Source organism: Perissodus microlepis, chromosome 12 (genome assembly GCF_051167445.1).
Source record: "Perissodus microlepis isolate ML-2025 ecotype Zambia chromosome 12, ASM5116744v1, whole genome shotgun sequence".
NCBI lineage: Eukaryota > Metazoa > Chordata > Actinopteri > Cichliformes > Cichlidae > Perissodus > Perissodus microlepis.
In genome coordinates, this window is record NC_140472.1 from 11,933,104 (window position 1) to 12,005,192 (window position 72,089).

Below are 72,089 nucleotides of genomic sequence, written 5' to 3' on the forward strand. Positions count from 1 at the left end.
GCACTTTGTTGAAAATCTAGAGGGATCCATGACTGAAAGGGACAAACTCTGGACACGAGCTTAGTAGAAAGACAAGAATGAAGAACTATGCTAAGAAAATGAGAATAAATGGATGTCAATTTCCATGTGGAATTGGTAACCAATGATCCATTAAGCCAGCCTTTCCACAACAGACAGACAAAACAGCCTGAATAAGAAGTGCCTGACATTTCAGTTAATTGCACTTTGTCAGCTCTACAGTAGCTACAACCCAGGTCAAGTCCTCAGCGTCTACCCACAATATGTAAAGCTGGCAAATCCATACATGATGAATAAATAACATGATTTTATCTCTAATTTGTATTTAATCTATCTAAAAACTAAACAGGAAATGTGTTTTAAAAATGAGAAGAAATGGCTTTTAATGACTCTGAAGTTTCGATTAATGAGCAGGAGCAGTCAGCTACCATTAAATTGCATCCCTCGTTGAGAGTTTACAGAGATGGAGAAGAGAGCCGAGGTTCTACTTACCAGACAAGCGTTAAGGGAAAAACTAGAGACAACAAACACACCCCCTTGCTGTCATGAAAGCAAAAGGTTTATTCATGTTTGAAATTACACAACTACCACAAGGAAGACTTTTCAGTCCAGGGTGTAGTCTGGTTAGAAAGTAACACTAAACATCTTTAATACATTAGAATCACTGCCACAAATCATTTGTCATGACTTTTCAGTTTCAGAATCACATACAATAGAAAAAAGAGAAAAGAAGTCTTGAACCCTGTTGAACAGAGCTGGAAATGTACAGTTCTGAATACTGAAACCTCTATGCATTACAGTTTTTATAGTGATTTTTTTGTCTTTTTTCTCCGCATGATTTAGTAACAAGATGAGCAACATTCAAAATGTTCTTTTTTTTTTCCCTCCCTTCATTATTTACAACAGTTTTAACTGTTTGGTGTTAATTTAACAACAATATTCGCCACACGTCCCCACCCCTCCCGCGCGCCCACACCCCCCAGCCGTATAAGCCACAGAGCAACAACATCTTCAGCCACCCAACCCCACCCCCTCCCATCCTCTCCCCGTCTATTTTCCATGGTATTAATATTGTTATTTCATTGTTTTGTTTTGTTTTTATTTGTTATTTTAAGTTGCACAGCTGCAACATCATTTTATTAAAAGATTAAAATATACATTAGATTACATAGAGAATGAAGAGTTTACAGTGTTACAAGATGTGATCAAAATAACTACATAAAAACATTAAATAAGGGCCAAAGAAACTGTGGTGGTGGTATGGTTTAGAGGTAGTAGGTGAGCGCTCTAAGCTACAGAAATGTTGGAAATTATTGGTTTCTATGAATGAGGTAATAAAGCTGGGTATTGATTGGTGGGGTGTATAATTACTCTTAAGCTATATTATGTACAACTTTTCCTATGTAATGGGGGCCTGCTCCTGTGTGCCATGTTGTAATGATCTACTGTCCGTGTGTGTGTGTGCTGTCGAGGGGGGCTTCCATAAGCAGTACAAAAAAAAAGGTTTACATATGTACATACTAAACATCAAATTATAAAATATGCAGTGGTGTCATGTTATAGTCAAGCAATCAATTATGCTTCTTTATGTTCCAGAGTTTGAATAGTCATTTCCTTGTACTAATGTATACAGCTGTAAGGCAAAAATAAATCTTGAAAGTAACTACAAAGCTGCCATTGAGCTGTCAACAACAGCATTGTTGAGTTGCCGGACAAGACTGCGAGCACATTACAGTCAAAGAAACAGCTGCTTTAATCTCTATGTTGTAAGGACTCAATTATCAAAATGGAGAGCAGCAATTAAATCAAGAATCGAACAAATGGGCCTTTAAGGTGTCATAAAATGTCACGGAAAACACACGAGTGTCATCCCGTACTTTTGAGTGGATATAATTATCCTGAAACCTTACTGTTATTTTTGTTTGGAAATGTGCATGTGTTTACCTCTACAGTGAACCAACAAATTAAAAAGAAGAAGAAAAGCATGGTGTGTACACTTGATTGATTTATGAAGAAAGAACAAAACAGCTACCGGGAAACACTTGGTGTTCATAATGGAGGATGGAGTTTCAATGCGTGCAACACGGTCGTGATACATTTTAAGATACGTGAAAACCAATCTGCTGTGAAAGTTTATTTTTCAATATCCTCTTCAGGTGGTCAGCCAGTTAAAAAGTCCTGCTAGAGGCGAAGATGCATTAATAGCGGATCAATTCGAGGTATCGGAGTGCACACTTCCAGGTCCTTCTGTTGGAGATATTACAGAAGATGGAGTCGTTGCATCTTGCCATCCCCCATTAGCCTTGGACACAAATGGAAAAGGTTGAGATTACAATCAAACACTCAATGCAATATGAACCTGGTAAATTCTAGACACTCCAAAAACAGAATATGTAGATATATAGACTGATTGCCCTAATGTGTCAGTTGATATTAAAATGTTGCAGACGCAGTTAGTCTAGTCTCTGTGTTACAGTAGCATCAGCAAAGAGACTCTCAAAAACAAATTTGTCCTGTGTCCCGACCAATGGGAGCGATCCCTGAAATCAGTGTCTAAGCAGATTTCAGAAGCGACCGACAGCTTGTCGCTACATATTCTCCTGTCAGTCAAGAAGAGGGAGGGCTCGGGCTGCGTGAGGTGGGGAGAGCTGAGGGAAAGTGACAGGGCAGGGCCTCTCCAAGAGAGCCAGTCTTAGCCAGCCTGACTTTGCTTTGCTCCAGGCGTGACCTAGCCTTTACTGAATCCCTCTACGTCACCACCAACACAGCTAAAGGTCTATGTGAATATATCAATAGTGCATTTTCTGGGCTATGTCTAAAAATGGCTGCTTTTCCACAGCTTTCTGTTCAGAATATGTTTTTTACTTTATTGCTCTTTGTGCTCCGATCCTCTTTTTTCATGTGTTAAGGTTATTTGACTATTAATATTTTAGTAGGGATCACACTGAGCTCTGCTGAGCCAGTAGGCACAGGTCTACACTGCACATGGAAGTGAGAAACCTTGTGAGAAAGAAAGAAACACTTGATCCTACAAGGAGTTGACATGTCTAAAGAGCTTATAGCAATAAGGCTACAGCAAAGCCAAAATGACACCAACAGCACAGAATTGCTGGCAACAGCCGCCACCGTTTGTTTATATTTAAAAGAAAAAAAAGAAATAGATTTTTTAAAAACTAATTTAATACCTTATTTTCATGCTTAACTCTTACATACTATTAAGACTGTGAATATCTGTGCATTTCACCCAACAGGCATGCTAACACAAAGAGAGCAAATGCTGCAGTGTTGATACAGTGCCGAGAGAACGAGCTGTCTCCTCCTATTTCTCTCTCTTTCTCTCCTTCACTCTCCATCCTCCCTCATCAACAAAATTAATCTTTACTCTGATAGCTTCAGATTATGTGCTGCTTTACAAAAAGGCGCCGTATCAAACCTCATCAGGGAAGAAGAAATTCATGTCTGGAAAAAGGCTGCAGGCGATCACGTGATCATATTTTATCATGAAGATAAGTCTACGGAAAATGCTGTGAAGCATTTCAAAGCAGCTGAAATGCAACAGATAGGGTGTGTTTCCCCCCCCCCCCCTCCAAATCTCATTCTTGGTTTGAGTCAAACAAAGTATTAAAAGCCGTTTATTAAAGTAAATCTGATTTTATTCACCTGCTGTGTAGCATATTTTTTATTAAAAGCAGCTTTTATTTAGATCAGGTGACACAGTGATGTGACACACTGGCTAATGTTTTATTGTGCAGGTTGTAAAGCAATGTAATGCACCGTAATTTCATTGAATAAAATTAAAGGATAACCATGCAGCACTTTTATTGAAAAAAAAAAAAGTATCAATGAATTTCACACTCCCTTTGCCTCAACAAGCTCCATGTGTAAGCCAATAAAACCTTCACTTACATTTAGGCCATGTGGACTATACATCGTGTTTCCCCCCAGAGCATCATTGTATCCTGCCGTCTGACTGATAACATGGCGCAGGGTATCCACCTGAAGGGACAGACAAGGTGGACAAGCTGGTCAGCCGAGTGTCTCGTAGACTTCCAACACTAACTGTAAACATGCTTAGTAAAGCAAAAGATATTAACTGAAGTGAAATTAACAAAAAGGGACTTCTGAGACAGCAAATGTACTAACCAGAAAAAAACACGGCAAAAAGATTTTCAAAATAAAATTAAAAACAAAGGATAGTGATGTTACGAGCATGCTCAGGTATACTACTTCATCTAAAGCAGTTGTGGATTGATACCAAATAAAAGCATAAGTAAAAGTAATGGAACACATAGACTTTAAAAAAAATCTTAAATTAGCTTTGATTTTTCTTTACCTTTATTATGAATGAGCATATATTTTTTCTGGTGTGGTAGTGAGTGTGTGCAGTGTGTCGGCTGTGTAGCTGCGTTAAACTCACAAAATGGAAGACATCAACAACAAACAATAACAAGATGAGACAGGAAGATAGCGATACAGAAGTACAGAAAAAAGGGGATAACATCGTACCAAAAAACCCAAATACCAACCCAAGAGCTCAAGTCAAAGCCAAATGCATTCAGACAATGTTTTGAATAGTAACCAGGAAACTGCTTTGCGGCATGATTGCAGTGGGGTGGGATCATATTTTGGCGGCCAAAGCATTCCATCCAAAGCGAAATAGTCAGTAAACACTTCAGTCAATGGGCTGTTATTGGAGGCCTCGCTTGGTAATTTGAACTGCCCGTGGATGGGCAGCATGTTTTTCTTATTTATGTTTTTTGGATTTTTTTTTTTTGCTTTTTTCAGTTTGTTGTGCTTCTTAGACTGCACTGTGGATGGCTCAGTACACAGGCAAGACAAGGACAGCTCTCTGCACTAGTCGTCAGGAACTGTCCCTGATTGTTGCTCCTACCTGTGACTGTACATTGGCTCCGACTTGTGCCCCTTGGTAAGAATCCCCATTCAGACTCTGCATGCTCAAGAACATGTCCCCAGAGTTTGGGAGGTTAAAAGAACCTGAAGAACCTGGAAAGGGAAGATGTAAGTAGCTGAATACATGAGAGGGCTATAAAGGGAAAGCACAGGCACACACACAGACACGCACGCACGCACGCGCACACACATTTATCTGTAAAAAACACACCCAGCTCAAGCAGACAAACACACAGAAGAAAGACTCCCATAAAGCAGGCAACTACAGGGGTGACGGAAGAAAAGGCAAGGAACCAAAACAGAGGAGGAGGAGGAGGATGTGCAGAAGAACTGAAGATCTTTTTTAACGAATGCAGTGGGCATAAATTAAATGAAAATCACATGACAACAAGGGGACCGGTTCTATATGTGGTTGGTCGCTTAAGCTCCCAATTGTTCCACATCACCTACTTCCAGTCTAAATTAGCAGGGAGGTATCACATGGTAAATGACAAGGACAATAAGAAGCTTATGAAAAGACCAGTACCAGTAAACATGTTGCTTAAAAGAGTGTTTTTGCTCTCTGCAGAATCCAGCTGAAACTCTTCATCTTTCATCTGGAATCCTGGGTGCAAGAAAAAGGGACCACTTCATAAGCTTACCACATCCCGACGAAGCTCAAGCTAGTCCAAACTCAGCATTACATTACTCATCAAACTTGACTAAATATGCCCTTTCAGGCTCTTTGTTTTTATCTCTATTTTTATTCAGCATCAACTGCACATAATACCATTTTGATACTACTACTGCAGGTAAAATGCTCCCAGCAATTATGTTTCACTTTTTTGCAAAATGCCTTTACCATTCAGTGGGAATACATACCATTACATTAGAAATGACAAGAAGTTGACAGAAAGTCAAGGGAAAACAAATCCCACGGCATTATTTTGAATTTTTTTTTTCTTATTTTGCCAAAAATACATGTGTTCTCAGTTCACAAGTCAGGAACGCTCTCTTTATGCATGAGTTTGCTTGGCATCAACTGTCTTATAGACAGGAGACACTGTGATCCCCAAGCTGGGAGCAGAGCCTGTCACTCTAGCCTGTGTGAATGGTGCATGAGAGAGTGAGGCAGGCAGGCAGCAGGTTAAGGACTGAGGTAGAAGGTAGATCTTTTCGTCTGTTTTATTTGTCTATATGCAGGAATGCCTACCGGAGTTAGGAGTGGTAGGGGAGTTGGCCTGGCTGTTCTGCACTGCAGCGGCTGCAGCGTGTGCCGCATTTACAGCAGTCTTGGCGGCATACAGGTTGGCTTCTTCCTGAAACTTGCCGATATTTTTCTTGTACCGGATCCTTTTGTTGCCAAACCAGTTGGATACCTGCGTGGGAGAGCAGAAGGAGGAGGAGCAGAGGAGTCAGATGTCAAGCAGGCACAGCACCATGCACTGAGCAGTGCGATTGTTTCAAGATGTCATGTTTGGGTCCATCAAGTACCCAATTCCCAGCCCCTGTGCTAATGTCCGCCGGGTACACAAGCTAATTAAGCCGTAATCAGGAGCCACTTGTGTCTTCTCATGGATGGGAGCATGACATGCTCTCAGATCTGTCTCCTGACAAAACTAAAACACAAGGGGCTCCTATTGCACAGACACTGAAGTCGGTACATATTTCTCATATGAGGACTGGTTGTTAAGGATACAAATTTTGACATTTCCCTCAGTGAAACATATGAATGTTCATATTTTATCCTCCACAGAATTCTCACTGGTTCCAGACGAGTGGGTCCAGGTGATTGACATTTTATAGAAATACAGTTGCTTGACGTATTGTAATAATTCATCATATGAAGAGTACGTCCAATTTAGCATAACCACTGGAAAACATTACACAGTTTTTTGGGATTACTGGGTCTGGGTTGCTTTACTTTGGAAGATCATAAAACACTAAGGCAATGAAACATTTGTGCACGCTCAGTGATTTAGAGCGCCGTAGACATGAGAAGCAGTACAGAGATTATTGGGGCAGGCCTAGAGCTCTTAAGGCTTTAAAAAGACTCGAGATCAAACATGCACTAGAAACTGGGTACGTTCAGATTTAGAGCAGTCGGATATGTTAATTTTGTTGGACCGAAACGATGCCATTCAACATCAGACACTGAAAAGTTGTATGGTGTGAACCTTATGTGTGAATGCTGGCTCTGCAATAACAGTGGAATAATAATGAGATGATGCTTGTTTTTAATGGTCCTATAAATTAGAGTGTCTTGTCGCTGTGCTGCAGCCCCCCTCTCAGGCCCTGCAGCCCACGGCTGGACCAGCCAAAGAGCAGCTGCCCCTAATGACGCTTTATTTAATTTCCACCCATGTGCTTAAATTTTAATATCCCCAGCAGCCCGCCGATGCTGTGGCGTAAAAACTGACTGGATTTGCAGGACATCAGATCATTTCTATCCTCCACGTCTCTGTGCTCTAAATCTTTAATATCTAGGCAATTAAAATTAATGACCATTCAGGCGAGGCCCACTGTTGGCAGGGTTTCCTTGACATCAATTGTTTGATGGGTTTACCTAGAGGTTAAACTAACAAGCAAGGCTTAATTGGAAGCAATGAAAGCCCTGGCCATCATCCTTTTTACTTAACCTGCTTAGAGTGGATTGTAGAGCCTAAGACGATGCAATATTGTTGCTCTTTTGGACAGCTCGCAATGTGCCCACAAACCCCTGAAAAATCATATAAAATGTTTTGTAAAGCTCATCAGTCTGTTTAATTTAACAAAATGTTCATAAAAACAGTGCATTAAACAGATCTGCATTTATTAAAATGTCAGTTGTGGCCAGTTGTGGTGTTTGCACGTTCAGACCTATTTTTATCATTAAATTTGACTTAATGGATACAGACTATACACTAGTTTACTTTCATCGCATATTACTTTCATCAGAAAGAAGGCAAATCCTGCAATAAAATATGACTGATTACTTCATAAAATTAATAGATTTTTTTTTTGAGTGTGTTATGACTGTAGTGCACACATTTATTGTGTTACAAGCCTCAGCAGTCTGGACAGACTCAGCCGCGGTGGCGTCACATCTTGTGGATGTTATACCACCCTTCTTTATTCTGCACACACATTTCTCTCCTGCCCGATGAACTCTGGCTTTAGTGATTCTCGGGTTCAGCTAAAATATTGAATAGATGCACAGCACAGCACCGTAGCAGACCATGCATTCAATTGACTCCTATGTTTGGCAAGAATTACCTGACACCACCCGCACTCAAAGGCAGCGATTGTGTCATGACAATGCAGACTTCCTGTGCAAAGCTATAATACAACTGGCTTCATTGTTGCACACTGTAGTTAAGAGTTTGCACTATTTCATTGTGTCTCAGATAAATACTGCTTTCTGATCAATATATGACCAATGCATGAGCCAAAAGTGAGCTTGCAATGACCTACTGTAAGATCAAATACAAAAAATAAAGAATCCGCTGCTTTGAAATTATTATTATTTTTAAATAGCTGAAATATTGGAAAGGGTGTCATACATTTTGCATTATAACAGAACATATTAACCCTGTGGTGGAATCAGGTTTAACAGTTAACCAGTGTTATATTGACACATATTACATCAAAGGTGGCCTCTGAAGCATCCACACACCTCAACACAAACTACATCCATCATATCCCATGCCCTTAGCCCTTTCTGCAATGCACATGCAAATTAAATAATAATAATAATAATAATAAAATAAAATGAATAAAAAAGGAAATAAGACCTGGTCTCGCACTAGGTAATATTACCACCTTAAATACATCATTGAGTATCAGTTCTGTGCTCAAGCAGTAATCGGACATGAAACAGACATCTGCAATTTTGTTAATTCAAGGGTATTTTAAGGGAATTAAAAGTAATAATAGAAAGGAAATGTGGCGTTTGGACTGCTGGAATCTGAGTGTGCGCTTGACTTGAAGATGACTTCATTTTCAATGATCCCTGTTAAAATGATGCAGGGTGTTTCATCAGCAAAGATGTATTGAGCAAAGCTGCAAAGCGATATTGGCATACCATTCACAACTGATGGTGTTTAGTTAATGAACTACTTGTGCAATCAAGAAAGCACCAAAAAAAAAAAGGGGGGGGGGGGGGGGGGGTATTAGTCCAGCCTGCAGCGTGACCACAGTAAGCCATATATGAATCTGAAAGGCTGGGCCACAGTGAGGGATAACATACTTATAGTGAACCCAGCATTATGTTAAGCCTCTCACTCTGTTACCCTCCTAAAATGAGCCAAAGCACTAAGAATAAGTCAATAATGATGTCTGCCATGGCCTCCGCTTATCGAGGAGTACACCACTAATGGGGCCCGGGATGAGTTCAGGTGAATTTTTAAAAGCCCTCTAATTTCTGCAAAGACTTATTTGTTCTCATGGGAACTGGTTCAGCGGACTGCTTTAGGAGACACTCAGACAACAATGCCCATTTCTTTAACTGCTGTAAATCACACAGTGATCATGAGGTGGGAGGGATATAAATAGACTCTAAGTGCAATTTTTTTGGAGGGGGGGGGCGTTCAAGATTTAAAAAGATCACACAATTATTCAATCTTCTACAAGAAAACAAAACAACAATAAAAGAAAAGAAAAAGAAAACAAATAAATCATGTCATAAACCATAGCCAGAAAGTAAAAATTACATGTGACACATTTGTACACACATAGTATGGTGATAATATGGGTGTAGTGTAAAGATGTCAAACATTAAAAATAGGCTGCAATCTCTTGTTAAAAGTGGGATGTAAATGCTGATACAGCTTAGCCACGCTTTTTTTTTTAAATATAAATTCAAACTTTAAATTTGATATTATAGCATTAGCATGGATCCAATAGTGTAAGAGAGGGAGGGTCTGTGCAGTGGACAACTGTGAGGCCATTACATACATGAACAAAGGAGGTACAAAAAAATGAAAACAGTGGATCAGGAGAAGTTATGACATACCTGTGATACTGTGATGGTGCTTCCCACCCCCTGAAGGCAAAAAAGAATGGGCTTTTACAGTATCTGACTCTTCATGACTACACTCAATATACCCCTCATCACCCCCTCCCCACACAGACAAAACACTGCAGATTATTGTATAGATTCATGTTTCTCTGATATTGTGTCTCAAGAGGACAACCATAGAACAATGGAGAATAAAAAAAATCTAGATAGTAGTCACAATCATAGCAAAGGGGGGAGGAAAAAAAAAGAGAAGACAGGGTAATAATACTTTGGATGTGGGGGTTAGGTGTGAGAGATATTGCCTTCAGGTTTACCCAATGAGGAGGCTATGATAGATATCAAATTGGAAAGTTGACTTTTTAAGTGTGAAATATAACAGAATTAACAGACTCCTGCAAGGTCACTTGAAGAGCAAACATATGAGTAAATACCCAGGATCATCCAGTGTTTTTGAAGCACCGGAGTGACCGCTTTTCTTAAAGTAATGGATGATGCCTTTTTTTTTCTTTCCATATGACCTGAGCGACTGACCAGGCAAGAGAGAGAGAGCGCACATGGTGGATGGGAATGAGGGGGAAAAATGGCAGGGGACCCAGCGCTGGGGCGACTAAGGAAGGACAGCATAGTGCTTTGATTGAGGCTAAGATGATACAGGCCTCCCTTCCCTGTGGCCCTGCTCTGACTGACTGGGACCAGCCTTGACTGAAGGATCATTAGGAAGTCACAATGTCAAGGTTAGCAAAGGACATTGCGCCTTGGTGGTGCGACCTACGGTAACTATCCCTCAAGGCTTTTAGCCTTTCCCAACCTGATTACCCACCAGCTACTGATAGACGAGCACTACCCACCTGGGAAACTGTGATGCTGCACTTCTTGGCCAGCTCCTCTTTTGCCTCCTCGCTCGGATACGGGTTGCTGAGGTGCGAGTAGAAATATTCGTTCAAAATTTCTGTTGCCTGCTTGCTGAAGTTTCTCCTTTTCCGCCTGAGTGGGGAGCAAAACGAGAGAAACACCGAGCAAGCCTATTAGTGAGACCAGCATTAACTCATCCATTTGGATTGCACAAATTGCACAATCAATCTCACACATAAATGGTGAAAATAATGAGGAATGGGCTCTAAGGGCCCTCAGGAGCAGGATATCGTGTCCTGCTCCAAGAGCCTCATGAACACACAAAAGACTACAACCAATAAACTGACAAGCACACAGAAAGACACACATACACATACCGTTGCAAAATACATACAATGTTTAATTTGGTGTGTTGGTCTCCAATCTCTAGTCCAAGCGTGTAATGTGTAGAGTTTAGTGCAGCGGATGGGTGGGCTTCATGATGGAGCGCAAAGCCCAGTCGGAGTGCATCTCGGTACATTATAGAAATCATGGCATGCACAGTTGAGCATTGTTCCTGAAGTGCCACAGCCCCAGGGATCTCCAGTAGAAACAAGCAAACTCTAACTAGATCTGGGTCCCCTTCCCTCCCAGGGCACTACTTATCATGTTGTTGAGCATTTGCTTATTTTGCCTTGTTTACTGCGCTTCACACAGGCAGTGGGCAGCAAATGTGCTTCCACTTGGCTTGTTTGGCCCAAACTTGTGCTTCTCTCCGCAGAGCTTCTACAATGCACCATACTGTTAGTGATTAGAGTAATCCACAACACCTGCTGATGACCTCCCCTCCATCCATTACACATGACTCGGCCCCCATTTCATTTGGGTCCTAACTGCTCTCAGGTGTGAGGGCATGATTGTCTTGGAAATGGATAACGCATGGAACATGGGCATAATTAAAATCATGCATCTCTGCAGTGCTCACACTGTGTGCTGTGCCAGAAAAGTGAAAAGAAACTTCAGACTTGCGCATCGTCTAAAAATGACCTCGCCCACTGGATTTACTTATGTGGGTCACGCAGAAGCAATAAAAAAGTCGAAACTTTATACCTACACACACGCGCGCGCACGCATTCGCACTAAGCACACACGATCAACTGACCTGGCATCAAGGAATCTGGAGCGCAGGATCATGACAGCCTCACAGGTGCTCTGCTTCAGTTGCATCTGGATGGAACTGAACTTACGGTGGATGATTCCCACCATGCGCTCAATCTCTTTGGGAGAAATGGGCCGCGTACGAGACTGTTCCCTCAGCAGGTTCATCACGTGGGTAGTGAATTCGTTACATGCCTGCCAAGAGAAAGAGTGACAAAAACAACCAACGTGAGGTGGGGTTTTTGTTGTTTGTTTGTTTTAGAACTTTAAAAAGCTCTTGACTGATGTTTTAAAGTTATATCCATTTTTCATGTATTAAATGAGTTAATATGCACGCTGTTCTTGATAAAAGCTTCCACGCAGTGCGGTGTTTGCATATAACTGTGACATAATAGGTGAAGTCATCTCAGAATAAATGCAGATCTGCAATTTGGCCTGGCCTTAATGCACTGAAGTTAAGCAGCTTTTCGTTAACACGGTAGTTCATACATGATTAATTAGAATAACTCATTTACGTAGTGCACACTTTAGCTCATTACTCTGAGTAAAATTTGTTAAGTATTTACATTTAGATAATTAAAACCTGGAAACACCCTTAAGAAAGATGCATTTACTCCAGGCGAAGTGTTGTGTGCCCCCGCATACCCACCTCCTCTCTCGGAGAGAGCACAAAGTAAATTACTCTAATTTACCTCACTGGCTTGCTGAGGCATCACAGTTTCACCTTCTATTTTCACCCATAATGCCCGTGTTTAATGGCAGGCTCAAAGTGCTGGGTGAAAGAGCTGATCATACTTTCATTTAACACAGATGACTGGGGCACTCCTTTGGATCTCTATAATCAACTACAACACAGTGAATAATACGGCAATTTTGCTTTTTCCCGAGCTGCTTTTTTCCCCACATCCTCCTCTATCGTACATATTCACCACAGTTTGCAGTTGTGAAAGTACAACTCAGTGGCTTTTAAACATTTAAACACAAAGTGAAAATTTGAAAGCTGGTAGCCACATGGAATAATGCATAAAGAACATTTTGGAGGGTGTGTGCTATTTCCAATAAAAACTCATTCGGGAGGCATTTCTTGGGAGGATCTTAACCTTGGGGTTGTAAAGCTCCCTCCTTACCTGTTCGTATTTCTCCAGCTCTGTGTGGTAAATCTGTCTGATCTGGGTGAGTTTGGCTCTGTAGTCGGAATGTTCGATTGAGTTGTCGGCTGCCCCGCCCGAGGCAGCGGCGGCGGCGGCTGCGGCGGCAGATCCGCCACCTTTCTCTGGTCCCGCTACTCCCTCTGCCAACAGCATATTGTCTAAACGCATGAGCTGAGGGTCTGGGGGGTCCTCCTCCTGAGCGCCACGGATGCTGAGACCTGCAGAGACACAGAAACAGGGACAGGTTTCAGCAAATGCATTCAAGAGATGAATTAAGATGGGAAAATTAACATTATTAATAAGAGAATAAGTCAAAACAGCTGAAATCAGAAGCGTTGACTCTATATCGTTTGATACTGTGATGTTTCCCCGTCAGGTAGGAACTGAGCGCCTCCTGTGTATATGCTGTGTTCCTGTCGCCCATGTGTACGCCTGTTCTCTTTTATTTACACACTGCGCTGCACACTGTGTGTACGGGAAGGCTGACATGACAGCAACATCCATAAACTGACAAATGCTCAATGGTGAAGTGGCACTTCTACTCTGTGAAAGGATGCTAAACAGAAAACTATACCTCTAGTAAGTGTCTGTCTTTCACACAGTGAATGCTGGGAAATCCACAAAAGTAACTGCTGTTTTACTCGCGTCTATTTCCTTGTGAGTTTTGAATCTTCAATTAATTTAATTTAATTTAAGAGGAATCTAGGCCATTATAAGACTGAGCTGTGAAATAATAATAAGGAAAAAATTGTGCAGTGAATTGCATGCAAAGCGCAAAGCCTGATTTCTGTGTTTGTTTTCAGATGGTGCTGTTTATTTCCTCTGGTCTTCTGTCTCGCCAGCCTGTCAGCAGGTCGTAATCACACAGCAGATAGCGCGGGCTACGTGCACACCTGGATGTGCTGGCAGTGAAACCACAATGTCAGGCTTTTCAGAAAACAAACACAAAAAAAAGCTCTTGCAGGTCAAAATTACACCAAAAACACGCTCGAGCAATCAGGTCTAGTAAGTGGATAAAAATGTGGCTCAATGGGCAGTAAATACTGAGTGGCTACTCAAACGTTATGATTACCAGAGTTGTTTCAATTCAATAATCCCTCCCGCAATTCAGGGATTTTCAAGAGCTCATTACAGCTTCATTAAGATATGGCTAGCCTTTGGATTCTAAATAAGAAGATTAGCGGCTCTATTGTGTCAGCCAGTAGGCATGCAATCAGAGAAGCCCTTTTTACCGTGCTTTGACCGACTGACCCTGCGAGCCATCCACAAGAGTAAATACTAGAGAGAAAACACTCCTTTTCTTCTCAATATCTTTCTTATAAACACAATCGTAGGTTAAAAAAAGCCCACAGTGTAACCTCTTTTCTGCTGTTTTCATCCCCGTTGGTGGTTTGTTCAACTGCAATGCCACTGAAAAACAAATTTTCCTCTATTTATAGGTCGGCTGGCTTTGAGTCTTTTAGGTGTAATGGTGTGAAAGGAGTGGATGAATGTGGCTATTTGTGCTGGAGACATTGAGATGCTGGACAAGGCTCCATCAGGCTTTGCAGAGCCAAGCCATCCATGTGGACAATATGCCGCTGCTCCACTAACCCTCATCCACATCACGCTGCATCTGCACAACTCCACCCAAAGCCATCATTCTGGACAGACTCGACTGTTTCCATTCCAGTTTGTGCTGCGTGAAACAAAACGGCACATGATTCAAATGTGACTGACCAGATGCCCGGCTCGGGATCTCAACATGCTCTAATAGCTGGTGGTTTGTCTGCCACGACGGTTCATATTTTCCCTAATTCAGTGTTTACACCCACTCTCTGAATCAATGCAAACTCAGCAGGCTGCACTTTTCTTTGTGCTGCGGGTGGTGGTAAGTAGGTAGCCATGTTTTTCATGTCAGGTATATTAAATATAACTCTGGGACGCGGCGTACATTTCCACACCAAACCTAGTTGTCACTTTCACTCCACTCACTCCATATCCAGGGGAAATGCAGCTGAGGGAATTTACAGGGCTTTTCAGCTAAATGGGCATAAATCACTGGTTTCATTCAAACTAAATAATCACAGGCCATAAAGAGCTACTTGTCTTTTACCATATATTACCACAAAGTTCCTGTGTGCAATACTGTGGCCATTCACGGCAAAGGAAAACAGAGCGAGGTATTAGAAAGTGACACGTAATCCTGTTAGTCTGCTGACATGTGGAGTGGCCGTGACATTTTTATCATACGTGTCCATTTCTATTTAGGAAATCAGCAGGATAAAAATGATTACTGCGCTGCTCCGAGAAGGAGACGGCCCTGCAGGAGTCCACCAGGGTGTATTTGTGCCACGCCAGCTCTGGCTGGTCATTCATAACACATGTTATGGGAGGGATAGTGAGTTCATCTCAACCACATAAATACTGAAAATTAAAGAAAGAATAAGAGCGAAACGCATATCTCTGCCTCGCTGTCTCTTTTCCGCGCACCTTTGTTGGAGGAGCTAAGCTCTGCGTCATCACACAACTTCCACAATATAAGCTCAAGCGAGATAATATCTTTAATTTGCTGTGTGGTTGACAAATCTGTATTGTAACTCGCAATTCCACAGTAACATTTTGCAATGCTGCTTTTCCTGCTCAAATCTTTATCCTGTTTTTGTCTGATGATATGGGTATTAAAACAAGTTTGGGCACCCGAGTTTAGCTTTAATCCACCTCCACAGTCAAAGTGGGATTAATCTCGGTGCGAGGGGAAAGTGCGGGAGTCATGTCACCTTGGTAAAGCCTCTAAGCAAAAGAAAAAGGAAAAAAGAAAAGAAGAAAAGGAATTTAAGAAAGAAAAATCCATATCTTCCAGTTATTACACATGGGCTTGATGATGATGCTCGCTCACTTAATTACCAGGGCGCATTTCATGATATAAAAGGGAAAAAAAAAGAGAAATTGTAATAATAATGTCACATGTCCTTAATCGGCCCCATTTGTCATTCAACAATACAGGTGGGTAGAAAAAAAAAAGCACTTGCATATATGATTGTTCCTCATTTCTCTTCTGTGGCTGAGACAAAAGGAGACGCTGTGATTAATCCTTCCCTATCAGTTAGGGGTGGCTCTTCTTTTCACTTTTTACAGGTTTCACTGTCATTATCTGATTCGTGGATGTAACAAATTTGACAGATAAAGGCAATGCAGGCCTTTTTTCTCATACACTCTCCCCTGTTCACTGTTTATAATCATTTCCGGTTCGGGGCCGTTGTCTCGTACATCATTCCCTGCTTGAAGCCCTGACAGCGATCTGAGCACTGCCTGGGGCTGCTCTCCTTTCCTCCCACCTCTTTTTCCCCCTTGTGCCCTCTTTTATTCTGTGGGCTTAGCTGACCTTTGCCCCGCTGCTTGTTTACTCTCATCACTGAAGTGTGAGCAGGAGAGCCATAAAGGAAGAGCCCCGCTGGGTTAATGTGGCCTGCTGAAGAGTGCAGGGGTGGCTCTGGGCTTCTCCACCTCATTCTGCCTTGCTCAGTGCACTGTCAGACACGAGATGATACACTGGAAGTGCGGCGCTTCTTGCAGATGAAGCCAGAGATTTTTATTTTTATTTTTTTGCGATACTTTTCTCTCGATACCTAAAGGACTTTTCGAGATTAAAAGTTCTGTGAAGCAGTAAAGTAACCTATGTTTAGATGATACGCACTGTGACTCGGTTACTTCCACCACTGTTTACAAAACATCCTGTTCATTACAAGTAACCCTGACCTCCTGCAGTCCTCTCCTACCCACTGCCTCTAGTGAACAGCTCCGGCCACATATCGACAGTCTGTTCATCTAATTGCATCGATCCGTAAAGGTCTCCCAAAGCCAACTAATCGAAACAGAATTTATTTTCTGTCAATATTTGCAAAGGTCATCTCTCTTAAAGCCGTGGAGTTGATGGTGTGAGGAGAGAATCGTCTGGAAGGAAGAGCGGGACCGTGGCTTCTAGCCTGTTACTGAAGCTCGTCCAAGGTGAGCTTTAACTTAAGCTTGGCACTCGAGATCCGGGGCTTCTAATCCACCGTGTTATTAAAACCCGCTGCCAAAGCAAAACACTAGAGACTACAGAGGGCTTAGAGTATCCATTTCACAAAGAGGCCAGTGTCACTACAGCCGCGTTCCACGTCTCCTTTGACTTCATATCATCTCCTTTGTCGTGGCGCCTGGATCGGTAACCTTCAGCTCGAGAGGCGGGGAGCTGGATCAAATTACCATTGAAAATCTTTTGTTCTGTCAAATGAAACATAAGAATCCTCTTTCATCGACGTTCTTAAAGGCTTTTTTTTTTTTTAAGATTGGCCTACATCCACATGGCACAAAGAATCTGAGAGAATGCCTGTGGGCTCTCTCTCTCTAACATGTACAGTAATTAACATGCCATTAACACATTAATACACATTAACTATTCCCAATGTTAATGGCAGGGTAATTATCATACCTGATACCACTCTGTGGGGAAGCCAAAGCACATTTGCCACTTTGTGTTTCACTTTCTTTGTTGAGTGAGCTGAAAAGAATAATTTGGGAAGATGGCTCGGGCTGCTTTCCTCCACATGAACAATATCTGTGTCAGTGCAAATGGATATATTGTCTGTCTCCAGCTCAAACGCTAAGAAGGGCGTCCGTGTGAATAATGCAGCTGTTCTGATTTTACTATAAAAACACCAGAAAGGAAGAAAGCGCCCATTGTGAGGCGCTAAGGACTGTTTTTTTTTTTAGAGGTGAGGCTGAAACACTGGAAGGGACAAAGAGTGTGGTGATTAAATGCCGAGCAGTAGAAGACAGGGAATGGGCCCTAAACTGGGGAATCCCTGTCTGGAATGATGATGTATTTCCTCCCAGTGCAGTGAGTGATAAGCTAATCAGCCGCGCTGACAGTGAAGTGTTACAGCCCCCCAGTGCTGGGTCAAGACTTCTCCCATCATACACCACCAGCACACACTAAACAGACAGCGCATGGAGATGGTGGCGCTGGGGAGTGACAAAAAGTGGCTCTGGTCAGAAAAGAAGATCTCTGTCAGTTCAGGTAGCCTTTGTCCTTTGGTGATGATGAGGCACTCCTCCCCCCCAAAAAGCTGTGACAGCATTGGGGTGGGGTGTGGAGGGGGGCATGCCACTCTCGACCCACAACTCCAAGACATGCGAGGAGCGGGGGTGGGCAAAAGGGGTGGGAAAAGACAACCCAAACAGACATCTTGAAGACATTTTGCCAGGCACACCAAAATTAATCACTGTCCCACGGTGGCACTGACATTTGTGGGAAGTGACACACAACATGACAGACTAGAAGGAGAGGATGAAAGGAGAGCGAGGGAGGGTGGGAGGGCTGAGTAAACAAGAGCCACTGTCACTCGCTGTGATCATGTGTGTGCGCGCACCCCTGTGTGTGTGTGTGTGTATGTGCATTTGTGTGTTTATATGTGGATATGTGAGTGCCCACTTTGTTTCCTGCCCTCTAAGACTCAAATGTGGGCAAACAGCCAAGTGGTTCAGTGATGGCTGACCAGGCCTGGTGGTGGCGGACACACGCGGCGGTCGGGGGAGACTGGCCAAATGAGCGGACAGGACCTCCGCTACAGATCAGCACACTGACTGACCCTACAGGACACGTACAGCATGGGGCTCCAACATAGGGCTCACGTGGTTCACATGGTCCGCTAGTCACAGAATGAGCAACAAACACAGAGACATCCGTGTGGTACCGTGGCAGCCGTACCAAAACCTAGGACAAACATAACATACGCTCGATAAACAGAACGGGAACAAATGACAGGAAAATCTTCCACAGCAGCTTCAGTGTGCCTTGGTTTTGGTTTTATAAATCTTTGGGATTCTGCTGGAGGATTGAGCACCATTCCTCCAGCTGATCTTCATTTATTTGTTATTTGAAACAAATAAAGTGGTCAAAAAACACTGTCATCTTGGGAGAAACCACTCCCATCAAGACAGGAATGTTTCACGGTAAAGATCCGCAGTGACACTTCCCTCTACAGGGGACAAGTGGACACAAACCACATGAGAAACCCCTCCACCCCCACATACTTGAACTGCCTCACTAGGCTCTCAGTAGGTGACATGCATTCAAACCTACACCCTCTGTTGGTGTCGGTAAGGGATGAATCATCCGACAATGTCCCCCTTTTTTTCCTGCATCTCTAAACCAGTGATAGTTTTTAAACTTCTGAACCTTCAAATTTGCATCTATCTTTGTAGGGATCAGTTTAAGGACTGCAATACTGCTGTAATATCCCTCTCTATGTAACTGTCAACAGTCTACTGTTGCCGAGACTGATCACATGCTGCATTGGCATTCTCAAGTCAGCTAGGGAAGAGTTGCTCTTTTGTTTTTCCCTGAATGTTGCTCTAGTGCACAAGCATCGTGGGCCAATAGCAGTTTCTGACCATCTTTCCCACAGATCTCAATGCAGACGTCACTTAAGTCACTGTTCTTACTGAAGCACTAGCGGAGCAGTCTTTGTGACCGAAGCCCCTACCATCTGTGTCCCAACAATGAAACCACTCTTTCACCAGTGAAGAGAAATATGGGTGGGGGGACAGAGAGTTTTACTGTCCAAGAATCAGACCCACTGCTTCACAAGATGTCTTTGCATGATCGAATGCCAGCTGCTTAACTCCTGCGTACCTGTAGTCACTGTAATTTTCCACTCATTTATTTATGCCTTCCCTTTAATTTGTCCCCCACCCTTATTAGTCAAATAATATCTGTAAGCCTCATCTAGACTAGCACGTGGAGCGTAGATCACTTTGAGACCGTTATTGCATCTCATGTTTCAATATTTCATTTTATTGCCCCCTATATTGTGTTAGCATGTTTTGCGTATTTCTTTTCTTCAGTTTCATTTTATATTTCATGTATTGATGGTCTTTAGCTGCTAGCCTCAATTTGCTGGAAAGGTAGGCTGATTTGTTATTCAGACCCCAAGCAAATAATGCAAATGTGGCACTGAAAGCCACTTATGAAATACCCAACGGCAACTAATCACTCCTCCTCTCGTTCCAGCCTTTCTACAGCCTCCTAATTAGAAGATGGAGATTGCATGAAACCAGGTCACACAGCAGGTCTTGTACACACCGATAACCAGGCAAATACGCAGGCAAAACTTTGCCCAGACACTAAGCCAAGCATGCATTATTTTAAAGGCTAGAGGTGAAAAATAATGCTATTCAGGTTATTAATCCCATATATTTCACTGTATGCTTCCAAAGAAAGGATTTGGGCTGGAAGCATTTTGTCTGTGTGTGTTTATGTGTGTGTGTTCTGTATTTGTGTGTATCTGTGCATGTCCATACGTCCATGTCTGCATGTGTGCGTGCAAAGGCTAGATGCTCACATAAACAAAGAAAAGGCATTGGTAGCATACAGCCAACCATGATCCACTGCCAGAGAGATTATTCTTTGCAGTGCCATTTCTGCAAGGGAGTTGACAGTCCATCATTTAGATTTTGCAGTGTATCCACGAAAAGGCTGCATTGCCTGAAGCAGAAGGAGCTGCTCTTTCCTTCAGTGTCTTTTATAGAAGAGAATTCAGCTCCAAATTGTAAAGCCAGAATGTTTTGCTAGCCGTGCTAGCGTGTAAGGACTCTGCTACGAGGCAAGCGGGGTTATGACATCGGAATAAGACTGCACTTGACGTGCTGATTCTCGGTGGGGACTGATAAAGCTCACAAAAACAAATCCACCTCCAGTATCTGAGGTTGAATGCATCCAGGATGACAGCGCTTTTTCTGGAAGCATCCTGAGTATGAGCCATGTTGCAGGTTACTGCTAGGTCTGCAGAGTGCAGTGCAAGGAGTGGCTGGGCAGATCAGGTCCAGGCCAAACAACAGCTTGTGACAGAAGCAGGCCAAAGAGGATGTTGAGACACGCAGAGATTTAACAGGCAGCCGGCCTGCCATCCACTCTTTTTCAGCTCTCCTTATACTCAGCCCATCACTTCGGATCCATCGCAAGCGACTCTCAAAGAACACAGCAAGAATATAGTTTTGCATTGCTATGAGAAAGGGACAAAATAATAGTTGCATGTTTGTGGAAAATGAGGAAAATATAATTTTTCTCATTTTATTTTGATTGTATTACACACCTGCCGAGGATACTCCACTTTTTTTAATGACACCCTGAAAGCAAGGTAGCAAAAAAAAGAGGTTATTTGGTGCTAATTATTCCCAGCATGTACTTTACACAACATTTAATGAGTTAGACTGGAGGTGTGGCCATTGGCTGTGACTTGCTCGCCCAGTTACCGAAGATGAACCATGCAATCTCCCTCACGTCACCCCTGTCATGTGTACCACGTCCCCCTCCGCATCCAATTCCCCGCTAAGGCTTCAGTGGAGCAGAGACGAGGCGCCACTGAAGCAACACAACAGCTCCCGTAGCGTCTCCACACACCGGCTAGGGAGGGGTTGAAGAGGGGTAGAGCTGGGAGCTCACTCCCATAATTACAATAATTAACAGTTGCAGATTTAATTGGAAGGGAAGGCATTAACAGGAGGAACATTGTGGTGGCGCATGCAGAGGGAACCTTTGCTGCGAGAAGCTTTTGTCTTCTTTGTACCTAATGGTGCCTTGGCTGTGGTTGGCGAGTGCTGACACAACACAACACAACCGAGCTGAGGGTTCAGACGGTAGAGCTTGTCAGGACTCAGACTGGAGGCAGATAATTAGGTGCCAGGTTAATGAGAGCACAGGCTCTTGATGGCATTTGGTTACTGTATGTGGGCAATTAATGACTTTGTTTTTGTGTTTTTATTGCCCACTTGAGTGGAAAACATAATACATTATTCACCTCAGGCCCGGCGTGTGGTGTTTGATGGAGTAGCAGTGACTCTGGACTAAAGAATCAGTTTCATTCACCGTGGCGAATTCAAAACAATACATAGTATACGGAGTTGTGAAATGCAATCTCGGCTCACTCACGGCTACTGCGCCGTCTGACCTTTTCAGAGCACATTACCTCGTGTCGTCAGCAATGATGTTAAAAACTCCAAATATGTCAAGCAAACGCTGAAGTCACTGGTCAGGCGGAGGACAACGTAGCCCGCAAAACACACCAGAACAAAGAAAGCAAACCCGAGCGTTGGCTTAATTCTCCGCGTGGCGTTTCATAATGTATTTACAAAATTCCACACCCCGTGGAAAAGCCCCGCTTTCATTCCAGAGGATTTATTGGCAATGAATCCACTGAGAGGTCTTTAGACATCCTCTTCTTTAGCCCAACCGCTCGACGCCTCCTATTTTGGAGTTAGTTGTTCTCTAGCCTGTGGTGGCCAATTAGAGTGCTATAAGATAAATGGGCACCCGCAACTTTGATGTCCATCTTTTTAATAAGCTTTGGTTAAGATGACATCTGTGTGAAAGAGTTCAATATCTTCACAGTGGGAGAGAAAAGAGGTTTATTCTAAAATGAAATATCATGTAAATACTGCTGGAGGTTTAGGCTGGGTGGGGTGGGGTGGGGTGTTGGGGGATCACAGTGTCTGCTGTGACTCTGGTGTTGGCATTCATTATCTTCCACTGCAGTCGTGCAGATTAGTCAGCGAAAGATGATTTTTAGAGCCTTGTGAAATCTAGGCTTTTATATACACCGAATACTGAATCAGCTTTAGCAGGATTCAAATAAGGAGAACGTATCACATCTGAAAAACAGTGTCTATTTTATATATGTATATATACAGAAAAGTCAAAAAGAACATAGTAGAGCAGTAATAGGATAAAAGGTGCAGTGTAACAATATCTAAAATGGTGGGGTAATAAAATGGTGCATGAGTCTGTATGAATGTAGGAGAGAAGGAGAGGTGGAAAAAGCATATATCTAACCTAGCCTGCGGACTTGCTCCTTTATATGTGCGTGTAACTCAGTCAGGAATAATGTAAATGTCTGGAGAGTCTTAAGACTGAGCAGGCCCGTATAAAAGCACCCTGTTTCGGGCTAGTAAAACAAGTCAATAAATACAGCGGAGAAGTCAGTGCTGTCTGCTGCACTCTCGTGAATGAAAACAGAGGTGAACTGCTTATTTTCAGTCTGGCACCAGAGGTTGACAGCGGCATTATGGGCGCTCATACATTCTGACTATCACTCGTCACAAGCTATATCTGTCAACATTACACTCAAGTGCATTTTAGATGTAAAACAAGCCTTCGCCTTGCTGGTGGGGTGGGGGGCAGTATTTATGACTCGGCGTGGTCAGCTGCTAAATGAACTAAACAGCGGTGGCTGACCGCGGTTGCGACGTCCTCGAACTACTTTTCCGTCTCGCCCACTTGGCCTGTTTGTCTTGTTTGCAGATTCTCACGGGCAGAACAAACACAGAAGCGCTACATGCGAAGCCTCTGCAGGCTGGCACTTACTGTGGGAGAAAGCGCGTCTAAATGGGAAGCCAATGGCACAGACTCGCACAAGATGGAAACACCATTAGGTAGGCAAACACTTTACCGAGATAACTGCTACCTGATTACAAGAGGGAAGCGTAGCCATGGTTCTCCTTTTTTTTCATACTGTATCAACACTTTGGGAAAGCAAATATTTCAGTGACTACCCTCGCCGCGCTTTAATCCATATGGCGCATTCCGTGTGTCACCACGGATGTTACACTCCCCGGATGGGTTTTCAGAATAGGAAGAACTGCTCTCTATAAGCAGTGCTCACCTGCTCCGTGCTACACAATGAATATACAGAGGTCACACACCATATCACACCAGGGCCAGCATCAATCCTTTATTAAATTACCCAGCTATCTTATTTTCTGTCACCACGCTGATATGAGGGTTATCTTTTTCATTTATGTAGCGGATTTTCAGGGGATTATGCATTAAAGATTAGGGGTGTGTATACCTCAGCACAACAAAATGCAATACCTCAGACAGCGCATGGCTGATGTGTGTTAAGGAAAAGGAGGTGCTATAAAACAAATCTTCAGCAGCCAGAACCGGACAGGGTTTATTCTCCTCAGACAATACAAGCTGTGACTATACAGAATGCTTCAACCCTAAAATACTGTGGTAAGCAATACAAATCCCTTGGACAAAATGAAATGTATTAAACATGTGGATTTCATAAATCTCCCCTTCCTCGGTCTGGGTCAGAGGTATATTCACTGTAGAGCTCAGCAGGCATTTTTTTTTCTTTCCCCAGCATTGTTACACCGAGTCGCAAGTGCTCCGAGTGGTTTCAAAATGAATGTCAGCAAAAGCTGCATGTGTACAGCAAACAGCAGATCCTCACACTAAAATGGTTCAAATCACTTACTCCTGCTACTTTATAAGAGTACAACACTGGTGAAGGGATTTAGGGGTGTGCTAGAGGAACGCTGCAGCTGAAATAGTGAAGCGGGATCTACATTGTAAATGTGAAATCGTCTAAGATGAACAGTTCCGGATACTTCTCTAAGCTCACACTCTACAGTACAGACAGTTTGAAAAAAAAATGCCATTCAGATCCGAGCACAACACTGTTAAACACCCAACTGGGATCCCTTTAACCTTGAGTAGCATACCAAAGGTAGAAGCAGCCTGGGGCTATGGGGGTGACTGGCTAGCACAACTCCCAGTGCCATGCTGGTCCACAGTGGGGGCCCGACATGGCCAGATTGCCAGAGCGGCCAGGAGAGGTGGTACTACAGAGTTAGCGGGGACTGATCATTCATCTGCCACAACATTCATTTAAGTTGCTTCATTATCTGTTTGTTTTGTTTTCCAAACGATTCTGTGCTGGTAACCTCGCTGAGGAGAAATAGCACCAATGTTCACCTTGTGACTGATAAAGCATCTGTTGGCGGTTCGTTTGTGAGACGTTCCTGCTAATTATTTAGCTAGCTTGATGGATAATATGTGATCATTAAAGACCAGTGCTAAGAAAAGGGAGTAATTTGCACTGCTTTGTGGTTCTTGCTAGGACTTGAAGTAGCACAGATACACAATTAAATATTTGCACTTTTTGAACATACCAACAGGCTATACAATTTGGATTTCAAACTAAAAGCGTATTAATGATCTATGGATGTTATATATAGTCGTGCTTCGTGCGTCTGTGTGCGTGAGGGTGGGGGGTGTCGGGAGGGTGCAGGAGATGAATAAAGATGGAAGATAAATTAGTGTGTGTGAAAGAGGATTTTCTTTCCCTCAAGCTCACGTTACAGCTGAAGCAAAAACAAATAATGAAGCCTACAACCTACGAGTCACTTCAGTCCCATTGTACGATTCAATCATTTTTGTGACAGCTGACGATTACTTCATCATCACATAGAGACAGATTAAAAAGTTGTCAAATTAAATATTAAAGAGGGACTGCAGGCAGTGGTGAATTTTTAAAGGAATAACACAGATTGGAGATGAAATGAGGCACCTATATGCATATTTCATGCCATAGGGAACAAATGCATATTTTTTTCCTCTAGGCCACCTACTTTGTAATAAAGAATAGCGAGTGTATAGATGTGGCAATGCAAGTACAGCAGAAATGATATGAAAGAGAAATTGGTTCTACATAATGATGTCAAAAGGAATACGGCTCTGCATGGTCATGCAGAATAAAGATAAGATTCTCTTTCTCCGTCAGTGAATATTTTGCTAATGGTTTCTTCATTTCCTTAAAGAATAAAGAAGTCAGCTTTGTATGAACCTTGAATGAGGTTTCTATTGAATGAAGTTAACATTTATCTTTCAATGGCAGAAGAGATCTGTTGAAAATACCCATGTGTGGAGCAGAATGCTGAATATAAAAGCTTTGTCATCTGTTGAAATAAAGATAAAGTGACAAGTGACAGTAAATGGTATCACATTTTCAGCAGAAGGGAGGTTTGAAGAGGAGAACAAAGCCACAAAATGCAATGCAGAGAGGGTTAAATCCCTGCAAAGAACAGAGAAGAGGCTGCATTTCACTAAGTCAGCATCGATTGGAGTAAACAATGACTGATCAATACGCATATAAAGGGCTCCTCCTAACAAAGACTTACATGCAGATTTCATATATTATATCTCTCAGAGAGCGTTTTCTCAAGCCTGTTGAATTAGCAGCGTCGCACCTTTTTTTTTTCTCCTCTGAGCAGTTTTCTATTCGGTGCTGCTACATAGACGCACTCTTGTGTCCATACACACTTACTCATGCAATAAGCATCACTGTCACAGAGGCTTCCTTTCCAAATGGTTCAGCCTCCACCATCTGCAGGCGTTCCCAGACACACCGCTTTGAGTCTGCCATAATGATGCATGACTAAGTACAGTTAAAGTGTTGCAGTCTGTTGGCAAAAAGCAGTCAAGCACTTTGCTATAGTGTCACTCTGGATAAACCATACAGCTGAAGGTTGACGATGGATAAAAGGCGGTGACAGGCCTAGTGATGTGACTCTGTGTGCATGTGTGTGTGTGTGTGTGTGTGTGTGGATTCACACGTGTATGAGAGGTTAGAAACCATGGCACAGCAGATTTGTAAGTGTACTTAACTAGGATGTGAAATAGGGTTGGACACAGTGAAATAAAATGCTGCGCTGGAGTCTGTTGAAACTGGGACACGGTTTAAAAGTTATTCCCTCTGCCAATAAACACGCGGCCTCCCTCTAGAACTAAGGGGTTCACAAGAAACGCAGACTCATGGGTTTGGAAATATGTTTCGTTACACACATTTCTGAAAGACTGTTGTTGGCATAACATTGTCAAATTGCAATTCCGGAATCTTATTTTAACTGCTGACCTTGATCCACTTGGACCGTCTTTAAAAAATTGTTTTGCATTTGAATTATTTTGTGTAGAAATGATCATTACTTGCGGTCCACGTTTTTGCCAGGCTTATTTGGTCCTGTGCAGCCTAGTGGTTTACTGAATTTAGCAATAAGGGCAGCAATAAGCCTTCCTCTCAGCTCCAGTCCAGTCATTCTCCTCTTTTTTACTGTCTCCTACAGTACGCTTCAGAGTAGATATTCAGCGTACAGTGAATACAGAGAAGACAAAGAACTCTCCATTATACTGTACTCTGTTTGCCAAAGTCTTTAGTGTCAAAATGCTCCGCAGACTTTGTTGCTGCTTTGTCGAGTTCACCGCTGCAGCCGCTTTCATGTAAATGATCCTGAATGTTATTTTCTAAAGAATGCATTTTAAAGAGAAATTCTCATTTCTGCCTCTGCGTCTTGTCACGAACCCTTTTCTCTTCTATCTCCTCCCCCCTCTCTCTCTCCCCCCCTACTCGTCTCCCTCCTGCCGCAGCCGTAGACTGCATAATTGATGCAAATACTGTCACTTGTGTCAGGAGTGGAGGCTCTTCTAGTTTACTTCTGTGCTACACTTTATCGGAGAACATTAAGTGGAGAAAGCGGTCTCATGCCAGGGGTGGAAAATCAGCTTGTCAGTGGTCTCATTCACAAAGCCATTTCTTCGGGATTGTTTCATCAAGGTGATTGAGAACAAAAAGAACGGCAGCAAATTCCAGCTTATGTTTCGGAGCCCTGCCACATACATTATTTATATTTGTTGCCCACCCCGGTCTCCCTAGCCATCTGAATACATCATTGCCTAATTCTCAAATATTTCTTCAGATTTGCTCTTATTTGTGCAATATCCTTTCCACATCAGCCACGCCAAACCATTAGGCTTGTAAAGCATGCCTTTTGTGTGTGACACTGACATGAAATTATAGATAGCTACTTTAAAGGAGTGCTAGGGCATGATGGGAAAGCTGTAATGGCTGTTGAGTGACTGGAGTGCAGTCACAGACAGAAACAGGATTTCATTTGCAACAACGATACAGGAGGAATTATGTAAAATGGTAACATTCCATGCCATTTAATGAGCCATATTCACTAATGTCGAAGTCTATGGTCTAGCAGTAATAAAACGCACCGCCTGCCAGAGCTCTGCCGCTACACTGTTTCTGTCTATTTCCAGCTACGTATGAAACAATGGTGCATAGCAGAACAGCCAGACATTTGCAGTTCTTTACCCCGCGTGCTGAATGCTTTGCCTTCAGAGTGAGGCGCTTGTCTGCTACCCTTTCCCCTCCTCCTCATCCTTCTCCTCCCTTTCACCCCCCCCCCCCCCCCCCCCCCTCCTTCCATGCTCTCCCTGTCCTCGTTTTTCTGGCCCTAGTCTGTGCCACAGATTAAGTGACTTGATCCTGCAAACATCTGAAGAATTCAGCTCCACAAAGAGGTCAGACAAAGGCCAGGGGATAGCCTTACAGGTCCTCCTCTATTAGCAGATCCACAGAGGTGTCATCAAGAGGAGCAACAAAGTCGACTCAAAATGAGCAGACGGCCAACTGATGTTTATCGCGGCGCTCGTTATTAAAACTTTCACAGGCCGCGTTTGCTTGGACGCATGCCGTCGGAAATTAACGGGATAAATCGATTAGCCTCGGACTGCGCGGATGTTGTGTGATGAGCTGCGTCAGAAAAGAATATATTTTCGGACTTGTAAATGGAATCTTTGCTCTTTGTCGTATCTTTACAGTTTTTATTTTTATTTCTTCACAAAACAATTTTTTCCTTTTTTTGCACAAACAAGTTCTCACTTGTGCACTGAAATACTCACACCAAGTGAGCCGCAAGTGCTGACTGTCTCTTTGTTTACATGCCACTTGATATAGATAAACAAAAAAATACCCCCATATTTTCCCAGCAATAGCGTTCACAAAGAATATCTGGGGCTCCTAGAAAAACATTTCAACTGTAATAAGCTTTCTCCATGAGAGTCTGAAACATTTCAGAGCGCCTCTTTGAAGCATTCACTGTGTTGACTGTTCATACAGACAGTGCTTGGAAAGTCTGAGCGCCATATCGCTGTAACCTCTCACTGCTTCTGCATTAATAATTAATAGCCAATGTGAGTAAACACCACTGTAGATACAAGAATGTCCTTAACAACGCAATCTCTGCTCTGCTCCCACTTAAAGCTGTATGCTCAACAAATTTAGTCGAGCTTGCAGATGCATGCTAATGCATGTATGTAGCGCCAATTCCAGCGGTGCCTTCTGTGTATATATTCGTGTGCAACTGAGCACCGTTTGGCATATTTACCTAAACTGATTTGCTCAGTTGCGCAAAACCTTCACACTGGAGACGGATTCAAGCAGGTGGCTTTATCTTTCATGCCACAGACTCCCATGTGCGGTGAGACCTGCTCAGGAGGAGATTTGGAGGTGCTGCTCCTGCGCAGTTACCCTTTTGCTTACAGGCAACACGCTGTGAGTTTACGGCTAACACGGCCTCATTTATATTACTTATACTGAGCAATGTATGTGCAGGGCCTGTAGAACATGCTGACCTTGTCACTGTTAGCGGCATCTCTCCGTGCTAGTGAAGAGCCTGTTCAGGTATTGTTATCCAACCACTCTGTGGCTTCCTGCTCGTGTTAAAGGAGAAGTTAATGGGAGTAGTACAGTTGCTTATTGAATGGCTGAACAACATAACATGCCCACTGAGCTCTGATTAAAAGATTTTATTACACATACAGCACAAGCTCATATCACAGCACTGCATAATATCTGGTTTTGAAAACCCCAGCTTGCTTCTGAATATAAGAGAAATGAGATGCTTTATAATATATAATATAATGCATACACTAATCATATTACAATGGCTGTGCAAGCATCACCAGTGAGCCTTATTTAGCTTTTGGTGGCGGAATATGAGCAGCTATTCAAAATTCAGGAGTTAGGAGAGCGTCTTTTATCTAACTATATATCCTCATTATTTCTAATAGCACTTCTGAAGGCTAAAGAGTAGAGCAGAGCATGTTCTCTTTATTCTTCAGTCACTGACAGACATTGCCAAGCACTATGGGTTAATGTAATATCACAGTTGGATGCCTCCTCAACTCACTTACATTCCCTGTTAGCTTAAAAGTCTGTCCATGAAAAAAAGAGGGGGGGATGCAATGCATGAAAGGATGTGACGATTGTGGGAGCTCGTAATGGCAGAGGGCCCACAAATTACACCATAAAAACAATCTTTCAAGGACCCCTTAAGAAAATAAGTTTAGTGGGATAAAAGCATATTATTATTTTTTTTATTCTAAATAAAGAAATGCATCATTATAATGTTTTCGCATAAAATCAAAGGGAAACAAAAGATCAAAAAAATTCACATGTGTGATAGCTACAGTCCCGCTTTGTCGTGGGGAATTGCCGGTCTAAGAATAGAAAAACTGACTGTAAAAAGTCCATGGTTCATCTACTGAGACTGGCATATCAATTAGGATTCTGAATAAGAGTGTAATTGAAAGCAACAGGAGCAGAAAGAAGCGGAAATTCATCAAGGCAAGCATGGAAAAGCACAAATGAGTTCCGAGCGAGACACAGAGAGCCTTGTCCCTATTCTCCTGCTCTGTCTTTGCCCAGAACAGATCCACCTAATCTCTCCCGCCATTACCAAACAATGAAATTAGCAACCAAACAACTCCGCCCGCTGTAGTTTCCTTTAATAATTCCAAGCGGCCTAATTGTTTTACTAGAGGTACAAATAAATATTTCTCAGAGAGTCTCCCTTTCCAGCCACAGTAGATTCATAAACTTTGCGTTAACGGCGCACTGGGCGCTCAAGTCTGCAGCCTAAGGGGCCCCAATAAGTGGTAAATCTAGTTTTATAAAAGCAAGCGAAAAAAAGGAGCTCACTGTGTAGCATTAACCAATTACTGTTAGCTCATCAGTCACAACCTGTTGCAGTGGTTCATTGCCTTCACGCAATTTTGAGCAAACTAAGAAATAAAAGTGCTGCTGGGGTCAAAGGTCACCTTGCTGGGAGTTTTATAGGTAGGTTTTATTGGGTGCGCCGGAGCTCTGAGCTTGTGATTGCTTTGCGGGGTCTGGTTTGCCGGACGGTTGCGTCTGGGTGTTCCTATAGCCCTCATCTCTGCTGGTAAGCGTGCACGCTGGTGCAGGACTGCCACATAATCATTGTACCATGGCTCCACTGTCACTAAATGGCACGTTCTCTGAGCCCCAGTCCTCCCTTTCCTAGGCACGGGCTTCTCCAGCTGCAGCCTAATTTCCTGTGACTTGCCTAATTACTGTAATTAAGGATTAATTGCCATTAATTATTCACACATAAGCTCATCGCAAATCATGGGGTAAATGTCTTGTGAAAGCTGCCATACAAGCCATGTATAAACACACTAGGATGCTACAGGCTGCTGAATCGATCACTCAGCCCTCTAGCAAATACTCCACGCCACACTTAGGAAAACAGCGATAACTCTCCCCAAAATCAACAGCCTATCCAGGTGATGGAGGGATCAATTCACATGCTTTATTCATCTCAGCTAAATTCTGTTGCTTCCAAACAGCACTTCCAGGATTTCCAAGGCATCAAACAGAGGGAGCTGTCTGCGAAATATTCCGTAAACACTAACTTTTGATTTTAAAAAAAGGGGGGAAAAGCGTCTCGAAAGAGAAGAAAATGTACGTGAAATAGATAAGTTGAGGCTAATTCTGCTCTAATCTGCTTCTGTCATCTTCCGCTTGATGTCAGCAGCATAAGAATCAGTCCATTAAATCTGCTATCTCAGCAAAGAGGTGAGGAACGCGAAGCTCTAGCAGAAATTGTCAATGATTGAGGTCATTCACTGACAACCCTAAGGAAATTTATTCATGTGCTACTTTACTTTTCATTGTCTCTCTAAATTTTATGCTCAGTTGTTTGGGGGGGTAGGTTGGGGGGGGGGGGGGGGGGGGGGGGGGGATGTTCCAGGAACATGGTGTGATGTTTTTGCGACTGCGATGTTGTGGGACCTTCTGGTTCTGGGTGGAGGGAGAAAGTCGGACAAAATTCGGACAATTCCCAAGCAGTTTTTTTTTTTGGGAAATACTTTTTTTTTTTTTTTTTACATTAAGCATCATAAAACCTTAATAGCCTATAATGTAAATCTGCTGAGCAGGAAATGTCTTCCAGGGACCTGCATGCAAACAGTATTTAAAGTGAGACATTTTTACAAGGCTTTAAATCAGCAGCGGAGCCATGTGTTGATAGAGAGAAAGAGAGAGAGAAGAAAAAAAGGAGAAGTAAACTGTGTGGTGCGTCACACCGGTCCCACCACATATCAGCTCCTCTGTGCTTTTTTTTTTTCCTTTTGGATAAACACTGGCCACTGAGTGGGAGGTGGATGGAATGAGAAGGGACTAATTGCTGGACCAAAGGCAGATGTGGCAGATTAATGCAGGAAACAGCTTCATTTTGGGCGCATAAGTTTGTGTGTTTGATTTAAACATTTATGTTAATGGGCCTTCTGGCAGCTCTTTAATGCTCTACACTCTCTTGCAAACAGCCACTTTGCAAATCCATCATTGGACCATCTTGAAAAAAAAAAGAAGAAAAAATCAAGCTGCACAAGGAGAGGGGAAAAGATAACACTGATCCAGATCAAGACAAGGGGATAACAAGGCTTGGGACGTACAGAGGCAGCTTGAGCCAATGCCGGCAAAATTTCTCCAGATCAGCATTATCGCAGCCAGAGTTTAATTTATAGAACTGAGCCGGTCCTGTTTTATGCGTTTGTTAGATTAATGTGCCGAGCCATAGTTTTTTACTGCTATAGCCTTTGATCAAGTTCAATTTACTGGGCTTAACCTGAGGTTCAAGCATAGTCTAAGATCCATTTCGAGTCATTATGTGAAGCCTCTACTTTCTTCATCCGCGACTGGGCTTCAAGTCCCCGTAATTAAACACAAGTTCAGAATATCAAATCTGTCCCCCAGTGTTGATGCTTCTTCCATGGCCCTTTGCCGTAGCGTATTCGTTTCCTTTTATTTCAAGCCAACTTTTATACCTTTGTCGCCTGCCCCTCAAATTAGCATGTGTTAATTGTTACTTTATGAGGAGTGCAGTGCTGTGATAAATACCACTTTTCACTGAGACACAAGAGACAAGTGCGCACTTGCAGCTCGGTGTTAATATGGAGATATGTTGTACAATCAACGTGTCACCGCTCTGTGCGACTGCACGTGAGTTACAAGATCCCACAACCTGTGCTTTCTGCGGACCCTGCTGCCCCCACACATTTCACACTCCTACCCCCCGTCCCCCGCGTGACACCTCCCAGCACACGCATGCATCATCGCGTCATTGATGCCTAATTGATACTTCCCTATTTATTGTCACCTACCCTCTCTGTCAGCTGACTTGGCTCTCCGTGTCGCTTTGCATTTATGGACTCCCAGTTCGCTTGATCTCAGTAATTAGAGTTTATGTGCTAATTGGTGTAAATACAAAGATGGGAGTTGCAGGCGAACACTTCACACCGCGGCTATAAATTGTGGCTCTGATAAGTGTGGGTTGTAGTGCTGAAGGGATAGCAGGAGTGTCTCTAGGAAACTGATATTTCAATCACCAACCCCCGTCTTTTTTTTACACAATCAAAGTGCTGCAAAGCGTGAATAATATTTAGATAGCTTAAGACATCTTCACATCTTCAGCCTTTGAAAGTCTCATTCACCTTTTGATGTCAGGTGTCACACTTCTACTGTCCGGACCAGGCTGTCGACTTAATTGCGAAGACACGACAGTGTTTTATAGATATGGAGAGATGGTTAACCATTTCTAACAGAGCCGCAGCTTCTCCATTCTAGTGAGAGTAATGTTCAATCAAAGGCAGTATAATGTATATAGTACCCACACTTTTTGATTTCTGGTGCCTTCAGGAGAAAGAGGGTGATGGTTTGGCTTTTTACACTACTGTACGGTTACAGCAAACTCCACTTTCAGAATATTCATTTTTAAACTGACTGTGGTGTTGCTGAGGGGGAAGGCTGAAAAATAACAACTGGTTTGCAGGTCCACAGCAGAAAACATGTTAGTTTCACTGGAGAGGTGCTGCAGTTTCTTTACACTTTTTTTTTTCTCTTTGCCTGTCCCCATGTTTCTTTCTGTGAAAATAGCACAATACAGTGACTTATTTTGCACTAGGAGTCCAATGAATGTCGGCCTTTTTTTGTTGTTTTTCTTCCACATAAATAATTTGACAGTCACACGATGATGAGATATGCCCAGAAAGGTTAAAAAACCATAACTGACATAGTACAATTTTTAGATGGTGTTGTGAAAAAACCTACACATTTTGATGTTATAAAATCTAACAGGGTATTAAAGATGAAGAGAAAAAAAAATAGCTTTGGGGGCTATAAATTAGACTTTTTAACGTCATACAATAAGTTTTAAGTGTAAACAGAAGATGAAGTTAATCCTCATTAATCATCCTAAAAGTATAATAACCCTGACATCAGTGCAACAGAGGGCTTTACTTCAGAGGGCCGTAAACAGAGATAGGAGTGGATCACTGTTGTAGCTGCTATGGAAAGAACTATCAGTGAGATGCAATTTTAATCCGTAAAACTCAAACCAACCAGTTTTTAATGTGTGCCGATGAGATCATTTATAACGTCTGCTCAAAGCTACAACATATATTTCCTTTCTCGAGCCAGGCGCTTCCAAAAATGCTCAAATCTGAAATTATACGACAGATATCGTATAATTATATATACGGCAGATATCAAATAGCAAACTTTCACGCTTGTTAAAATCGTGGTTTAACCACATGCTTTTCACATGCAAACACGCAGATGCATGTTCCTTTATCCCCGTTTCATTTTCAACTCGGTTCCTTTTAAACTCTGTGTTGTCAGCAGATGTCCTTCTAACGGAGACAAAGAAAATGAAAGGGGGCTGGATATCATCAGCATAGAAATGAGCCTCCTCCGTGGCCCTTCTAAGGCACAGCCACAGTGCCGCTCCAGCCACTACACTACCTTTTCAACTTGCAAATGACAGTGTCACCAAATGCTATCCTTCCATCAATCAAGTCAGGGGGGTCATGAATATACAAAAGGCAAAGCAGAGACTGGCTGCCTCCCGCAGCTCTACTTGGCCCAATTATACAGGCTCAGCTTTCTCCTGTGAGCTTCCACTTTTTGTTTCAGTCTAAAGGGTACAGTCCAAGGCAGCCCCGGGCTTAATCAAGGTAGGTCACGCATACTGGACCTCTCAAGTGGACTGCAAATGCAAGTTAAATGTGGACACCAATCATCTTTCTTTTACATCATTACTGCTAGGGGGCAAAGACAGCAGGAGTCAGCTGCGCACCCCTTTTTCTGTGCACACTCCCATGAACTGAAGTCGTCCTCTTTACCCCAACACAAGACCCTACCACTAAGCCGTTGCAGCTCCCTCCTCTGCTTCTCTCTGCCGCAGCCTGCTTGCCCCTTTCTTTACCCCAGCTGTCAGATCATAGTAGTGAATTAGCATTCTAACAGATTCGCCTCAACCCAGGGATGAATTAGCACACAGGAGTAACTAATGACCTCCCTGCTGAAAGTGGACCTTATAGTCGATGGCACAGCTGATCAATACCACAGCTTCAGCTCAGTTTACCTGCTCTTCTCTCTTTTTAGTGCTTTTGCAGCCATAGAAAAAGCTTTCAAAGACACTTTAATTCAAAACATTACTTGGGGAATTGCAAAAGCTATTTGCATTCATGTCTGTCTGAAGAAGAAAATGGCACAAAATTCATCGATGCAGCTGAATGGCGACTGCTCTGCGCAAAGTCCGCTGGTCAATAATGTCTCATTGTTACGTATTCATTATGATACCAAATGTAAACAAGATAAATCCACGCAGTAGTGTAAGTAATGGTAATGTGACCAGATAGCATCAATCACTGAATGCAGCGTTTGTGTTCTTGCTCTGTGTTGACAAAGTGTTGCGAGAGCTGACCAATCAATCATCTCATTAAAAGCCATGATTCTAATTGTTTTTGATGAGTGTAACACTGACGCAAAGGTTAGACCATTTTGTTTCAGTGAAAGGCGTCTGACTGAACGAACGCGTTATAAATTTGTCAAGAGTGACACTGATGAAGCAGGAGTGGACTTTCTTACCAAAACACTTAACGATGATTTCGTTCTGAAGAAAGTATCTCTCCGCGTAATCACACGTTTTCTACCTAAGCGAGACGAGCCACTGACATACCGTGCACAAACATGAAAGGATGTAGCCTGTCAATGTTGTTAATTGGAGCTCCAAGCCCTTTGAAAAACACATTCGAAAATAAAGAGTGTCAAAAAGAAATCCGAAAACAAGGAGCCCGAAATGAGCTTTGATCAGCTGTTTTGATGTGCCGGTGGAAGAGAAGCGGTCGGCCTACGATGACAAGTCTCAGAGGACTATGAGAAAGCAAAGGGTTAATGTGGCTGGTAAAATAAATTACTCTAAATATGTAAGTGGACGTTGGAAGGGGCCCCTGCAAGAGCAGAATGGGTTTGGGTAAACCAACAGTCTGTCTGCAATAATTTATAGACAGCTATGATAAATACTATTTGTCCATGACAGTCACATGAAATAATAAACCATGGCTGGCTATAAACATTACTAAATCCTGACACTATTGATTTATAATGTCTAACAGTGACATCAAACCAAACAACTGACAGAAACAATGCCAGGGCTTTAGGAGCAGTTTGTCAACTATTAATTCTGTCAAAGAGGGTTTTGCTCTAAGCCGAGGGAGCTTGTCTTGCAGTTGTCAATCCCTTTGCTGGAAATGACTGCAGCACGTCTGCGGGTAAGGGCCCTAGGCGCTGCTCCGTTAGCCCTAATTACCCCCATCCCTGCCTTGGCAACGACAAGACCAGCCTCTATTTAAAATGCATGTTAATTATGCAAATTATTAATTGGGCTGGTGCTTGAGGATTTGTGTTTATGCCCGGATTAGAGTTAATAACTGTATCAAGCTACGTTTTAAGCCTGACCTATGACAAGTTATGCTGAGGTGCTGAAAGGGATATTTTCCAATACATTACCCTCTCTTCTCTTCCAAGTCCGTTCCCCATTACGGGAGGTTGAATAAACGGCACACAAATTCTCTTACCTCGCAGCAACACCCAGTTTGGATCTGCACAGTGTGCTATCGTTGACACTGTTGCACCATAGGGCGCTTATACAAGATCTTTTCAGGGTACAGCAATCTGTATTTGCTGGTAACCACTATGATGCACATGTAAGCATGTTTTTTAAAAAAAAGAAAAATCACACAAGCATAGTCACATAAAGAGTAGAGGGTCTTATTTCATGGTGATCCAGGAGTAGCTGTCAGGCTAATTGCACACACCTGTGATGGGGGACCACACATGCTCTGCCACCACCTGCCATGGGCAACAGTCAATGAAAGCCTTAACTCTGCTCACCCAGTTCTCAAGTTCAAGCAAAGATCATGAGGCAAACCTAAAATGTCTCGTAGTTTGTTCCAGTCGTACGTGGAGGTTTCATTATTTTGACTTTAGAATAAATAATTCTAGTTATCTCATTTTATGTATGTCACCATTGAATGGCATACATCAGGCTGGCATATAAGAGACAGGAACATTTTAGGAAAATCTCTAGCACTTTAAAGTTAAACAGTAAACAGACTACATGGGGTGTCAGCCAGTCAGCAGTCTTTCTACTTCCTGCCATGACTGAAATGGTTAAGGGCGCATTAAGCTGTTTTGCTCAATGGCCCTTGACCAATATAAAGAAGTACTGAGATAGCATGTTCTGATTTATGCCCTGTGAAGACGTTATCAATGCATCCAAGCACATGCATAAAGAACAACACACAGGGTGCAGGAAAAAAAATCAGTAGATAGATAGATAGATAGATAGATAGATAGATAGATAGATAGATAGATAGATAGATAGATAGATAGATAGATAGATAGATAGATAGATAGATAGATAGATAGATAGATAGATAGATAAAAAAAACTACTACAGCACAATCTGCACAACAACAAAAGACTAAATAAGCCCAATAAAAGAGAAAAACCTGTAAAATTGCAAATAGACTTTCCATTTATTTTCCAGGGAACCTTTTGTTTGTTGGATCTAAATTATAGCTTGATTAAAGTCTAACAGAGGGCTACAGTAAATCCTGTGTGAATGTTTGCTGCAGTTCCTCTAAAATGGGAAATATTGATCAGTATGATTTCCCTGGGTACTAGAGAGCTGTAGAGGAAGAGTGAGAGACATTATTTAAGGGACATGGAGCCTAAGTTGGGGGGTTGAAGAAAAAAAAGTGACATTATTGTATATGCCTTGAAACATGACTTAGTCTGAGTGGCCTTTGATGGTAAGGCAAAAAGGTAGTTCATCATCGTCTGCATGGGAACCAGGGGGGTGGTTGTCTTGTGTTGATTTTACATTATTAATTTGAAGCGCACAAGGTCATCTGGGCCCGTATAGTCATGAGAACCGGTTGTTATCTTAACACAGCTGTCGAGCTGCATCTGCATTGACTGATTATGCCATTGATTGGTAACAGTGTGAGAAGGAAGCCTTTAGGATGTTGCTGTAAAATCAGGGTATTTTCAGTACCACGACAGCTTCCTCGCTACCAAAAGCCTCGACTCCAAACAGGCCTTGTTATTTGTATGTACTGAATTTTCCAGCACTGTAGCTCCAGGAGTATTGTAAAAACCATGCCTCAGACACCTTCAATCTGCTGTAAGCAAATCAAATGTAAATGTCAAATTATTGTAAACATATGCTAATGCAGAAAAAAAATCCATGGGGGGAAGGTGGTAGTGGGGGAGGGGGGCTAAATAGAAAATAAACATTACAAAAACTGTGAAATCTTAAACAAAAGGGGGTTGAATCCTGAGCAGCTGGCAGGGAATGAACTCTTCTGGAGAGGGAATGCCAGTTTCAGAGCGCCCCGAGCATCGATTTGGAGCCAAGGCAGTAAACAGCTTTTATCAGCAATAATGATGGCATAATCCCAGCTAAAGAGGAAAGTAGCATATGGTGCAAAGCTTACAACTGCAATCCCAACAAAGTAGGGGGGATTTTCATCACTTTGTCCACTTGAAAGACACTCTGCCAATTCATTTTTTTTTTCAAGGATGATAATCCAAACAGTAAAACTAAAAGGGATTTGTTTCCTCTCATCTGTTGACTGTAGACCAGTGTTATTTATACATCTCCACCATGCAAAGTTATACTGAAAAGGCTATAAGCACACCTATGTGCTTTAAATTACAGCCACACATCAAATTATGGATATGGATAAAAATCTCTAAAATGAATTGCAAACAACGCATTAGCTTCGACCTACACAAAAGTCAGACAATCTTTGCTCCAGCGTCCTTATTTCAGCTGTCATCTTTATCGTATCCTCCATCATTAAAACGATCAAGTTCTCCTTTTGATCAGACAACCAGGGCCAGAAGACAGCTCTTTCCCAGGAACAGTGTAACGCTGCCAAGTAGCACTCTAGACTGGCTTCAACCTCTGTCATTGATTTTCCTCCAAGCTGTGACCATTCATTGTTTGTGACATTCTCCTGTCGGCTCTTTAACACCCGTCAACCAAATCAATTTCATATTTTTGTCAATGCCTTGCAACTGGATGAGCCAGATGGGAAGGGATGTCACATGATTTAAGATGTCGATTCCTGGCAACAGTTTTATCTGCAGTTTTTGCAAGACATTGAAAGCTGGCACAATGTTTTTTTTTAAAGATGTATAAGAACAGGAGAACATAAAAAAAGCTAGCATGCATCGCTGATCACTAATTAGTCATTAATTGATTACCTGATGAGTGTGGCCTTACTGTAGCTTCTAACATTCATTCATTCATTTTATTTTGATTTTATAGTTCAGCCTATTTGCAGATTTTGGATGTAAAACAAAAACAGACTTTTGCAGCACAACGTTATCTTCTGAGAACTCCAGCTCCAAAGAAATATAATCAACAGAATGTAAGTTAACATAAGTTAATATAAAGTTCATGTAATCTGATGTTAAGTTAAGCGGTAGGAGTCATCAAAGGGAAACCAAACAACAAACCAATTTGCTCAACTCACAACAAGTCACTAAATGTATTCTTTGTCTCTTTGTAAGCCTAGCAGACCATATGGCATTGCCCTCCATTATAGTCTCAATATCACGCACTAACAATGACAACAATAATAAAAGGGGTGACCTTGACTTCCCGTCTGGACTCTAAGAATAATATTTGATAGCAATATTAAGTGTAACAATAATGAGATGAATATTCCCCATTTAGTGCAGACAGCTTTAGGACAAATTCTGAAGGGAGAGCTGCCTGCTGCAGCTACATGCTGGTCACTCTTAGTTGTCAAGGCTGATTTATTGCCTCCTAGCTGTTCAATTTCACATTTTGTCCTCGTCATATCCCCGACTCATGATCATTCTGCACTGACCCTTGTAGGGCAGGCAGGGAATATTGATAAAACAATTATCTGCTTGCCGTTCATTTGATTTTCCATTTCAATTACGGATTGGAGGAGGCAAAAAGAAAAGATTGCAGCATCGATTTTTTTTTCCTACCTTACAACAGGAAGGAGGCGAGCTTTGATGGGATGCTTTAGTGACATGGAATACGGGAAAGAGAAGTGCCTACCAGCTTTGGGAGTTCTACTTCTCTTTGGATGATGTCATGGCTTTAAGCACTACAGACTGAATTTGGCATATTCGACACAGCCAATTAATAGTTGTTTCAAAGCTGAAATAACGACCAGATTCTGTATTTTTTATTTTTTAAAAACATATTTTGGAACTATGCGTCCAGTTGACTAAAGATTATCTGACCAATTATTGGTGTTGATGATTCGGTGCGATGAGCACAATAGGCTTTTTCTCCATGGGGGAGCAACATGTTCATGCTGCTGCTGACCTGCGGTAAACACTGTATGTGCCTTGCACTCTGGAGGCCAAAGGACCCCAAAGGTCATAGCAGTTTGTCAGCGATACCATTCCACTCTCTTCCCCTATCTGATGGTCTGCCACTGTCTATTTGTCAATCTAAAATGACAACACAGTTGCATCATCCTTGTTTTTCCTGCAGCACTGACACAATGCTCCACCACCTCTGCATTGTGCAATATTGCACTGTGACGGAGAGCATACTGTGGGAATGATTTGGGGCATATTCAGAGACAGTGACAGATAAAAATCAAACCAAATATACAAAATACAGTAAATGATTCATTCGGGGATATATGCATGTTAAAAGAAGAGTTTCATTAAGAATAGGCATGTCAAATGAATTCATTACGACATAAAATAAATAGATTCTTCTGTAAATGATTTGGAACATTGGTAATGGGTAAAGATCTAATGGGAATCCTGGTAAAATAGCCTTCGGGGAGCCTGGGAAAATCTGCCTCAGTGAAGTGGCCGGCTCTTGGCCAAAACCCTGTGTAGATGGGGAAAGGGGAGGGGGGAGGAGGGGAGAGGAGGGGATACACAGACTTCACAGAGATGACAGAGAGCGAGGGGGAGAAAAAGACAGACAGAGAAGGATAAGAGTGCGAGCGAGAACGCACTCTCAAGGAATCTCCAGCCGTGGATGGTTTTAAGTTCCACTGTTGAGCATAATCGTGTAAAAATGCTGAAGACTTGAAAGGGCTGATGATAATGCTATTGCTGTCCAGTGATCCAGCACGGTCACCGGCAGTAGCAGCAAGCCACAGCGCTGTACTACTTCCTATATCGCAGTCCGCTTCGGCGCACACTGCAGCTCCCAGGAGATTTCACATGGCTGACCTTAAATAAGTTTGGCTTTGATCAAAGTTTAGCTTTAGCATGATCAGTCTGCTTACTGCAGATCAGGGGATCAGGGAGATGAGACCCGGGGTAGGAAGCCCTGGCAAAGACTCCTTCCCAAAGCTCCAATGCACCCTTCCAACACCGGATTATGTTGAGCAATTAAGGTAATGAACTGGCTAACGTAACAGCACATAATGATCCTTTTTATCCTTGTTCTCTAAGGTGCCTCTTGTATTTTATCTGACACATCTTTCTCTGTATGGCACAAAAAAAAAAAAATCAATTTTGTACCCTGATGGTTGATGCTCCCAATGCAGGAATTGATATCACAAGTAATATAAGGCAAAAGAAAACCTCCACTGGGCATGCCTGTGGGTAATACAGGCAGTGTTCAGAAGCAGAGTGCTAACAGAGGGCCTCTTGTTCGCAGTTTGGGCAGAAAGTAGAGGCCAAAAGGAGAAAGAGTGCAAAAGTACCTGTGCAGACATGTGCACTTGCCTGCACTGGTGTACATTGGAGTGAACGGTCAGGCCTAATGTCTCTCTGTGAGGCAGTGAAAGCCTGCATTCCAGTTCCCCCAATCAACCTCCCACCCCATCAGTGCACGACTTGTCTGCCTGCTCCCTTTTCATTTGAACACATTTTCTAGCCAAAAATTTCACTTCAATCTCACCTCATCTCTCCATACTACATTAACCCCTGGCAATTGCCTTCCAAATGACCCCATTAAGCTGTAATTGCCTCAGCAGGCCTGCTCCCTCGCTTGTAATTCTGTGCAGCGAACCCACCAGACGTTCCCCCGGCATTGTTTCATGTTCTGGCTCCCATCAGCCAGTTCAGATACTGACCCCCACCCCCACCTTACCCACCCACCAACCGCTACTCCCCACCTCTTCTCTGTCGTGGCCGGTGCGCTGTTGGTGCTCACTGCTAGCAATGCCACTCTCAGGCTCTCCTCATCTCCGCAGTGGGCTCACAGAGGGGGTAGCATGCCCTCACTACTTCCTCCTTAACAGCCAAACTCGTCGTCACTTACACAAGTACATTTACTAGAAGAACCACCAAATAAAATAAGCTCCACCTGGCTTTTTATCATGTCTTTCCCTCCATTTTATGACAATATTCGTTGTAACTTGGGAAAAGTATCAGGAAGAAAACAACGTGTTTGGCTTTGCCGTTCACAATCTCCCTTTACGTGCCCATCACACAATTAATATGGCATAACAGTTACATGTTAAAGCATCATTTCTCTCTTCAGTAGTCATTACGGTGCTGTTGGGTGCAGCGAGTACAGCCAGCGATGACACCCGCCGCGGCAACTCCCAGCACAACTTCACCTTTTCAGTTCCCACAAGGGAGCTGATGTCAGGACTGCTCAACTTTTTGACGAAGGCCTCCGCGGATAACTAACGTGCAAATGCGGATGGGTGGAGAAAGTGATCCTGACAGTGATGTATTGCAACTAGTTGCAGGTGTCAAAAAAGAAGATGCTCTGCCAGCCACTGGCGTGCGTGCAATATATACAGCGTGTGCATGCATGAACACATCTGGGGCCCCTGTGCGTTTTTCCTCAACATGTGTCCCTCTGCGCGTCACGTACGCGTTTATATTTGTGTGCACACTCACAGACGTTTGATGTGCGCGCACGTGACTGTTGATGGCTCTGAGCCTCTATGGGTGATCTCGCGTGAGGAGACTCGGACTAATAATCTATTCAGTGTTTAATAAAGGGCATTTCTTCTTCTTACTCCCACTCTAGATTGGTTAGCTAATATAGGCTTTCTTTCACACGCTGCTACACAAACAATCAACTTAACACCATCTTAAACACCCTCCACCTACTATATATTTCATTTGTTTAAAAAACTTAAATTTTTTTTAAGACTGCTGAACGACATTACCAAAACACTTCAGCTACACTGATTTCCATTTTGTACACTGCAGCGCTTTACTGTGATTTGAAAAGTGGCTGCTAAATTAATTCTAAGCCAGAGATACACGAGCTTTCTCTGAGCACAGAAACCTTCAGAAATGCTTTAGATCATTTCATTCTCTCGTTGCCCGTTTATTTAAATTCATTCTTTTTCCTAAGCAAATGTTCCCAGGAATATCAAGGTGTTTTTGTTGCAAAGCTCTAACTGATCCAGGGGGATTTGCTTCCAACAGCCTGTCTCTCCCTCGCCTTTCAACACAAAACTCTGTGCTCCAATCAAAATGAACCACCAGGGACCCCCGCCGCACGCCCCCCCCCCCACCCGCCCCCCCTGAGCTACGCCTGCATCGAGTGCTGTGATAGCAGCCTCTCTGCCATTGATCGCGGAGTTTAGCACGGAGCATGTACGCCACTGTTAGCAGAAAACAAAGACCTCTCTCCCTTTAATAGCGGCGCGCACGGCTAATGCGCCGTCCTCCGCTTCCCCATGCCCCGAAGAATGAATGAAAGAAAGCAGATAACAATTAAAAGGGTTAACAAGGGTCCACGTCTAGTCACAAGTCATCTTTTTCACACAAATCTTTTTACCTCATAAACAGATTGATATCTTTTGGGAGCGCACATTCACTTGCCACCAGAGATAAAAACATGCATTCATGTCTTACTTCTAATTGTGTTCCACGTCACAAATCTAATTGTAGACACTGAATTCAAAAAGGAAACACAGCTTTATTGATCCACCTAACACAGACCAGGAGGATCTCATGAATTAGGAATGAGATAAATCACCATTAACCCCAGAGAACCCAGCTTGTGGTCGACCACTGACACACTGCGCTGATCTTTTTTTTTTTTTTTTTAATATTTGGGATAATTCTGCCTCGCAACGTATAAATATAACTCTTCAGTGAATACAGCATGTGTCTGTTTATTAAATCAGGGGCTGATTTAATTGTGACAGAGAATAAATTCTTCTATTTTCTGCCTCTATAAAATTGCCATCATTTTTAATTAATTCTTAATTAAAATATATTACACCACAGCTTCTACCCATCTCTCTTGATATTCTAACATAATCAATTCAGAACCATTTACGTATCATTAATTAAAAGCTTTCCTCTCTCATCCTTAAAATCATAATGAGGGCCGATTCCTCATTAGTAACCTATAAGGGAGAAAATAACAATACAGTAGAGAATGGATGGCACATTGCACAGTGAGTCCTTTGTCTCGCAGATTCGAAAAAAGCACATTTTTAATGCTTCTCAATTGGATTTAAGAATTACTGAGTCAATTTTGGAGACTCAATGAGAATAAGTGAAGCAACGCAGACTCTCTTAGTATTAATTTGTGCCTCCATGCTGCGTGCAGCGGTGAAACTAAGTCAATCAGGATCATCAGTCAGGTTGATTTTTGCACTAAATTCTATTTAAGCTGCAAAGAACTAAAAAGCAGAATTACTCAAGAGCGTTAAACATTATAAAAGCCTAATGTAAATATTTAAGAACGTGTGTGTGTGTGTGTGTGTGTGTGTGTGTGTGTGTGTGTGTGTGTGTGTGTGTGTTGTGCATTTGATTGCATCTGTGAATGCTGATGCTAGACCGGTAAATTAAATTTTCTAACACTAGCACTTTTTATATTGAACCTTCAGACAAAAAAAAATAAATACGACCATTTTCTCAGAGTAATAAACAATTCTGCATGAATGTAAAAGCCATTTTAATACTTGTTGAAAAGCCATCAGCCTTCATAATTCCACTTAACCATAAATTCTTCTTTGGGGGTGGGCGTCTAAATAAACAGCGGCCAAAGATCATTTATTATCCAGACTTTAAAAGAAGCCAACGCGTTGAGACTATCTTTCCATCTTGAGCTCTCTCTTAAAGAAGAGTAATAATATCAAGTAATGATAGGTATTGTTATGCCGAGGATCAGGCGTATCCTGATTTTTATCGCTCGTCTCTCACAGGTGCTCCAGCGTTACTTGTCAGGACTGCATGTCTGGGTCTTCCACATGTCAGATAAAAATCGCTGCACTTGGTGTTTCAGCAGCCTGACAGCAATTTATTTGAATGTTTTGTCACACTGGTGTTGGTGCATTTTGTGTGGGCTGCTCACTGGAATGGCAACAGCTCGTAGCTTCCTGACACTCTCCAGCACTCACACACACACACACACACACATGTTGTGCAGCATAAAATCACAGATGTATATGTCTACTCTGGGTAATTAAACCCTCTGTATGTTAAAAAAATATATTTATACAAATAGCTGCTGATGAACTTCATATCTAACAACCCATGAAGTAAGTGACACTACATGATGAGCACTATCCTTTTCAAAACTGTACTTTTTTTGCTCGCAGTGACCACACACACACACTCAGACACACGCACGTACACACGCACGCACAAAACCCACTATGAAACCCAAATAAAATGTCAAACCAGCTGAGGTCAACTACAGCCAGGGAGATATGGAGTCTATATTTACATGCAAACCCACTGCTATTTGCTCCTCCTATTAATTAAATAGCATCTAGGTAAGTAACCCACTTGATTCAGAGGATGTTAAACACAAACCTCACTGCAATCTTGTGATCCTCCGAGCTGACATGGAATATTGAGTAAGTTAATGAAATCCTCTCAAAGACAGGAACTCTATTTTTACACCACGATAATTAAAGTAGGGTACAGTTATAATTTACAGCTCTCGCTTAATTGCATAGGAAAAGTAAAATGGAAAGCCTACAGTATGAGATTAAATGTGTGTCTCTGTGTTTCTGTGTGTGTGTTTCTGTGTGTGTGTGTGCCTCTTCACTCAAGAAGAGCGAATATAAAAAGAGCTTCCTGTGCAGCTACACAACGGGACTGTATCTTTTAGCATCGTGGAACGTATCAAAGATTAGGTAATGAAATATACACTCTTCTATTTTTCTGCTACCAGGCCCTTTGACAAATCGAGTACAATCCAAAATCTCCATAAATCACTATTAAAGACAAGTATATCATCACCGGCGCATATATCTTCCCCAGCCTGACCTGTAGACTAATGAGAAAAGGCCCAGACTATCTTGTCTGATTAATTAATTCAAAATGTCGGCTGTTATTCAAATGTGAGGCTGGTGTTATTTGAATAACACTTGACAGCGACGCCTGAAGAAATAATTTCTGGTTTGTGAGGCTGCAGCGGCATTACTGATGATGGCTCGTGGAAATGTTAGAAGCCGCCGAGTGTTTTCCCCCCTCTTTGCTAGCCCTCCCTCACCTTCTCAGTTATGATAGCTCCAAGAAGTATTTCATTACTTCAGCCGCCCCTTCCTCACAATTATGGCTCTTGCCATTTTTTTTTTTCCAACTGTCCCTCTCTCCGTGTTTGTATTCCCTCCCACAGCCAGCCCAGATCTACAGGGCAGTGCTTTGGCTCTGCAAGAGACATGCTGGCAAAGAGGAAGGTCATGGTTTTTACAACTGCAGCTCCCCAATGCTGACAGCCCGTGCTGCCAAAGTGACACGCTCTGTTTGGCTTTCCCACGTTCATGGAGCTCCACAGCACTTCGTCTTTATCACGGAGCACGCCACACACACACACACGCACACACGAACACGCACATTTAATCAGGCTCAGAGCTGCATTTCCTGCCAGTGTGCAACAAAACGATCACATGTACGGACATAATCACGAAATATCGCGACGGACACAAGCGGTTATTATCCTACTTGGTGGTGCACTTTTCCTTTTTATGTCTTTCTTTTTTTATTGCAAAACCCAGTGGATTGGGAGGGGGGGTGGGGAAAATAGGCACTGGAGAAAGAAAACCGTGAATGTACGTGCTAGGGCCTAGGGGCAGCGCACTCCCCTCTATCGCTTCCCTCATCAAGCATGGATTCTAATCAGGGCTGGGGAGATATAAGACGCTCAGTCATTAAATAAATTAACTCTGCCACTCCATGCTCTCCTTCAGCACCCGTGCGAGGCCCGCCGTGCTCTGCATACTTACAGAGGCTCACCTTCACGCCATAACCTAGCATGCCTGCCAACACACACACACACACACACAGATGCACGTTAAGAACTAAACTTGAATATTTAGAGAAGGAGAGGAACCACACCTCCTGTCCCTCATCAACTGATGTTCCCTTTCCCATTGAAAGCTTTTACATTATTGGATTTAATAAAAAAAAATAAAAAATAAAAAAAAGTCCTGTGGACATTTTAGGTATGTCCCACAGTTTAGCATTACAAAATAAAAAGAAGGGAAAAATAATCCAAGTGTACACATAAGAGATAAAAAAATCTCTGAGATCCAAGGTTGATTCAGAGGGCTGGTGAGACAGCACAGACACGAGGTTTTTTTTTGAGGATCTGTGCAGTGCGCTGCCATTCATCAACAGGAAGCAAGTGCAGTGACGAACAGTAAAAGAGCTCAGTGTCGGCTCGGATCACTGACACAAACAATCAAAGCTGACACAGTCTTCGTATAGCACCTGCCACTCCGCCAACACAAATAGATCAATATGAGGAGGAACTCATTCGCTGTTTAAAACTTATATGCGCGCACCCACATTATCTCCCAAAGCGGCGTGATGTAAAAAGCGCACGCTTAATACATATCAATCACTTTGACAGAGGAAATGCTTATTTGAGGAGCCAACGTGAAGCAAATACACGGTGTCAGCAGAATGTCCGTTGTCAAAACTTGCCATTTGAATTTTCAGCCGCATTGTGCTGAGACAAATGTCCTTAGAAATCCCTTACATTGCAATTTAGATCATTTTAATGCACGCTTTAATTCTCCATTACTTAGAGAGGAAGTACCTGGGAGGGTGGAAACACATTAGAGAAAGTAAGAAATGAACAGAAGGGTCTGGGGAATCTCTCGAGCAGACACAATTAAATATTCATGCGTCTCCTCCTAGGACACAACAGATACAGATCATTATCATGGCAACAGCACACCACCATTTTGTTCACACCTTTGGCTTGGAATCAATGGGCGTGCGTAAAATTCTATACGAAAAGAAGCCATCGTCAGGTCATCTCTTATTAACTCTTATTAAAATTACATTTGCTAATTTTTTTAAAGATTACAAATAATATTAGATATCAGATTCTTAACTAGAGTCAAAATTATGACCAGTGGGTGAGCAGCTTTGCAAAAGGATCCATGTATATGTGAGGATTTTGCAACGGGACAATATAGTAGGTCACAATGTTACTGAATGGTTCCAAAATTCATTACCAGTGCTCGGTATTTTCCTGCCTCTTGCTTGAGGATAAAGTAAGAAAAAAAAAAGAATAGCAGTGTGTAATGTACTTCCTCCACTTTCTAAAGAGAGGAGAAACCAGCCTTTTTTTCCCTCCTTCTTTTTGGTTTTCAATCCCCCATCAAAGAGGAGCAAAAGGAGGGACAGCATTTCCCTGCTCGCCGTCATTAATCATAGCTTTCTGGGAGCAAGTGCATATTAATTTCTGTCATCCCAAACATCATTTGGTATTGTTATGCCACGGCTTAGTCCTCATTCACCAGCAGACGTCGGCCGTTCCTCCTGGTTTGAGGGAAGACAGGGCCTGTGTGGCTGTGTTTCAGAGCAAGAGGCCTTTATCCCTGGGGCTCTGACACCAATTAAGCCATTTCACCGAGAGACGAAAACAGGTCCCACCGTTTCTCTGTAACATGAGCCAGCACCTAGCTGCTGGCCCCTCGCCATCTCTCCATTACTTCAGACGCAAAAATGAACTTCAAGGACTAAAGAAAATAAAAAGACAGTTAGCCCGGCAAATGGTTGCACTTAACTGACTGCTGACAAAATTACAAAGAAAGCTACTTAAGTCTTTGTCCACTGATCACCAGGAGTGCCAGCCCAGTTTCTCCATCATTAGCTCCAGTGACACATTTAGTTAAAAGGATTTTAAACAGATATTTGAATTCACGGACGATATCAAAACAGTGTGATAGTTATGCCAAAACTGATAAGAAAAATGCTGGGTGTGCACTTCCTTTAACACCCCCTCCACTCCTCCATCGTTGCCTTTTAGCAGGCAGCAGAGTGGAGCTTGTCTTAGGGCAAGAGCAGAATAATGCAAGGTTTGTTATGAATTAAATATTAGAAATCTTAACACAGCAGCCAATAAGAATTATTTGCCTTATTAAAGCAGCAGAAGACGCTGATTAAAATTTCATTGCATTGCAGTCTTTTTCCCATTTCTGCCTTCAATATATCATTCTAATGTATGAAACGTGGAACAATGGCATCTGGAACAATGGGGAGAGGGGCTACATTTTCAAGCTCGCAAATGTAGCAGAGACAGCAAAGAGCCCCTTTTTTTCCTTCCCCCGTTTTTGGAAAACAATCGTGTGTAAAGAGAAGAAAGGTGACGACTGTGTATCACGTCGCTTTTGTCACACAACAAGCCGCAGACCGCCACGGTGTCGAGATATTACAAATGTGTGCATTTAGTGACTGGTGGCTTTAACTCCTTCATCATTTTAGCAAGAGAACCGCATCACCTGTAACACCTTCACACACACACACCCTCCAAAAAAAGTCCATCTATTAAAAAAGATTAAACACACACACAAAAAAAGCTAAATTAGGAGGAAATTCAAGAGCGCTGTCCATGTTCTTGCACTCACAGATGATGGGTCACTTAGTTGTCCACATGTAATGTGTACAAGAGTAAATGAACATCATGGTGTCTATTGTCCCATGAGGAAAACTCTTCCCTGAAACACTAGGGCTAATGAAATAGGGACCTATAAATAGCAGAGTCATTACTGAGAGAGGACTTGCTTTGCGCCAGTCTTTCACTGTAACGCTTTTTACACTAATAACCAGCTCTATGGCATTACATACACTTGGCCATCGGGTGACACAGTAATGAACATCATGACACAAGAGACTTGGAGAGTAATTTTAAAATAAAGTCTCTTTGTGACTTTATTTACTTACTTGTAAATAAACTCCAGCTATAGCTTGAAATCATATAGAATCACTACAAGTGTAAGGGAAGAAAAACGCATAATGAAATGTGTTTTCATAATCAGAAACGCATTAAAAGTGGTTTTAGATTTTGCAACAATTTTTTTTTCGTCAATACATTTTAGCCTATAAATAAATAAATACATGGATGGATATTTTATTTTGTTTTTCCCTGCTACATTTAACTTTAACATTTAAAAAAAATGCAAAAATAAAAAGTGGAATAAATAAGTTATAAAATTGTTTACAGTCCAGCTGTAGTGACATAAAAAAAATTAAAATTAAAAACAACAGCAGGACGAGTATTTCTTCAAACAGCCAAAAAAAAAAAAGCGCAATATTTCTACAGGTGTCAAAATGTGACCCACCTTCTTCACGTTTGCGTCTGCCTCGTGCTTTTTGCATTCAGCAACAAACAGATGCCACAAAAAGCAAGAGGGGCATGCAAAGAGTCTCCAGCAGGCACGCTCCTACTGCTGTAAACTAATTTCAATCAATCCTTCCTTTTTGCATCCAAAGCAGCCTCTGCTGGCTGCCACCGCCTGAAGATAACTATTTCACCACCTCTGTCATGCCTAATTAACAACTCAGATGTACAATTCAGAAATTTCGCAATTAACCTACTAAAATATTGTTGGAGGATGCTAATTGTTATGCCAGTTGCCATAAAGGCTCATTTGCATAACGTATGTGCAAAAAACAATTATGAGCTGTTGATCGCGCAGGAGCCCGCAGAAAACGCTTGAAGCGATTCGAGGGGGAGAGAGGGAGACGTGTGCAAGAAGATGGGTGCGTGCGTGTGCAGATGGAAGGACAGCACTAGATCATCCCACCCCACCCCCAAAAAAATAAATAAATAAATAAAGATTTGAGGTTCTGTACGTGCAGATACCAGCCACTACAGCTGCAGAGACATCTATCGCCACAACACAAAAGCATTTACCCTTCCAAATGAAACCAATATGTATACTCTGTTTTTTTCCTCTTTGTCTGGCTCTCCTTCTTTTCATCTTTGATGATGGGGAAATGGAGGGTATTTGGGAGCTACTTAGATAATAGCCACATCTTCCTCGGTCCCCCTTGTGCTTTAGAAGGGGAAGCACTAGTGGCCCTGACACTGAGCCAGTCAAGAACCCAGCTGTGCGCAAGCCATTCGGCACAACACTATCTAGTCAGTGCAGCCGCATCACTGGGGCTCTCTGAGACAAAAAGCAGCCAAAGTCAATTGTGTCTGCTGCTGAATAGCTTTCTGTTCTCTGTCATGCATTTACTGGAGCCTTTTCAGGATGAAGAAAAACCCATGAGGTAGAACCAAAAAAAAGAAAAGAAAAGAATTGACTAAAATAACATATATTTTTGTTCCCTAGCTCCCTAATTTTGAGAAAAAAAAGTGTAATAAAAATATAATCATAATAATAATAATACAATTAGAACTAGTTTCCTCATTAACTTTGGCAGCACTAAAATTCATGCTCCCTGCAGAATTCAGAAATGCTTACCCACTCAGTCCTAACTCTATTTACTTCAGGTAACACTTTTAGTCCGGCTTGCATGTGGTTAATTACAGGCTCATCCTGAACTGTATTTAGTGAGCACAGTCTTTCTCAGTTGAGCACCGAACACAGCGTGGACAGACCCAAATGCACACGTGAAAGCACGTTCAGCTCTTTCAGAAGCCATATCAAAAACGTGCACAAAAAAAAACACCAAACGGCGACACCGCCTCGACCTGTGAGTGCAGTACCCTCCCTAATCCACTGCCTCTGACACAGGATCGCAGCATTCATCAGCCTGAATCTCTGCCACATTCCCTCCCTCCTTCCCCTACCTCTCCAGACCCCCCATTTCTGAACCTGATGAGTCAAAGGTCACGAAAACAACAAGTCAATACGCAGCCAAAGAAGCGCCACGCAGCTGAGAGAGCTGTGGAGAGGGCTAAGCCTCTCTGTAGTACTCCATGATTTAGCCTGTAATAGTTTTCTGTAATCTCTTTCTATTGATTAAACCTCACATCAAAGAGGAGTCTTGCTACAGAACCTCTCTTTTCCTGGTCAGAAATACCATATGGAGGTAATCTTTCACCTTTGTTATTCTTGCCGCTCCCGCTGCTCCTGCTGCTGTGAGCCTCTCCTCCAAGCAAGAGAGCAAGACAAGGGAGTAGCCAGCAGGATAAAACAAACCCAGCACAGAGGAATAACTGCAAAACTCATCTGAATCGCAGGCAATTTTCACTCAATGCATTCATTGTCTCCTCATGAAGCCTAAGGGGGGGAAAAGGTACAGCGTGAATGCATCCTTTGTCCTAAAACAGTTAGAGACATGAAAGATTTTGATTTGTTTGTCTTTTTTTATGTATGAACCTAAAGGGAAAAAAAAGATCACACACATGAAAGCACAAAGAACAACACTTGCCAACCAAATCTCACATTCAGCTTATCTAAATGCAAAACCAAGAAATTTTGGAGGAAAAAGCCTTCCTGCTAAAACACTCAATTTAGTGACAGGCAAATGACTTCATGCTGCCACTTAATCTCATTTCTTGCATAATGCTCTCTAATTAGCATATCAAAGTGAATTAATACTTCGAGGGCATTAGCAATGCAGAAATGTGCCCGTAGCTCTACAATAACAGTTAAAAGAGTGCCATAAACTTCCAAACACCTTGGAAAAAAACGCTTTGAAGTGTCTTGCTATTACTAGAAAATGCATTTTCTTAACCTTTCCGTTCCAAAACGCAATCATTTCAAAATGCAACTGAGTCTCGCCATCTTCGTCACAAAATAATACGAAAGCCAGACCTTAGTCTTACTAATCACCTGCACACCATGCAATAAGCCCTGATAACATGATACATGTGTGCAGTAATTACACTGATGATTCTTGGACCACTTTCAAATTTATTATTAAAAGCCATTTTCAGGCAGCGGTGGGCTCCATGGCTAAAAGACAGCGGCCCCATGTGCCATCTCAACAGACATGAAAGGGCCAAGGAAGCCTTGTGAATGATGCTGTAGGAGCCAGTGAAAGGCTTACTGTGAGCTGGAAAAGCAGACCGGTCAACAAGGCCACCAGACCAGCTGAGCTCTGTCAATGGCTAAGAGGGGGAGGCTGTGACTCTAAACCACAGGTTAACCATGCACACATACACACACACATGCACGCACGCAGGCTTGTGCTCACTCTCCTCCTCTGTCTCGTCTCTTTTTCACACTCACTTCTTACCAGGATCTCGATCAAACGTGCACGTGCACACACCAAATGATGTTGCTTTAAATAATTTCCATGCTAACTTGAATGACTCGAGTTCACACAGCTTAAACATTCAAACAGGAGCCATTATAACTTCAAACAAACAAACAAGTAAAACTGATGTGGGAAAGTGGTTTGGGTCTGAAACTAAAAATCACTTCTAATACTTATTTTTTTCAGTGAGCTCCACATTCTACAATCGCAGCAACACTTCCGCCTCAAAGCTGGCATCGTGTTTGATCTGCATCTACTCTTTTTTTATTATTGCTCCGTCTCTTTCATTGCCTGAAATCAACAGGCTCACAAACATAGCAGAGCAGCTCGGCTAGACTGTGGACCCTCGGCCTGCCCCTGTGGACGCCACCTGTGTTGAGGAAGTTCATAAACTTTTATGACCTCCTTCAAGCTAATTTCCTCATAAACCGCACAAAGGTCACAAATCTGACAAAACACCAGGTTTACTCTTTTTTTTCTAGTAGAGTCAAATTCGTTTATCATTTTAAAAATACATATTACTAGAAAAATAAATAGCTAACATATAGGAGAGTAGATATTTGAAGCACCTGTTCAATAAGCATTGTCTGCAAAATAAATTTTCATCAAAAAGCCAGTGTCCTTATTTAAGAAAATAGACCATAAGGTGTAAAACCAATAATCTCATGGGATACAGGTTTGGACTTGAAATAAAAAAATACACAAAGTTTAAGCTATAAAAAATGAATGCTTGTAATTACAACTCTCAATAATATATGAATGAAGTGTGTGTGCATGCTAAAGGTTTTCAATCCTAGTCCTAAAAAACAGAAATAACAGTTTATGCTCATATAAATATATAAAAAGAGGATTTTTTTTATTATTATTTCACAATCCTTTTCTCTAACTAAGCTTCCAGGAGATGTGTTGTTTGCATTTTTCAAGATTAACCATCCACCTTTGCAGGAAGGCTTTCATACAACTGCAGTCGAATTATTAATTCTGCGAGCCCATCGTATGATTTGACTAATAAAAAAATCTCTTATAAGTTGATGGCAAAACGTTGTCAGGTTTTCCAGCATGGATTCTGTGTGATCTAGGATATGTAGAGCATATGCTACGGGACTTCCCCAGTCTCTTCACTGGCAGGGTGGTGAGTGTGAAATCTGGAGCGCACTTTATGTTCAAATCCAAGCAAACCAGTGCTTTAAAGCACACTTGTAGAAGAAAAAAAAAGAGCATCTTCAGTGGAAGAAGACTCTGCCTATTGTTCCGTGACAACGGGAGTTTCTGCGTGGTACGGTGACATATTTTTAAAAAGTGACTGATTCATTCGGTCAGAGGTCACCTATAACCTGGATGCAGGCTGTCATCAGCTCACTGAGAGGTAAAAAAAAATGCCTGTGTGCTTTTATTGTTTCTTCAATTGCATGTATCACTGTAACGATGGAGTTTATAGTTTGATATTACAGTATTTTAGACAAAGATCTTACCTGTCTTTTCTTTGATTTCACAGAGAACGCTGAAGAGTGCTGGTTTCATTCTGTGACAGTTCAGTCCGTGTTTCCTGTTTCAGTATAAGAGAAAATAAAATACTGAAATAAGTTCACTGATAGTTCACACGTCTGACACAAACAGTTAATAGGGTTGGACACGCTTTTAAGTTTAGTTGACACTTTAATAATGCCTCCCAATGTTCCAAGCCTCTTCTTCAGAAAGTTAGCATTTTCTTCTAAAATGTATACTGTGTCATAGTATTTTTATTTTTTATTTTTTTAAAAAGCATTTCCCAAATAACACCAAGCCCTAATGTAAATATTATCTCAGTGGCAATTCCCTGCATAAAATGAGCCCACTGGCATTAATTGTGTTTGAACACCACGTAGACTTTTGTAGATGAATGAACATTTATAAAACACGTGCTCACTAGGACAGTTTAACTAAAATGCTGTGCTTCCCTCAGTGGCAACTTTCACTGTGTTAAAGCTTTGAGAGGCAATAAATACACCTCAGAGTGAGATTATCATTAAAGCCACTCCAGCCTATTGTTGTGCATTGGGGAGTTAAGTTAAACGGGCCACATCTCAATAATGATGCGTTCGGCGTTTTGTTTTGTTTTTTCTTTTCTTTTTTTGGTGTGGCGAAGTTAATAAAACATATAAATCAACCAACTTTGCTTGCGCCTCGTCCAGACTTTGATCAGTTATGGTCATTATTTGATGCAGAATGTCACCAATGTCTTGTTTTCTTCCGTCTCCGTCTGTCCCATCGTGTCCATGTGGAGGCGGCAGTGCCATGCCTCCTTGTACCGAGTGGCCAGCCAGACTGACACCGCCGATCGACTGCATGATCCGGGCTTGATCGTCCATAGTAGCCGCTAAAGAGTCTGTGCACTGAGCCACACAAATTGAAAAACTCATATACGAAATCGGCTACAACATATGCCGCAGACTGGAAGGATGTACGGTTGTGTGATTCTTCGGGGTTAGGCAGCACACACGCGTCTTTTGTTAAAAAAATATGCAGCAGTTTTTATTAATACTATTTTTTAGCGTAAATCTTGTGTCCAAGTTGTCGTCGCTTTACGCGCGGTCCAAAGTGCCAAAACGCTGATTTCGGCTGTGTTTGTAGAAAATCGCATGAATATTTTTTTCTCTTCTTCTTTAAAACTTGTTTGTCAAAATTGACGGTCCATCACATCCCGCACGGATCCTCATAGCAATCAGTCTTTTCTCTGGGTTCTGACGGGCGGTAGAGACAGAAACGGTCCTTGGTGGTCTCTCATTTATTAACGCTCTTCGTGGGATTCCGGCGCATTTCCTTTCGAAAATGTCCAAATCCTCCTCGTGAAGCACCGGCAACAAAATTTAAAAAAAAAAAAAAAAAGATATCCGCTGTGAAAACGTGTAAACAAATTAAAAAAAACAATCTTAGGCTCGCAGGTGTCAGCTATAAATGTGCAGAAATTATCCCCGCGACAACTGACAGTATTTAAAAAAAAAATACACAATCTGCAGCAAGGTTTCCAAATGTGACTACAAAAAATATGAAATGTACAAAAAGTTGGGAGATTTCTGCTTAGAAAAAAAAGCAACGGCGAGAGGAAATTAATTAGGAGACAACGCTGTATAAAGGCGATGCGCAAAAAAATATCTTGCCCTTCTGAAATTTATGAGCTCCAGCCTCTGCCTGTGTGTGTTTTATGTTGTTTGATGGCAGCAGTAGTGAGCGATTGACAGTGTGCCAATGCCACTCACTCAGTGCAGACGTGTCAGAGCAGGGAAGAGGGCAGGAAAAAAAATAATCACAAAAAAAAAAATACAAAATACGAAATGAAAATGCACGCTCCGCCCTGCAGAGGAGGGGTCTATATTCTTGTCACTTCTCGCCTGAACACCGAAAAACAAAATGTTAAGCGCTAGTACTTAGGATGGTGATTATAATGATGAAAGCACGGCTGAGTCCCCTCTCTTTCTTGCAACAGCGGCAGCAGGGTATCCTCGTTTCCTCACGCGTGCACGTGCAGCTATGTGCATATTCTCTTGCAATAACAAAGATTTAGCTCTGTAGCAATACAAGCAAACACATAATGAGAGTTTTTATACAGTTTGATGTAGAACTGCACAGTCCCTTGTAAGCCTCGGTTCAAGCCAGGCAAGCAGTAGACATGTTTATATTATTGGAAAGTAAAGCTCCTCGACCAATCCCGGGCGAGAATGACGAAGACTGACGAGCTCCGCGTCCTATGCTGGCAGATGCATGATGCCGAAAGCCCACCCACTTCATCCCTCCATCTTCACCACAGCTCTTGCAAAAGGATGGTAACTTCTGATTGGTCGTTGCTACGAGTGACATCCACTGCACAAGCAGGCGGCGCTGCTCTGTGCTCCTTCGCAGTTGCTATGGCAGCAGACAAGTTGTTGAGCCGGAGGAATGGCAGCAAATATACAGTGCACCTCTACTATAAGCATCGAGATCAGAAAAAAAAGAAAATAGGGGCTTTCCCTTCAGTTAAAATGAATTCAGCGATAACGTGTAGGAATAAAGGATGTGGACAGAGTTTTATACGAAGAAACCACAAAAGAGGGCTTGTGTTGTGCAAAGACGTTAATGGTGAACTTTTGATAGATAGGCTTTGCTTGGTTCTGATTACCCTGCAATGAAGTGACAAAGTCACATAAACAATATTTAAGCACGGCCTGTTGCTAAATATATGGACTTGTTTGCTCAAGTGAGTTGTTAAGTTCTCCACCAGCCACTTTTCTTCCACCCTGACGTCACTGAATAAATGACGTGTAAGTAGTTTAAAGCGGCCCATCCAGTGTATCACCGGACCTCTGAAAAAACAGAAAAGCTGCCTAAAATGCTATTTATTACTTCTGAAGTAAAGCGCTATATCCAGTTGGTAACTGTGTGCAAAGGTGAATGTGCAGCCATCAATAATAGAAGTGGGAGTTTCGGCAGGCAGCATGGTGGTTCAGCGGTTAGCACGTCTGCCTCACAGCCAGACTCCGCGGTTCAAACTTGGGCAGAGCCTCTCTGTGAGCACGCTCTTCCTTTATGTTATGCATGATTTCTCATAATAAAAACTAGTAGTTGGTGACCAACCAGCCTGCTGATTTGTACCGTGGACGCAAAGTACTTTACAGTATACCAGGATGTAGCATGGTTTTCTTTATAAGCACCTGAGTGAACATGTGCATTTAAAATATCAATTTATTTAATTATTTTTTCACAGTTAATTTAATCAAAAATACAAACAGGATGTTCTATACAGTCAACATCTGCCTGTAATTTTGACTATGTTGCATGTGTAGATATTTATCAGATTTGGAATTAGCTTAATTCATGAAACCTGAAATGTAGAGAAAAATACTGTAACATTTTTGCCCAAAAAAACATATTTCATTTGTTTTTGTCATATATGTGTATGGTTTTGTTTATTTGAAAGGTTTATGTTGACCTTCCCTGCATCTACAGATGTAAACTAGCAGTTTCTCTAGAATGTGACATCTTTGCATTTTAAACATGTCATGTATATTTGACAAATATACATGTTTGGTATATTGATGTTCATTAAACTGTGTTGACCCTTTTAAATAAAGAAAAAGAGATTTAAAAAAAAAAAAAAAAAAAGAGCTCATTCATTTTATGGAAAATGTAAGTCTGAATTTGATGAACACCAGAAGTTACTCTGACATGGAAAGTTGGCATTATGTTCAACTTGTGAGTCTGTCAGTGCGTCATCATGAAAAACTGTTTTCCTGGAGACAACTACTATGGCGGAAACTACCACAAAAGCACTTCTGAGTGTTTTGGCAGGTGTTTGTATGTCTGTCTGTGGACAGATTTTGTCAACACAGCAGTGTCGCAATCGTACAGTATAAAGCTTCAAAGATTTACAGATGTGATGCTGAGCTCAAAACGAAGGCAGGAATTAAAGATGTGTGTTGTTTGACCAATAGAGGGACTGCCGGGGGCTATGGCAGCTTCACAAAATACCACCTTCTTCTTAAGCTTGAATATGTTTGTAGCTCCCTGGTTAAGTGTCTTTTATATGAAAGTTTGATATCTACTAGTAACAGCTGATGTTGTTTTAACCTTGCTCTATCTGTCTTTGTGTGTACATCTACATGTGTGTGTGTGTATGTGTGTCACTGTGACAAAATGTGGTCGTCAAGACAATGTTGCAGAAACCACCACAAAGGCATTTTTTAGTGCTTTGCCAGGTATTCGCCTGTGTGTCTGTTGACAGATTTTGTCAAAATGATAGTCACAACTCTGCAATATGTAGTTGCAACATTTTATAGGTGTGTAACTGACACTGGAATAAAGTAAGAGATTGACTATGGGTTTGAGACTGTGGCTGTGGACTGTGGAAATCTCGCTGGTGTGATCCAGTGTGTGGTCTTCACTTTCTCTATGGCAAATATTTAAAAACAGCGTGCTATAACAGTGATGTCACACATAGCTAACACATTTTAAGTTCTGATGACACCTGTGAAAGTCACCTGTCTCATATAGATGGTAAAGATGGATATGATGTGACATGACCATATTTTACATCACTGCATTATCTGTTCAGCATTATTAGAATCATCTTATTACTTCAGGAAGTGCTCATTTTTGAATATTTTCCTGGCAGCTGTCAGGGGTCCACATAATGCTGTATTAAAATAGTGAATAGTTTTAGCGAATGATTCATCTTCATGAGTCAGAACTCAGTGAGTGGATCGATCTTGTGAAAAGGAAGCAACTTTTACTGAAAGAAATTAGTTTGAAGTCATGATACGGTGAGTCATTACTTAAAATAACCTTTCAGCTTCTGATTTCCTTACTAGAATAGGTAAGAAAATCTTACCTATAAATGAATATATAATTGTTTCACAATAAAATTGACTGACGTGGTCAATTTAAAGGAAATCACTGACGCTAAAAGTTTGCATTAGTGTATCTACCAAATTCCAAAGTTTGAAATGTTCACATCACAATCGATTTCAACATGTGAAGAAGAAAAAAAACCTAATTTGTCTTTAGTGGTCTGTGTGGTTTTGCTCATTCATTTGACCTTGAAGTATGGGAGCAATGCACTCTTGAGTTTAGTGAATGGGAGTCCCAGGACTACTGCATTTATCATTGAAATACTGAGCTGTCAAGTCACACTGCATACCTGTCAAGAGGGGCTCAAAGGTACGGCTCCGACTCCTCTCCTCTGTTGCAGTGCATGATTCTTCATTGCATTGCATAGCAGGCCTATTCGCCGTTGTTTTCAGCCATATGTCAACATAATTCATTTCCGTATGTGACAGCTCCTTACAGTAAGACACTGTGGGTCTACTAGTTGACAAAACCATCTTTACATAACCGAGGGGTTGTGCTAACCACTGCTGCTGGTGTGAAAACAGTGCAGGTCAGTTTATCTGAGGAGAAATAATTTAGACGTAATTTGACATGTTGTTTCCACAAGTACTGCACATTAGGTTAAATAAAATGACAATATTTTTACAAATGTGCTTAGCGAGGCATAGGAATAAGCACCTATGAGTGCAGAGACAACACTTTGTCATCATGCTTCTCATTGTGACATCTGAAAAGACCCACAGGTGCTGTGGAAAGTGACTGTGTTGTCATATTTCATTTAGGCATCCTTCTGCAAAGCTGTAATTGCCTAATTAGCTTGTTAATTAGGAGATTAGCATTTACTGATAGAGTGGCTTGCTCTGTTGTGATGAGAGTAATACAGATTAAGTGAGAAGTTATGGGTGCATGAGTTCACAGTTTCGCTGTCCACAAAAAGGGTCAGAAATCATTAAAAGATTTGTGAAATCACCGGGTGTAGTGCAAGTGAAGATGTCTTTTCTCCCGGCTTCCTTGTATTTGAACTGGTGTTGAAAAAGGTGAGAGAATGCAAGAAGTCAGCCTGTCACGGAGCGGCGAGACACTTCCTTGTTCTGAGTGTCGCCTGTATGATCCCCTGTTGCTCAGGGAGATTGAAGGAAATGACCGAGCAGACGGAGCCAGGGATATTACTAACCCAATTATAAACAGCCTTTCATCTGGTTTGGATATATTATTTATTTCTTGATATTTGTCGCTGCTGTGCATGCAATTCGTCTTCATTGTGCTTGTAAATGTTAGAGTGGATAGAAGTAGCATGAATATTGGTTTAATCTGCAGGAAGCGGTGCCATGAAAAATTTTGACGTTTATGCCTCAGATGCAGGTGCAAGTCGGGTAGAGTCAGGTTACTTTTATTCATATAACGCATGCTTCGACAATACAAATACACGCGAATATCCAGGATGGGTAATACACGAAAGGCAGACACAACATGATACCTCATAAACACAATGAAAAACTAAAGTAGAATCAAAAAGTATTTATGGAGAAAGTATTCACATCCTTAATTAAATTAAAAATCCTGCTTTCCAAAGCATTGTCAGCAAAATGTACTTATATCACCAACATTAAAAGTACTCATTATGCAGGACTGTGGCTCTCGTTAATTGCATTTTCATGAAGCACTTTTATGTTGAAGCTCATCGAGGAGGAGTTGATTTTAATTGCTTTATGTACTGTTGAGTGTAAAAATAAAGCTTCTTACGTGTTTTGGACATAAAGTCTTCTTCTGCAAAGAAACCAGTAGAGGCTTTCAAGTGAACTTGAAAAACACAAATGCAAAAAAAACAAAAAATTAGAAAGCAAACTGAACACAGTCTCAAAAAGAAAATACAGATACAAAAGTACTAGTAAATAGTAAATATGGGTTGACAGTTTACAGGAAATACTGTATGTGAGGTTAAACTAATAAAACGTGATACCTCTCAACCATGTTTCTGGCACATGACAGAATTTTGCTACTAATAATAAGATCATTTCTTTGAGGTTTAAAAATCTGGGTGATAAATAAACAGATGAAGACTAACAAAGTATGCTTCATTATAACACAGCACCTACTACAGCAGCTACTCAGTGCCTCACTCTGTCCACCTCATTCATGTGCATAACTGAAACCAAAAAGTAAACCAGTCAATAAAGTTTTAATCCCAAGAGTTTTAAGTCTAAGGAATTTTTTTCTTGAGAAAGTCAAGACAGATGTGAGAGATCAGGAGCAGGCACTAATCTGGGGGGGGGGGGTAAGAAATACACAGCTATACTGCTCAGCGCGATCAATCATAGTACACTTGTCCTCCCTCGACTCTCTCGCTGTTACTGTCTCCACTGAATGCTCTTCTCTCTTTGCTTAAAATTATTACACAGACCATAAACCCAGAGAGGTGAGTGTCCTGTTAATGTGGGTACATGTAGTGGATGCAGTAACCTTTAAGACTGGCCAGCGAGCAGTGGTGGCTTGGACACAGGCCATATATTCTGGTCAATACCAAAGGCATGGACTGAGTTCAGCAGGCATTTTAAGGCCTTACATTTTAATTGTCATTCAGGCTACAGCCCAAATTGATTCTCAGGAGAGGAACAACATCAGACCTTTGTTACAATGCTTTTATTGCAAAAATTCTGATAAATTTGTTGGATTTCTCAAATTTTGGGGGTGGAAAAAAAAGCTGGGGTGAAAGTCAGAGAGCAAGGGATCTTCATCCAGCTGCCAGTGTAACATTTGTTTGGCTCAGTAGCCAGAAACTTGATGATGGACTGATGTAAAATTCTATCATATGACTCATAAAAATTGGTTAATGTTCATGTTAATCACTTTTTAGCCCAGGTTTTCTTGATATTGTAGAGTCAATTTTCAATTTAAGCTAGGCTGTGTTTCTCTTCATAAAACAGCAGAAGCCCTCTACACGACCAACTTCGGACTTCATTTCATCTACTTTATCTCCATCCTATGTCTAATTATAAAGATTAAAACATAAAATTTTATATTTTTCACTGCTTTCATCATCAATTTATCTGGTAATGAAGAGGAAATCTCAGAAGAGGTCAGAGTGTAGCATGTCTAAATCACTGCGGCCAGACTGCCCTCAACTCAGCTTGAGTATTGACATTATGCCAGCTATGACACCATAACTCAGCCCACTGCGATGGTCATTTGATAAATGGTATCATAAATTGTTGACAAAACAATTTGTGATGTATTATGTTACCGATGGGTTGTACTGCTTATCAAATCAAGTAATCTGGCAGGGCTCTCCATTCATCAGCATAATGCAAGCTCTAGCTGTAGATAGTGATGGCTTTGTTGCTTTGTCAACATAAAGTTCAAATGTAGTGTTGCTAGAAACAGGGAGACCGGCGAGTTTCATTATTTTTATGAGGCTCTTATGGGGTTGCAGTGTTACTGTCTTTCTTTTTTTTCTCTCACTTGAAAGAACGAGAGCGAGACGAGTATATTGTGTAATTTTCAGCTCGTCATTATGAAATAGTCATTATATTGAAATTCGCCGGTGCATGAAAGAATAGTAGTGTGCAAACAAACATCACAGATGTTTTATCATTAATGAAAAGTAATGAAGCATCAGGAAAAGGAGTCAAAATGCACAACTGCATGCATGTTAAACCAGTCCAAAGTTTAAATTAGACATTTTGGCAAAATATTTGCTTAGTTCTGAATAGGCAGCCTTTTTCCTTATGCTGAGCTAACATGACCGATGACCCAGTTAAATAAACAGCGAGAGATTCGTTTTTTAGAATGGTTATCGTTATATAAAAAACATGGTAAAGTACAATCTCTGTGAAGTCTTAAAGTTCAACATATCAAGACATATTTAAAAGAAATTAACTAGTGCTTACTAGGTCTTAAAATCAGGTGAGTGGAACCCAGATGAACAAGAATACATGACACATAATACTTTGTGATTATTTATTTAACCAAATTTAAGAGTACCCTCCATGATTCAGTAGCTTGTAGAATGACCTTTAGCAGAAATAGCTTAAAAAAACATTATTGTGATGGAATTTTGGCTCACACTTCGTTGCAGAGTTGTTTAATTTCATTGAGGTTTGTTGGCATTTGTTTATGGCTCTGCCATAATATATCATTTGGGTTGAGGTTTAGACATGGGATCACTGTCCTGTTGAATGAGCCAATTTAAACCAAACTGGACAAATAGCTTCCCATTAGACCCCGGGCCACATACTGGTACCAGCCCGTGAGTCATATGGTGCCGGGCTGCGAGAGTTGAGGCTCTGATGGTTTTCAGGGTTTTTATCGTTATCTCGGTTTCCCTGGGTCTTTTCCCGAGTTGTGTTTCTTATTTTGAAAGAACTATTTACACGTTACCATAGCGACCAGAGTGCATTAAGGGGCAGAGAGGAGGATGTTACTCTCAATGTTGTTGGCACATTTCAGGAGGACACTGCTAATAAAGTTACACATTTAGAAGGTGAATTTGTGTTTTTTATTATATTTACAAAATACCACAAGTTTTGTCTTGATCGTAGTATTTTATTTTGTTGTATTTTTTCTGCGACACCTTAAAGGGTGGTCCGTGAAAATAAAGTCTGACATTAAACCGGTCAATGGCGCAAAAAAGGTTGGGGACCGCTGCTCTAGAATACTTTGGTTTACAGGGAAGTTCACGGTCACCTCTATGACTACAAGGTCCTGCCCAGGTTCTGTGGCTGCAAAACAAGCTGAAATAATTACCCCTCTCTACAACCGTGCTTTACAGTTGGTACGAGGTGTTTGTGCTGATATGCTGTGTCTGGTTTTCATCAAACACGGTGCTGTGCATCATGGTCAGACATCTCCACTGTGGTCTTGTATGTTCAAAGGAACTTGTTCCAGAAATCTTTTGGTTTATTGATGCACTGATGCAACTTTGCAAACCCAAGTTATGCTGTCGTGGTCTTTTTAGAGAGAAGAGGCTTTTTCCTGAAAACCCTTCCAACCAAGCCACACTTATTCAGTCTTGTTCCAATTGTATTGTCATGAACTTTAACATTTAATATGTTAACTGAGGCCTGTAGCGTTTGATATGGAACTCTTGGCTTGAACACGTCTTTTGGTTTGTTTTAATGTGATTTTTTTTAGACCAGACATCAAAGGGTTGATTTTGTTACATTCTGTTGCTCTCAATAAATTACACAGCATTCATCAGTAAAGATTTTAGTAGATTAAGATCCACACTGATTCAGTATGATTTAGTAGAAAATTGACTTTTTTGTTGCTTTTTACACTGACTTTCTATGATGCATATTTAAAAGTAAAAGGTTAAATGCGTTGGCTAGTTTTGGCAAGTTTCATTACTCCAATTTTATCCCAGAATAAGTGGCTACTATTGTATTTTTTCCCTACATTTTCTATCAAATTCTGCACCGTTAAATATCTTCCATTGATTTCAATTAAAGCTCAATTAAAATAGCCTGTTTCACAGCTATTTCACATTCATATGCAAGCCTGGTATCTAAACTTGATTTTACTTTCACGCTTTACAAATTAAATTAATTTGACACACATGTCAGTATTTAAGACAGTTGTTTTTCTCCTTTACAAACATTTGTCATCCTTCATGTTACTTAAAAACATGGCAGATAGAAAATATTCCTCTTGCACCAAACAGCTCAAGAGTGAGTTCATTAATGTTGGGTTACTGACAAGCGGTGGTGTGAATGTGACCGCGCTCACCAACAGCTGTCTTTTTTTTTCTCTTAAGTGTCCTGCATAGAGCGCTCAAAGAAAAGAAAAAGCAAAACAGCAGCCTGCCTAGGTGGTGTAATTAGGAGGTATTTTAATAAATACTAAAAGCATAAAAAGAAAAAAAAACCTCCTTATTTTTGCCTTCTGTGAAGTCACACGATTACACTTTTAATTGTCAGTTTGCTTCAAACACCTTCAGGTGACTGTGTCCCATTTTTCTTTTTTTTGGCATTCATGTGAAACATACAGTACAATATTTATGAAGTGCACCGCCATACAGCCTGCACTACAGCCAATTTTCAGCTGAAATATTTGATCTTAAAAGCCACAGAAGCCGCGTGCTCTTGATCAAGAAACAATGTTGCATCTTTTCATCTCGCTCTTCTTTGCTGGAAGTCGCCTGTCCATTCTTTCTCTGACAGTGCCATTTCTGTTTGGCTGGCAGTAAGCAACCCCTGGGCTTCAAAGATACATTGAAGTTCTGCAAATAATCTGTCAAGCATGGAGACCAATGACTATAACAGCATCTGTCCACCACATCTCAGCAAACCTATTCATGAATGCACCGTTTGTTGTTGACATGATGGAATGCGTTTGTTGTCATCAGAGTATTTTAGCACAGTGAAGCCCTCCAACGCAGTCATTGCTCACTTCTTATCATTGTCTTAATGCTGTTTGTTGAGGAAAAGGGATTTGATGACCTACTGGTTTGTGACATTTAGTATCCACTATCTCTCCGAGGAGGTGATGGGATTTATGAAATGGGTCACACACACGCACATGAGTCTTACTTAAGCTTCCCGTTAAGGCCGCATGACCTTAAGAGAGAGAGAAACATATCACTGGAAAATGCTAATGTGGTACATTTGGTGCACATTAATTCTGTGCATGAATAAGACACATATTTCACTACAGGAAAAACACAAATGTAGCATTAGAGTGATGTATTCTCTCATCATCCTTAAAAATTAAAGGAATCTGCTCTTTAGCAATTAGTGGTAGTATTTGTAATTTGTAAATGGTGATATTGCAGCTATTACTGGGTTTTCTTGTGATAATATTGAACTGAGTGATTTGTTTTGAGGGAAAGCATTTTAAAATACATGTAGACTGTGTGGATGTACAACCTGGAGTCAGTAAAAGTGGAATGCATTCATTTAACTTTGTACTTTTTTTATATCCGTATTTGTTTATTTTTATTTATGACGGTGAGACCTGGATGACAAAACTTTCCAGGGAGGCTGGAAAAAGGGGGAGGGGCTGTGATCAAACAGTTAAGCAATTTCAGAACGATACCTAATTTCAACATCTGGATAAAAACTCTGATCACAGTGTTCAGAGCAGGATTCACTCTATGTAAACAAAAATAATTATACAGTAAGATCCAGATGTTGTTTTTGAAAATCGTGGATTCCGAATTGTTTGGACTGAAGAGGAGACGGATCGTTTCGGCTGTTACCAAATCCAAAAGTGGGCATCTGTGATGATATGGAAAATGTTTAGTACAGAATTCATCACTGAAGGATTGATGGCACAATTAATTTGGAAAAACATATAAAGGTTTTATTAACGTCAAACTTTCTTTTCTTTGGAGGAAAAGTCTTTCTTTTCTATGCAAGACAATGTCAAATCACATTCTGCATATATTCGTGGCTCTGTTGTAATCAGACCTGGCAAGAAAAAACAACATTTTGTGGTCTATGATGCCATGTAAAACACAACAAAGGAAGCTCCTTGGTGCCTCAAACAGTTACAGGGTGTTTTGAAAGACGAGGTGATGATGCATAGTGGGAAACGCCGCTGTTTTTGCTGACATCACATTCAAAATGAACTTTTTTCCAAACCATAACATTTACATCTTTATTTAGACTTTATTTGTAACATTGTGCCCTGAACTATGTCCCAGTCTCTAACAGTCAAAACTGGACAGTTGTTGAGCATGAGAGGAGACAGTTGCTATGGTTTTCCTGTCCAGTGGAAACACCTGACTGTCTGGGTTTTGGTCAATTTTGCTCCACGTTTCAACTTCAATTTCTCCCAAAACTGCAGCACTAACTCCTATGAAAAGATGAAGTGCTCTACAATGTCAGGGTTCGTGATAGCCCTTACTCCTGGTGTTCTGTGGAGATCACAGCAATAAAGCTTTTCACTTGTGAATTTTAAACAGTTTGAAATTGAAGAGGTCAGTTGTCGTTATCAACTGTGTGCCCTCAAAAAGGAAGACAACACAGAGGTCAAGCGCGTCGCGTTACAGGGTTAAGATGATAGCGAAATCTAAGCAATGAAAAATTGGGGTTCATTTTGAATTTTCATTCTTTTTCTTGGAAATATCTGAACACCTCTGGCGGCTCATGTTGGCCTAGCATTGAGTAATAATTTGGGGCCTCGTGCAACACAAGCTCCAAGTGAGCCACATGTTAATTTGTTTACCAAGAGATAGAAATTTGTGTGAGAAAAGTTTTGGGCTGAAAATCAAACCAGTCATTAAAAGTCAGGCAGCACTACCAACCCCTTCCATGCTTAAAGAGTGTTGTGAGTTAACAGAGAAAGGCTGTCTGTGTGACCAAAATACTCAGTGACTTCTATTGACTCAGAAAGGTTTTTTATGCTTTTACAAGCTGAATATACAAAAATAAAAAATAATAATCAGCACTGTGCTACACGGCAGTGTGTATACATTTAATTTGCAGGTATCAAGATTTGAAATTTATGCAGTATCAGCACAGAGATAACAATTACTTCTTCTTTCCTTTCTTCTTCTGAAAACAAAAGTTGCGTGTTTGCCCAAGAAATCAAACCATAGAGCGGTTACCGACTCCGGCATAATGTTAGAAAAAGTGATTAACGAAGACAACGTTAACAAGATTGTCTTCAATTGCAATTAACCGCGCTAACCATGTGACTATTGGTGCTCTGAGAAAACGGTGCGCGTTGTGGTTCGATGTATTGGAAGACTGCCGTGAAGCTGAGGATGGAGAGACGCTGCCTGTGTGAGCAGAGATAGCACAAATACTTGTGTTGATTGGGAACAATTTTTTGCCATTTCATTGTACTGTGACATATCTTTCATTAAGGTTTAAGCATTAGATTAAACTAGAACCAGTATCCAATAGTAATTAACTTGAGTATATCGGGAGGCCATTATTCACATTAAAGTAACCTTTTAATAGCTGAGCCTTTAACTCCACTGCAGGTAATGACTTTAAAGAGTGCTTATTAAAAGAGAAATGGTAATGAGCTTTAATAAAGCAGAACAACTTTGAAATGAAGAGGGCTTTTCAATAGAAAAGGATGGAGGGATTGGACCTGTGATTCCATTAACGAGACTAATGATTCTTTATCAGCCCTCTTATGTGTACATGGAGTTAACATTAACAGTGATTGAAGATGGGTTTCAGTAAAAAGATGGGCCCTTTCATTACCCTTTAAAAGATCAGATAAGAGAAAAAGAACTTTAGCAATTTAAATCATTGAGAATTGATAACACAAGTCGTGCGACCTCAAAGTCAGCGACCACAGCCAAAATCTCCTTCAGCACTTATGGGCTGTAACAATGCAGTACATCTGTAATTATAAAATCTGTCTCATTATGTGCGAAAATGAACCGAATGAAAGGAAGCAGATTAAGTGATACGAGTGTCAAAATTTGGCTTGGAAAATGCAGGTTATCTAGTAGATTTAATTTTACACTCTTTGTGCAGCTTTATAATGTTAAAAGACGCTTCAGATTTGCATGAAATCCAATAACGGCCATTTGAATATATACGACGCATTGTTTTGGCCACAATAGACCTTTGGGTTTTCAGAGAGAAGCCAAAAGGCAACAAGGTAGAGAAGACAAAGAATTAAAGAAATGCAGGGACAGAGGGAATGGAAATAATTAAATCAATCTTTGGCGAGCAGCTGGAGCAGGACTCCAGCTGACAACAGCACCTGGGTGTGCAGAAGAGTCTGCCTGGGGCTGTGCTGCCTCCCCTCCGCCTCCTCGGCACCCCACCTCTTTCCAAAGCCCCCTAATGGCCCCCGGCCCCTGCTGGAGCTCTGGCTGGTACACCCACCCCCGTCTCCATGTTTTCAGACAGAGGCAGCGTCGTCACACTGACGCTCGCCGACTAATTAAAGAGATGATTTGTGAAACGCCACCTTTTTATTCAATTAATCACCAACACATAGCCATAAACCCCATCGGCTAAAAATATTCTTGTTGATTTGCTGTATAACTGATAGAGGAGAGTGCATTAAAGAAGCAGCGGGTTTTAAAAGAGGCGCCAAAAAAGGTTGGTCGACCTGTTTTTTAAAGACCCGTCAATCCATTTTATTGTGGCAGCATCACGGCAACAATACAAACGATTCCCTTTCGCTATTAGTGACAACAGCTTGCTCTGTGTTCGTACATCACTCTGGATTCTTTAAACAGAAGCCAAACATACATGTCTAAATGAATGACTGTGCAGTTCTCAAACAAATGCTTCCCTTCTTCCGTGTTCCTCCTCATTTCAACATGTTTTAATTAGTAGTGAAAAATGAGTTCATTTGGATGATAAATAACGGGAGCTGTGCATGCTTTTGGTTGGCAGGGCTAAACACGAGTGTTTTTCACCCCATTCTCATACAGAAGGAGTCAGAGACGGTCTGAACAGCTTACAGAGCCATTTAAAAGAAACGCTGATGGCTTGAAAATAATTTACATTGGCTAAAGGTTGCGTGCTACAAAAATTTTAGCTTTTACCGAAATGGTAAGCAGAATATTGTTGGAGAGTAAAGCTACTACTTTGCAAATACTAGAGTAAAGTTTATAGGTAGACAGACATTCCGTTCAAAGCCCTACAAGAGGAAAACGTACTAATGCCGTTATTCACGTACTCTGCACTGGAGATACTAAGAAAGCAGTTTTTGTCATTATACTCTCCAACACCAAGTGCGGTGACGCTTTAATGGGTTTCCTTTCATCATACCATCGCTAAAGTTTTCCACCTTGAAGAGCCAACCCGAGTTCTTGCGCACTCTTCTTTGTCTTTGTTCAAACGGCCAAAATTTTCTGTCAAAAGTTGTCTCGTTTCATCTTTATTTTCTCAAACGACTTCACTAGTGCAGAAGAAATCACACATATCATCAATAAATATTTATTCAGTGTTTGTGGTGAGCAATTGGTGCGAACTCAGGTGTAATTTGGTTTCAGCCTATCGAGATTAATTTTGTCAGGAACATGATGAATGCAATGCAGGGCAACGCTCCGATGCATCAGTGTCATTCCAGATGAGATTTTTCACAGGAGTTGAGAGTTTCTAAGATTAAGTGCAGTATTAGTCAATGTTTTTGGGATAAGACTTCACACTAATTTAGTGAAGAGCAACAACCTGCAGAGGAGGCTCCATTAGCAATGACAATGAACTACAGCTCTGGAGGGGAAAATCTGATTAACGCCGCTCACTGGAATTGTAAAGTTTCTTCAGTGGCTGGGCGATAATTCCACATTTGCAGGAATACCAGCTCGTAAAGTGCTTTTGTCCATGTCAAAGTCTCTCTTTGCTGATGTATTGTCATATTTCCCAAGGCCCCAGAAGACAATAAATTTATAGACCTATCAGGAAAAGTACCGTGCAATAACGTATCTCAGAAACTGCTACAGCAGACAGGTATTTGTCTATGAATTTGGGAATATGCTAAATCTCATTTGTGCAGCAGTGCTTTAAACAAAAGCACGAACATGCCTGAGGCAATATGAAATGTAAAGTGTGTAAAGGCATGCTGGTAGGATCAGCGTGTTTTCTTGAAAAATCTATCCTCATCAGGACACTGAACACTTACAGCACAGTGCAATCTCTCCCGTTTCCTGTTTTAACTTTATTCGGGATGTAGGACTGGCCTTTTACCACCAAATATCTCTTCATTATCCCCCAGCCCCCCGCCCACCCCCCTCTTTTTTTTCTCAAGGAAATTTCTCTATTGAGATCAGATATTCTGAATATATAACAGTGACAAGCTGCTGTCAGCACTGATTTCCATTTCTCCTAGAAATATGGTGTTGAAATCCTCTCCAGGCAGATAAGTATCTTTACACATGACTGCCAGATTTGATTGCCTTCTGTAAAAGAGGCTGTATTGGAGTCACTCTCAGTGCTTGCCACAGTACATTGTATTCTTCTTCTGTTATGCCATACTATGCCCCTTGCAGAGCCCTCATCTAAATAAGAATATTTCTTCCATGCTTGGCTGTCCTCAGAGGGATTGGTGTGCAGCAGGGCTGAGTTG

At 41.6% G+C, this 72,089-nt stretch overlaps 1 protein-coding gene across 7 annotated transcripts; it reads right to left on the bottom strand.

The window, feature by feature from the left end:
* Positions 1–559: 559 nt before the first annotated feature.
* pbx3b (pre-B-cell leukemia homeobox 3b) lies at positions 560–57,431 on the bottom strand. Of its 7 annotated transcripts, none has more exons than XM_084946055.1 (11): positions 55,914–57,431; positions 55,235–55,314; positions 13,024–13,265; positions 11,901–12,091; positions 10,756–10,891; positions 9,902–9,931; positions 6,122–6,287; positions 5,456–5,533; positions 4,910–5,022; positions 3,925–4,014; positions 560–2,320 (listed from the first exon to the last, which is right to left on the bottom strand). In XM_084946055.1, the coding sequence occupies exons 1-11, from the start codon at positions 56,159–56,161 to the stop codon at positions 2,228–2,230; spliced, it is 1,467 nt and encodes a 488-aa protein (XP_084802181.1). In that variant the 5' UTR covers positions 56,162–57,431; the 3' UTR covers positions 560–2,227. The 7 variants fall into 7 exon arrangements, with proteins under 7 accessions (XP_084802181.1, XP_084802182.1, XP_084802185.1 ...); XM_084946056.1 differs by having other exon boundaries at positions 55,235–55,308; positions 55,914–57,425; XM_084946059.1 differs by lacking the exon at positions 4,910–5,022 and having other exon boundaries at positions 55,914–57,429.
* Between the last annotated feature and the right edge of the window lie 14,658 nt (positions 57,432–72,089).

Bases quoted from the DNA above. Each gene is read 5' to 3' on its own strand.
- pbx3b (XM_084946055.1), bottom strand. From the start codon at position 56,161: ATGAGTTTTTCAATTTGTGTGGCTCAGTGCACAGACTCTTTAGCGGCT. The intron at 10,892-11,900 runs GTCAGTTGATCG...CTCCCCACTCAG, and splicing joins TCCAGATTCCTTGATGCCAG to GCGGAAAAGGAGAAACTTCA. The intron at 9,932-10,755 runs GTGGGTAGTGCT...TTTTGCCTTCAG, and splicing joins GCAGCATCACAGTTTCCCAG to GGGGTGGGAAGCACCATCAC.